The 59302-nt window shown below is 37.8% G+C and overlaps 2 protein-coding genes across 2 annotated transcripts; both read left to right on the plus strand.

Annotated features, from left to right (window-relative positions):
• The first annotated feature begins 5585 nt into the window (after window positions 1-5585).
• rbm20 (RNA binding motif protein 20) lies at window positions 5586-37432 on the plus strand. Its single transcript, XM_041786120.1, has 15 exons — window positions 5586-5600; window positions 6989-7113; window positions 14329-15364; window positions 15724-15788; window positions 17939-18048; window positions 19201-19298; window positions 25950-26096; window positions 26775-26906; window positions 26986-27065; window positions 27901-28594; window positions 28679-28765; window positions 28909-29494; window positions 29907-29972; window positions 31178-31299; window positions 36470-37432. The coding sequence occupies exons 1-15, from the start codon at window positions 5586-5588 to the stop codon at window positions 36536-36538; spliced, it is 3432 nt and encodes a 1143-aa protein (XP_041642054.1). The 3' UTR covers window positions 36539-37432.
• Window positions 37433-39431: 1999 nt separating this feature from the next.
• pdcd4b (programmed cell death 4b) lies at window positions 39432-55769 on the plus strand. Its single transcript, XM_041786362.1, has 12 exons — window positions 39432-39517; window positions 39971-40075; window positions 40433-40750; window positions 46849-46943; window positions 47088-47201; window positions 50731-50952; window positions 52691-52788; window positions 53050-53164; window positions 53983-54090; window positions 54813-54923; window positions 55045-55184; window positions 55272-55769. Exons 2-12 carry the CDS (start codon window positions 40033-40035, stop codon window positions 55330-55332), a joined length of 1425 nt encoding a protein of 474 aa, XP_041642296.1. The 5' UTR covers window positions 39432-39517; window positions 39971-40032; the 3' UTR covers window positions 55333-55769.
• The last annotated feature ends 3533 nt before the right edge of the window (window positions 55770-59302 follow it).

Raw genomic sequence — 59302 nt, forward strand, 5'->3', positions numbered from 1 at the left:
TACCCTTTCCTACCACATGACTCACACTATTGGTTAGGCACATAGACACGCTGTAATGTAATTTCCCATGTTGAGGGAGTTACCATGCAGAAGTTGGGTATTATAATGAATTCCTGTTACAATGTTATCAAGGTTGAGCTGCAAGATTTTATGCAACAAGAAAGAAAAACAGAGTTGGTGATGAGCCTTTTGTCTTTAACAGTTTCTAAAACCAAAATGATCTTTGGACCTGAAAGGATATTACCTGGAATCTACAAAAATATATACAGTATCTGATAAAAAATAATCCAATAATGCTTTGCATAGTCTGAAAGAATCAAATCTTTGCACATTTCATTGGTTTCTCTGCTGTGTGCTCAATGTTTTACAACTGTGGTCAGAAGACCTGTTGTGCATATTTTTTGGGAAAAAAGAAACTAAAGTTTTCCATCAACAAGAGATCTGACATTCTGACTCAAATTATAGACATTTCTTTCTGAGGAACCAACAGTGTCAGGACTTATTACAAAACCTGTGGTGATAAAACAATGACCCCTTTTCCCCAGACCATTTATTTCAGATCCCAAGAGTCAGTGTAGAGCAGGGATACCATGTTAAAAATACCTCGACTTACAAGCTTATAACTGTGGGGGCAGAGCTCTGTAAAAGGTAGTGGTGTTTGTAGGCATATATTGTCCTATGTTTAATGCAAAGTATAACTGCGTTTAACTTGTCTAAAGTCAAACAACTACATTCTGTAAACAAACTTCACATTGCAATTGTAAAACAACGTCACACTACAACGATGCAAAGCTGGTTATAATGTGGTAAATGCTAGCATTGCTAGCACTGCAGGCTATTAATCCTTTTTGCAGATTAACGTCTTCATTCCTGAGCTGAACATCACCCCACAGTACTTTGGTTATATGTGAGAATAACCTGGCACAGCCTCTGGACAACTTTATCCCCATTTTGTTGATCAAAATAGTGCTAAACCACACTGTTCCAATGAGATGCTACTGGTGCTAAAGCAGTGAGTGGTTGTTTCAATCAGAGTAAAAGCACTGTGGCAGTGAGGCAGTGGTCATTAGGAACAACTGCGGTGGCATTACAGTTTAGATGGAGCGTTGACTGGGATTGGGCCTGTACTGATTATTTTTATTATTTTAACCTATTTGTTATTCTGGTACTGATTTAACCATTTAGCTGGCTAATCACATGCATCCCTAGTTGGACTTGGCAATGAATCAACATTTAGATTAAATTGTAATATGGCCTGCTGCAATTTTCAAATTGGAGAAGGTGCAATATTTAGTCAACCTGAAATGTGTTAAAATACCAGTTTAATACTTTTTGCAGCAGACAAGTTATGCCCTATACATTCTGCAAGCATTAAAGTGTCATTTTTAAAAATAGTTTCCAAAAAATACTACTTTCCTTGTTTATGTATGTTTTTCTTAGTCAGAATGTAAATGGCATAAAAATGATGATTAATTAAATAGCAGTTCATATTGGATTTTTAATACGAGTAAAATTATCACTCGTAATTGTTGTTTTTCTTTTCAAAATTGTTCAGCCTTAGTTTAATCTCTCTAATATTTTATTGTATTTATTTAAGAATGATTTGTTGCTTGTGTTTTTTGCAAAATAAATAAGATACAGAAGATAAGAACTTAAAAAATAATTGCATTTTATATTGCAGGGGGAAAAACCGTAATGATATGATTTTCTAAATCTGAATTGTAAATATTAACAGTTAGAGGGACATTCTAAAAGGAAAAAAATATAAGAAAAATAGGAAAAAACACATTTTATAAATCTGATTCGGAACAGGCAATATTAGGTTTAGACCAGTAAACTTTGGCTCCAAATGTTTGGAGTTTTATTTAAGATTCAAATTGTGACATTAAATTGATCTACAAGACCAGCCAAAGAACAGCTCTTTAGTAACTTGACTTCGGTAAGGTTATCCATGATGGCACTGGCTAGGAGGTTCGAGGGTTGGACAGTGTAAGAGGGTTTGATTGGTATTTATTCGCATGACAGCCGTGACAGCTGGTAAAATGCACTGCTTTCTTTGGACAGAGATGGAGGAGAATTTGAGTGAGGAAAGAGTGGAGAGAAATGAAGGTAATAAATGGGATAAAGGAGGGAGAGAAGGAGGGCAGGCAGGAGGGGTTGTGGGAATCATCACTACGTCACCTTGTACACTAATATAGCTCTGATGTTGCTGAGCGCTGTTGGGGAAGAGACAAGTTAGGGGCTCTGCAGTGTACCCTGCTGTTAATGATAAATAGAACAAATAATAAACCATGTGGAAAACATTTCTGTTTTCTTTCACTAGCTGTAACTGTGTTATTTCAAGATGGTTGATAAGTTAGTAATACTTGTTGGTTAGTTGACAGCACTGCGGCAGCCAATGAAAAAGAAATTTACTGTCTACACGAGGTCAGCAGCTATAAATAACTTTTTCATAGCAGCAGGAAAAATGGCTGGTAAGGCTAAGTTGTCAAAGCCAACACAATCTACTCCCACCTCTCATTTTATTTCACCCCTGAGTCTTTTTAAACTCTCTGTGTTTGAATCCCAACCTGACTCATAATTCTGCAATCCATCAAGGAAGCTCTTCATTCTTCATTCTGGATTGCGGCTTACAAGTTTCTAGCTCTTTCACTTTTTCTATATTGCCTCGCCAGTTTTTTTTTTTTTTTTTTTTTTTGTCCAAAGGATTAAAAGGCTGGGACTGTTTTTTATTTTTTTGAGTGAAACTTGTATAAGCTGTAGCTGCCGAAAGTTTAGACTTTCTCTTCAGCCTGTGTGGCCTCCATCCTTCTTTTGCTGACCGCAACTTTGACAAGCCAGATGGCTCTCTGATGTCACTCTGTCCAAAGTCCAAGAAAGCTGTTTAGAGACTCAAACACCTGGATCCCAGCACTCAGCACCCTGTTTGACACTCAATGTCAGCAAATTCCAGGTAACTGGAGGGCATTTCTTCACACATGTCAGCACTCTCAAATCAAAACCGACAGTGAAACACCTGATATGCAAGAAAAGAGGGGCAAGTGTTGATTATCTGTCAGAAAACTATTGTGTTGGAGTTTATAGTTTACATTGGAGGGCATTGCTTGTTTACTTTGGAAAAGTGTATGTTAATCATGTTTAAATGAAGGCGAGCTACCTTTACTTTTGCAGGGCTACAGTGTTCAACAATATTCCTCTTGAGTCTTACTTTTTTATTGTTATACATTTTGCTATCAATTTTTTTTTTCTAAGCACATACCTGTAACAGGAGCCCCTCTAAAGTCCTCAAGTAGGCACTATGTCAACAGAGCTCTGGAGACTAATTGCAGATTTCCTACATGCAAACGTATTTGCTAGAATGCTCTTAAAGTTCCACAGTTGGGCGACAGCTGTCAAGTCAGAAGTTTCCTTTGACCTGTATGTTTCTCTTTGACCCTACAGCCAGTGCTGCACTGCACTAATGGTTGAAACAAGACCTCCAGCTATCATATGCATGTAAGAAAGAAGTAGAGAAAAATGCTTCTCAAGTGTGAGCTTCTTAGGGTGAAGTTGCATGACTCTAGCTGTAACATGTGTTTGTATATAATGGGGTTAGTCTCTTAATGTCAGGCATGTGAACTTGAAGGATGATTTGACAGTCATGGGCTGTGGTTGGGTACTCAAGATTCTAGTTACCTCACAAATTGCAGTTTACCTTTTGATATGCCTTCATAAAACCTCATGACTGATCCCAGCATAAATCTGACCTTTTTACAAGCATCATCACAAGAACATGGCATGAATCAAAGTGTGGACACACCAGTCTTACGGTGGTCGTGAGGGGCCAGACTCAGTCTCAGTGACCAAGATATTTCATCCATTGCTCAGGCTCCATAAATCAAGGACCTTCCTCGCTTGCAACTGTGCCAAATCGGGAGCGAGGCAAGCTGACCCTGCTTCCTCACCCATACCTCTCCCCATTTAACTGTCTCTCATGGCATGATGGCGGCTATATGTTGACTATGCAGGCTGTGGCTATGTGTCTGATTTGTTGAAAAGTTAAATTAAGGCTCTAGAATGATGGTATCAGTGTATGCCTTATCAAGGAGAGAGTAAGGGACGGATGGCTTCCCTTAAATGGTTTCTTGAGTCACATATTGTGAAATTTCTGTGTTTTTTAGTGAATATTCTGCCCTTATGGCTTTATAGCAAATTGTAGCCCACACAAAATTAAGAGAATTCCTTGCACTACATTTCTCTGAAGCACTTTCATCCTTTTTCAAAAGAAATTTGAAGCTCTGCCTGTGAATTGTGTAAAGGGACTGTTAATCCAGCAGACTGCATGGGAAGTTCAGATCAAGATGAGTACAGTGCCCTCATATGGTGGGCTGATACATCCCATTCAAACCTCCTGGGACAGTTGTGAAAAAATATAGCACGCCCTAGTGGACAGCAGGAGAAATGCCTTATGTGTTCACCCTTTTTAATGCTCATACTGTTATATCCTACCACACAGCGGCAGGACACAGCGGGTCTTCAGAACAATAAATACAAATAGTGACTAAAAACAAAACATATGTATAAAAATATTTTAAAATGTATATATTTCCTAAACCTTTATTGTAGTGCAATGAAATCAATAGCTGTTGAGAATTCAAAGTTACCTCTTTGCCTCTTAGATTGTAAGACACCAAATGTTTTTTAATATGTATTTTAGGATCCAAATTGAACAATTACAACTACTAACATTGAATTCTGTTTTCTAAAGATGGAAATTCAGAAATAGAGTATCCTGTTTCAAGATATTTCAGCAACAAAAGCTTTAAACCAATTTTTAGTGACACTAAATTACTAAAACACAAATTGTTATAAATACAACATCAATCAAACAAAACATTTGTTTCTATTTTCTAGCCACTTGGAGAACTATTTATATTTGTTTTTGGATCTAAACTCTATAATGATAATGCACTGCCTTTGGTTTTAGAAATTTAGTTCCATAAATACACCTTAAGATTATATAATTCACTACAATAATTATAGCCCCTCAGGTGTCATCCAGAGTCAGTGTTAAAGCTGTTTAACAACCAGTATTTGTGTCTGACGGCCCATTATTTTAGAGTTTAGGGTGAGCCTACATCAAACACTTCAAGTCTTGTGTGTCTTACTCATGTAGTACTACCCTCCAGGCAGGAGGGTTACTCAGTTTTAACTATGTGAATAAATACAGCAATATACTATTACAACACAATAACATGTAATATTATTTTAACTGCTTTTAAAACAGCACTTTTATGTTGTTCACTGTCAGTTTAATTCTATGTGTACATTTATATTCAGATTCAGAAAAACTTTGTCTGTTGTGACAAAAAATTGTCTTTGCACTCCTGCTTTATCTAAATGAAGTTCTTAAATAACGTTTTACAAATTGTTGTGAATTTTCTGATTATCATAAGCCGCAGTCGGCTTGTTTTCTTCTTGCCGTCTGAGTTTTGTGCTAACAGATGGAGTGGCCATAAATCTGCCCGGGGGGATACCTCCCCAGTAGTTAAATATTTGTGTGCTTAGGTAAAGCCCTGATTTGCTGCAGCTAAAAAACTATACAGATGGATCACCACAGAGTAAGACAGCCAAGAGAAATAATTCATATCTGATTTAATTTTAGGCTTACAAGTTACTAGCCATGACACAGTTTTTTGTAGTGAAAATCTGTTTTGCTTGTAAATAAAATTTATTTTTGATAAGATTGCCTTTCACGTGGATGAAACGATATCACAAGATCACTAAAGTTGGCATGGATAATGAAAAGAAAGCAGTGTTTTTCAGTTTTTATTTCAAGAACATCTACAAAAAAGGCTGGAAAAGAATAAAACATAATCACAACAAGTTAATTACACCATTTATCTAAAACAGAAAGAGTAGTTGCAAACTATACATGATAATCCAATGTTAAATTACATAACTCATAAAACATTTTAAAATGTAAGTAGAAGTTTTATTTTTAATTGTGCTTAATTAAAAGTTGTTGAAAAGTCTTTCTTGTTTGTGGACAAATCTGTTAGAGATAGGGTCCTTTAATTTCTGTAGCATCAGTCTTAATTCTCACCATCTAGTAATAAAAAAAAGTCCCTTTTGAAAACACTTTATTTTCCTGACCTGAACTTCTATGATTCTTAACATTACTAATAACATGAGTTAAAAAAAATTATGTTTTTAACTCATTTAGCTGAAGACTCATTTAGCATGGGAACTGTTAATAAGTTGTCTTAAATGATTCTTTATGTTAAGTATTTAGTTTATCTATATAATTGGTTTGGAGTTATTTTTGTAGGTTTGATATATTTAAAATCTTTATAAAGAGAAGCTGTAGAGAATGAATTCCAAATTTTACATAAATGGCAAATGTCTGAACTGCAAAGTTGAACTCTGGTGAACTTTAATCTCCATAAACAATTTAAATTCTGGTTTCAATAACAGTCATTGATTTATTTAAAAAGAGCTAGTATATCTTTACATAATTAAATAAGCCATTAGAATGAAACGACTTGTTTCATTGAATTTTTGAAAATTCACAAGAACTTAATCCTAAAAATTATTCGTAATTTATGGCGAAAGTTTTTTTTTGTTTTTTTGTAAGTTTGCTGTGATGTTAGAAATTTGGTAATTACATTGCTGCTGTTTTTAAGAATGTACGTCATTGGCGACCAGACATGAAGTTTATTATTCTAATACTTTCATTCTGACCGCTGACTCTTTCAAGCTTGCCTAGGGTCAAACTGTTGCCACAGAAAACTGCAGCCTTTGGACGGCTGAGTGTGAACCCAAAGCCTCCCTACATATGTACAGGCCTACCCCCATCCTAGCACACACATGCCGACCACTTGTGACTTCTCATCACATGCGTCTTCCTGCCTGTTCAGTGGTCATTGACACAGAGAAGTCACGTCACTCACATAGGGTAAAGACCAGTAGCAGTGATGTTATGCTAATGAACATGTGCTAGCATTAGCCGTCATGTCAGAGGGTAGTGACATACCTCAGTCTCAGCTGCTGGCAGTGTTCAGGCTATAGGGAAGCAGTGCAGAGTGTGGTATCAGAGGTGTTAGTTCGTCCTCCGCAGCCTGACTTTTCAAGGTTAGTGTTTTTCTTCCAAACCTCCAGGTGTGTTTTTCACTCTAAGCCTGTTGCAGTGTATGTGTTGGTAAGTCTTGACAGCTGTGCTGTGGTGGGAGTCTGCATAGAGTCCAGATTTAAATGCGTCTATGGTGCAGCTGCAGTGTTTGGACATCGTGGGATATTTTGTTGGATGTTTGTTGGAATCAATGAAATGCTGTTCTATAGTTTCACAGGATTTAATCCTTCCTCTAATTTGTTACTTCCACCAATGAGGCTCTGTGGGCTGATTGAGCCCATGTGGCGTTTTGTTATGACTACGAGCAAGCTTTGATCTTTGTGAAAGTGTGCGTGTGTGTGGGTGTGTGTGTGTGTGTGTGTGTATGTTTGCTACAACAGTGAAGCTTCGGAATGGACAAAACAGCGTTAATGTTCTCCAAAGATGTTCCAACAAATACACTTTGCTTATTCATAATGATTAATACCGTTTTCTTGGCCTGCAGGCATACATTTGTCAGCTTGGATGACCTCACATTTATACTTTTTAACTGATGCACAGCAGTGTGATGTTTCCTGTGTAAAATGTCTGTAAAAATATGTAAGTTTATGTTAAATCATTCCTGTGAAATGGGTATAATTTAAAAGCAGCTGTTAAGTGTGTTAATGCACAGACTCCCACATTTACTCTCCAGGCTCTGAAGTTAAGGCTTGATACCAGAAGACAAAGACAGTGTAAAGCAATCACAAATATTTCTGTCATTTCAACATAATACATTTCTATTAATTTAATAATTAAACAGAAGTGTATTTGTCTATCTCTATGTGAACACACACCTGTTCTGATGCATTTGCTAACAGAAAGGTTTTACTTCCTGCTGTTTTTTAATTGTTCCTCGAAGACAAAGGTAGCAAGAAAACAAGTATGGTTGTGCAGAATTACTTGCAACACAAGTCAGAATTTTTAATCAAAGTGTGACTGTGACTGATCAAATCAGATTAGAAACACTAATATGCTCTGTTGGCGCAGAATGTCAGTTTCGACATTGGTTTGACTTACAGCAGGGTTTTGGCAGAGAGTGGTATCAGTAAAGTTTAGAGAATGCTGTTATATTTGTAATGGAATAAAAAAACAACCTATAAAGGGTTTAAATCATAGCATTTTTTGTGCTAGATTTCATACATTGAAAGATAACATTTCTACAAGAATTTAAATGTTTCTAAATTTGAAAACGTCCACACGTACAGAACTGCTGAGCCAGACTGACTCTGCCTTTTGCTAATCTTTATGAAGACAGTAGTTTGTGTGCAAAGTTGCTCAATGTGGAAGAAAATATTTTTTACCATCTAACTCATTTCTATCTAAATATTTAAAAATTAATGTGTCCTCTCATGTACAAAATCTTGCGACAGTTTAGCACTCATCTCCATGCCCCTACGTCTTGCTACCCTCACCACTAAAAGCTCTACAGCAGCCCAGGATCCCAACATATTATAGATTTGCAAATATTCATGAAAATTACTGGATTAATGGATTTTTAGTAATAGGAAATACCTTTGTATTCCAGTATTTATTTGTAAAACAAGAAAAAGATGCCAATTAGAGCTGAACAATTTGGGAAAATAATCTAATTGTGATTTTTGTTGCGTAACATTGCAATTGCAGTTAATTATTTTTAAGATCCTCTTCTTATGTATTTTTTGGCAAACACAAGGAATGAATAATTCTATATAATAACCAACACAAAATCAGATCTATTAAACGAGGGCTGAAACAATGTTGAAAAAATATGTAATCATGATTACATTGAGTCATATTGCACATTTGAACTGATTTGTTGACTGAAAGGAGTGATAATTTTTATTTCATTCTTATTTTTATTGAGAAAATCATACAAAAGTGAGGAAAGTAGGATTGTTTGTTAACTATTGTTTTCAGTTGTAGTAGTTTAGGATGAATTATATTATTGGTGTGGTATATGTACAAGCAGATATTACATAAAAAGTTTAGCCATGTCCACAGATTTTAAAATTCATGCAGATATCTACAACTTATTTATTGGCTTTAAAAAGTTTGTGGAGTTTCAGGCAAGACCAACAGGGCTGTGTCAGCTGAAGTCTTTTTCTTTTGTTCATCTTCATTCCTTCAACTTTATATTGTGCATCAAGGATTGATGTTAGTTTCTTTGTTCATCCTTTAATTTTAAAATGTGTTTTACTGAAGTTTAGAGCTGAACTACATTTATACACCATATCAGTATCGGATAAAACAGATAGAATGTTGGTATATTGTATGTGGGCAAACATCCACTCTTGTGCATCCCTAGTAGAAGTATGAAGTAAAATTCTAAACTAAAATCACTGCTGTTGTAATGTATAAAATTCACATTGTCCTTATGTGTGGGCTATTTGATGATGGGAACTTGAAAAACAGTGACACATCTTATGGCTACTTGTTTTCGTGATGGGATTCAAAATCTTTTTCCGTCATCTTTATTAGTGGAATTCTGTGTTCCTCTTTATTCTTGGTTACAGTTTATTTGACACCTGGTTATCTTATCTTCATCATAAGATTGGTCTGAAGTGTTCAGCACACTGTGCCAGTCACATAAGAGTCCATATTAGTCTATCAAGGACACAGTGCATTGGGATGGCAGATTGCAACTCTAGTATTTATAGCATTGAGTCATAAGCTGGAACGGTGTAAGTGAATCTCTCCATCAGCAAGCTTGCTCACTTAAGAGAGTGTTTAATCGGCTATACTACTGGGAACTGTTAATTGTCTGAATTTAATCATTTGTGATAACAACTGAGACAGTGGTTTGTAGCTAATGATCTTTTTGTGTAGGACTATTTGAAAGGGATGCACCTTTAGCATGCACTCATAACTCTAGCTTCAGCTGCTACCTGACAGTTTTCTCTTTCACTTGCTCAGTTCAGCCCTCAAAAGTGCTCTCAGAGCCCGTAGCAAATTCTGTTGGTCAAAAGAAATCATCCAGTGTTGAAATCTGTGGTGAAATCGACAGAATAAAAGTTAATTAAAAGACTTAACAAGCAGACAAACGTTATATTAGGATGCGTTCAAGGTTAATTCAGTAAAAATGACAAGCAAATCTAAGAAAAATAATGCAAATGTTATGTTCAAATGTCACATCATTACAATAAAAAGTTTTAGAGTATAGCGTAAATGCTGCTAAAGCGCCAGTTCTGAACTTGACGACATTTCTTTGTTAAAAGAAGTTTACTCCTCGGTAGTGGCTACGTCACGTGCTTTGTTGCTGTGATTGTCCCGTAAAGATGTGACAGAATGTTCATCCAGTCACCCTCTGAGTTTTTTTTTTTTAAGCCTCTGCCCTTTCCCAAATGCTGTGAATGGAACGTTTTTCAGATGGATGTGTGAAAGAAATCCATCTGGCTTGCCAGGTTACAGAGCTGCTCGATTATGCCAAAAATCATAATTATGATTTTTTTTGGTTGATGTTGTCATGACATCACGATTTTAAACAAAATTAGTAAATGATTTCACATTTGTATCTCTGTGTAAAATTCACATTTTTAGGCCCAGTTAATCATGTTGCTTTGAGAGGCAGCCAGAGCTTTACAACGTAAAAGGTTACAGGAAAGGTTGAAGTGCCATGTACTCAACTAAATTAAAATCAATGCACATCAGTAAAACATATTACTCACTCCTCATTTTACTGGATTTTTGTCACACCTAACAGAGATGATTAAATGTTTGGATCGGGAAAAATAATCTTATTTACATTTTTAAATGTGAGCTTAGGAAACATACAGGGGCCACTGCATGCACAGCAAGATTCAGAGAGGGAGACCTTAAATAAATACATATCACCCATAGCCTGATTATTTAGATAATCAAAAGTAGCTTTGCACATTTTTGATTTATGACTGTTTTTTGTGAAGAAGTGTACTTGGAACAACTTTGCAAAGTCACTTGAAGACCAAAAAACTGCCCTGGAAACAAATTCAGAATAGAAGTGATGTTTGAAAAGGCAACAAGTCTTATATTCAGATCAACAAATCACGTTTTTACTTTGAAATGCATTCCAGAAGTGTGTTGTACCTTACATTCTTACCAGGGAAGTAATGACAGGCAGGATGTGTCAAACAATGAATCTGCATTGGCAAGCTGTTTTTTAAAGTCTCTGTGTCCTGTGGCGCAGGAACACTTGTTCAGTAGCTTAAGCAACACTCACACTGGTGCTTATGATGAGTTAATTGAAATATTTAATTTACTGTTAAACAAAAATTGGAATATTTGTACATTTAGACACATAAATAAAGGGAGGACATGTGTACTCTGCCACATGTTACCAAAAGAGTGCATCACATCACAGCACACAAATCGTTTAGCCTTAAATATCTTATCTGTATGATTGTCCATCTATCCATGGATTTTCCACACCACTTATCCAGTGGGCGGGTCACGGGCGTGCTGAAGCCTATCCCAGCCATCATTGGGCGAGAGGCAGGGTACACTCTGGACTGGTTGCCAGTCAACTGCAGGGCTGACAGATACAGCAGAGACAGACAAACAGGCATGCTCACATTCACACCTACAGACAATTTAGAATTGCCAATTATCCTAATGAGCATGTTTTTGGTGGTGGGAGGAAGCTGGAGTACCCAGAGAGATCCCACACATACAGGGGGAGAACATGCAAACTGTGCACTGAAAGGCCCTGACCAGGAGACAAACCAGGTGATTGTGGGAATCTTAAATCATAATAGTAATTGAAGCTCAATTAATCGCCTCAATTAATCTAAGTTGGACTGTACAGAAGCTTACACTGGCGACAATATCCAAGTTGCTTGATGGAAAACATCCACAGTTTTCAAGGGTGACAAAGCTGCTCGTATAAATGCATCACCCTGGATCTGTACTAAGAAATGTATTTTGGACTTTTCTGTGATTAACGGTCAAAGAAAACAGAACAGGTGATGCCCGCAAGGAAACAGAGCAGGAATGCACTATTATTATGAAAACGTGGAACCTCCTATGTATATTAGTTATAGTCTGTCATCTGAGAGGGCTAAAAAGCTTTTACTTGCTGCGTTTATTTTTTATTTGATTTTCAGGGGGCTTGCATACAGGACCAAAGGCTTACAGCAGGACAGTTTACAGCTCAGCAGAAGTATGAGTAATGGTTGTGATATGATGAGTTTATGAAGTGACAGTGTAATAGCAAGACCACATCACAACTGTGCAAGCCTCTGAAAGGCAGTCCAGCTGGTGATAATCCTCAACAAGATCCAGTTACACAAATTCATATTTGAAAATATATTTTGAAGTTTTTAAACCACAATCCATTTGATTTATCCCTCTCCTTGTGCCGTGCATGCCTGCCAATAAAGGTATCTATGAACATGATCACAAATAATCATAGCTCTAATGTGATAGCGCTGTTGAATGTAAACTTAATGTATGATAATTCTTTGTGCAGAATAATTTAGGATTTCACCACATCTAATCTGACTGATCTATCACCTTTCAGTGTGGCTGGTGGCAGCCGAGGGTAAATAGGGCTGTGTCAGGTGCTTAACATAGATGATGTGACACATAGTTGAGTAGACTAAGTTTAGACAGCATGTGAGAGCATTCATCTGAAATTGAAATGACAGGCCAGTCAAACAGGGTCGTGCCAGGGGTGTGTGATCAAGCTTCTAGTGCTTTGATTACAGCTTTATGGAATTTGGCATTCACAGTATTATGAAAAAAAAAATGGAATAGGGAAGCTCACCTTCAATGAGTTATTGTTTTGTTAACCAAATCAATAACTTGTGAACATGCTTGCAGGATCTGTCGGAAGAGGAAGCTGGTTATGTGTCATATGTTTATAAAAATTGTTTAAATTGTTCTTTGGACAACAAGAGAGCTTAAAACTCAAAGCTTAAAGAATTGCCCTTACTGTTTTCATTTCACTGTCGTGTGTCATTAAGCTGCCCAAATAAGAAGACCTTGACCCTACAGGAACCTGCTTTCATCAGGACTATTACTGCAAAGAAATAACACCCCAGAAGAAGCACTGTTGTTGTAGATTTAGCAAAATAAGTGATATTTCCCATGAGATTAACTTTTGTGTGTATTGCCATGGGAAACAACAGAGACTAATGAAGCTGAGACAATAAGTCTGTCAAATGCTCAAGAATGAAGATACGACAGAGTGAGTGTCAATATGCTGCTGTTTTTCTCTTTGAGAAAATTAAGCCATTAACTGTCCATCTAGGATTTCACTGGCTGAATAATAGTTGTGCACAATATGGGATTCATGCGGGTGTCTGATATGCCGATAATTACAAATTAATTTTATTCGATACTATGTATTAATTACATAGCGTGGGCTGGAACAGGTGGGTCCTTTTAATGGATTTATGTATAAATTAGGACTAAAAAATTATATCTGAAGATATTTTGTAGTCTATATGGTTCTAAATTGTGTGAACATGGAAATCAGTTGTTATTTCAGTGTAGCATAATCAGGTTAAACAATTGATAATGCTTTAATAAGCTTGTCATGTTCATTTTTTAAGTTTATTTAGACTACCGGGAGTGTGCAGTGGGGAACATGTCAGGAAATAAATTGATCATGAGATATGCCCAGGGTTAATTACACCCACACACTGTTGTTTCAGTTAACCAAGTTCTTCTTTGGTATACAGGCCTATTTGTTTCTGAACTTGTCGTTCCTTTTCTACTTCTATTTCCAGGGCACTGACATCAGCTAGCCAAGGTCCCATTTATGCCAACACTTTCAGGGGTCATGCTTTTGCTGATAAGGCACATTCCCTTCTTTTGGCTTATCTGTAGTTGCTTTCAAAGTATTTCTATAAGAGTTTATATGCCTAATGCTTTCTGTAGCTGCAGATTTGTGAAGTTTTTATGCCATAATCCAGTGCTTCCCAACCTTTTTCCATTTAGCCCCCCCCCCTTCACATATCTAAGAAGAGCTGAGGTCGCCCATGACCCACACAAAAAAGGGGGACATTGCCGTCAAAAATACACATCAAATTGAATTGTTTTCTTCGCTAAAAGCCTAGCAAAATAGCCCAAAACACAAGTGTTATAAGTGTTATCATGATGTTAGATGGTTTGAGTGAACCTAACCTTGTGCAAAGACACAGACATTTGTAAGTTTATCAGTTTATCCATTGAACTTTGACTGTAACAAGTGTAATTTAATTGAAATTCCTGAAGTATGTAATGTTTTTGTGTTACAGTATCAGTGCAGTACCTGTGGACAGCGCCGAAAAGAAGGGCCTCCAGGTGGGGGGTCAGCTGCCATGCAGTGGCCAGGCAGGGCCTCAGCAGCAGAACCAACAACTTTTTCTGACACCTGCTAGTCTTCAACTTGCTCAGCTGCAGGCCCAGCTTACACTCCATCGCCTTAAACTGGCTCAGGGAGGCAATACAGCCAACGCAGCTACTGCTCTCAATCAGGTTCTTTCCAGTGTTGCCATGTCCCATCCCCTGTTCAACCAGCTACGGACTTCAACTTTGGTTGGGAACCCTCAGGGTGTGCTGCCTCCAGGGATGCTTGGTTTTCCGTCTTCAAATTCAACCATAGGGGCCTTGGTTGGTGGGGGATTAAATCAGAACCATGCAAATGTGAGATTAAACCATCCTGCTGGAGGAGCCCAACAGGCTGGGGATTATGGAAAAAAGGCAGGGCCAGCTTACCCTTCTGATACTGACAGGCGTCTTCAGTTTAATGTAGTTGGGGGTACATCTGCAGCATCAGCCCCTGCCTGTGATGGACAGTACTCAGTGATAAACACTCTGCCAAAAAACATGAACAATTCTGGCTTTCAGAAGGATTTTTATGGACATGATATGTTGGGGCAAGCTGGATTCAATGTCAATGAGCAGAACATTAATCTTTATAACCCTGCTGGACATAAGGAGCAATGGAAAGGCCCCACAAATTTGAGTCACAGTGGAAAGGTGGATATGGTTTCTAATGCTGCCAGTGTGTGGACAGCAGGTGGCCAGCCACTTCGGTCAAGAACTGAACTGTATAACCCAGAGGAGCCAACCCCTGATCCCAAGTTCAGTACCACAAGTGGGGTTTCCTCTTTTGGCTCAGGTAGCAGCCAGGGGTTTGGAGGCTACCAGCCCATGCATGGAAGTGAGGAAACATTATCTACAGGTACTAGGACACTTCAACCTTACCAAGTCAACGATTACCATGCTGTCACACCCACTCAACTGCCGCACCAGTGTAGTATCTGTGACAAGAAGGTCTACAACCTCAAAGTGAGTGACCTGATCTATTCATCTGTGCATGTACGTGTATCTCTTCACACTTGAAATGAAAGAGGACATCAGAGAATTAAAGAGGAGGGAAATGTAGTTACTGAGTGAAGTAATTAATCTTTAATAAAATCAGGATGCCTATAAGGCTTATACAGTTTTCTCATGCTTTTGTCCAGGTTTTAGATAAGAAAACGCCAACTTTAGCCTGATGATGACTTATAATTTGTTATTACTTGTACATGCTTTGCTTATAGTTTGATAATTTGAGATTTTTTAAATTGCTCTAACACTAGAGCCCTACAGGAAAGCACTACCTTGTATCCAAGAAGCCTGTGTCTAGATGGTGTGTTTGTTTTTAGGACTGGGACCAGCATGTGAAAGGAAAACTACACCTACAGAACCGAATGTTGTACACAAATGACAGGTATGTATTTATTTAATTGGACAAATATTAAAGCTGTTACCAGCTGCACAAATTTGGGGCAGATCCGCTAAGTTTTATGCTCCACGATAATAACACTGATTTCAGCTGCAGAATTGCAATAGCTCTTTTTTTTTGCAACTAATCCAACAAAGAACTTGCGCTGACTATATTCAGATGCAAAAAGACCACAATTTTTCCAGCCTAGCGCATTTAGTAGTTGTTTTGCCACAGGCTGTTTGGCATATCCACGGCTGTGTGCTTCGATCACCAACACCAAAATGACAGAGGGAAAAAGAAAAGATTATTAAAAGCCACACCTAACGGCACATTAGATGATGATTATATATGTGCGATTCAGAGACTGAAAAAAGGAAAAATACAGTGCACGCACATCTATGTGATGCTGAACCAAACAAATGGACTCAAATGCAAGACTAAAACACTGAGACAAAGTTCGAAGTCTGTTTAATCACTCCTAAGGTTGGTACACAAAAATACACAAAACACTAGGAAGAGGTATCCAAAAATGGCAGGCAAGGTCAAAGAACTAGAAAAACTGGTGAAAAAACTAACCAGAAACACGAGGAGAATGCTGGAACGCTGACACAAAGGACGCGATGATCTGGCAGGGAAGGAAAGACCAGGGGAGACTAAATAAGCTGGGCGAAGGGAGACAATTACACTCAGGTGAAACTCATGAGGTAATCAACAGATGCATGGAAGAGGGAGGGATGGGCAGGAAGGAGCGATCTGAAAAGAGACAAAGTAAGTACACAAAATAAAAGAGGAAACACAAGACAATAAACATGAAAGACTAAAAAATAAAACTATACTAAAATTATATGTACATAGACATGACCATCTGTATGACCTCTGCTTTTGTTACTAAATCACATAAAACACATTATTATCAGACAAACTTGTTTTATTGCGTACTGTAGAATAAATGACATTTCAAACTCACCACTGGTTCTCAAATACTTCAGCTCACTTTCGGTTTCAGTGCACCCCCTCCCCCACCACCACCACCACCACCACCCCCGCCCCCCATTTTTTAATGATAGGAGATCGGAGATCAGAGGTAAACATGGCAGCAGAGTCAGATGTTTGGCTTTAATGTATGTTTTATACTAAAGTGACTCATGAGATCCTACCATCCCACAGCGCGTTGCTGTTAAAAAGTTTATTTTAAGATCCACACTAATGACTGACTGACGTGGAAAGATCAGAAAAGAGAGGGAGAGAAATAGCACTGATTCTACCACCAGCTTTGATTCGGTGTTAAGTGCACCACTTTAAGTGCCTTTTGGAATCAGTGCTGGTCTTTGTGGATTAGGTGTTATGAGGCTGATTTGCATTTCAGAGGAGCAATTTTTGTGCTGAAATTTCAATATGCCCCTACTCCTCATTTACATACATGTAAATGGGACAACATGCTGATTGCACATTAAAGCAGTTTGCATGCATTTTGTGTGCAGTTAGTGTGAATTTCTCCTTTGTGTGTGCTCTGTTAATATGGTGCAGTCATTTTGCCATTTTTGGAGCTGTATAACATACAAAAAGCCACACTTTTCTTTAGTGGATCTGCTCCATTGAGTTTTATTTTGTTAATTTTGAAAAATTACTGGAAAAAACATTCATTTTTATTGTTAATTTTTTATATACTCATATGCAGGGTTGGACAGTCACTAGTCAATTTTACACAAATTACCGTAAATTAGTAGCTTTTTAGTGTACTAGCCACTTTTCAGTTTTTTTAATCAGTAAGTTTGCTTTTATTTGAATATATTTTGGAGGAAGGATTTTACTTCACTACATTTTAACAAAAGCATCAAGCACTGAGTACAAAGTTAATCACTAAAATTCAAAACAAGGAGGTCCAAGCTTTCTGGAAACAACAAGAAACTGGCCAGTAGAAGTCTTGTACTTCTACTTTTGGTTACATAGTGCTATGCTTTGGGTTTTGCTTTAGGTCTCTCTTTGTTTGCATTAAATCCAGCATCTCTCCAGTGTTAGAAGACTTTATTTTTTTTTTCCTTACTCTATATCCAGCTGTCTTAATGTTTCCCTGAATATGAGCTCTGTCACAAGATATGAGTGAGCAAGGCAGGGGAGAGGCAGCTATAATCAGCCTTCTATGATTGTTGCAGCTCCGCAGTTGTATCAGCTGGAGCTGTTCACTATACTCTTGGCAGGCCTTCGGATGGCAGTCTGAGCACTGGCGGCGCAAACTCCATGGTTTACTCTGCTACGAGTCAAGGTAGGATAATCCATTTGCAACGAGAAGTGTCCCTGTGTTTATGTATGTAGGAATACAAGAGTATTGTTTTTCTGACTGGGAATTTGTAAGAGCTAATAATGGATGCTAGGCTATATTTTTAGAGTTACTTGAGAATGTGAGGCATTTTGTTTTTAAACTTCATACAAAGTGTTTTGGTATGTAGAATATTCTATTAGGTAGGTGCCTTAAATTCAAAGAATAGAGGACCAAGACACAAAGTGAAAGTTGTACATTCACTTGTTAAAGAGTTTATATCATTTGATGCCATTTGTAAATCTGATAACACGTACTACTTTTCTGCCCTTAAACGCACCGAGCAGCTGTTTTCTGCCATGTCAAACAGATCTTTTATTCCTCCCTCTCCCTTGTTATATCCCTTATGGTCCCCATTAGTTTTTATTTTTTAAAGACAAACTGTCAGTTGTTGTAGACAACAACACAACATTTATTTTTGCTTTACTGTTACTGTTCATAACTCATGAATGGGGTCACGGAGCAGTTTTAAGTCGTACAGATAATTAATCTGTATATCAGTTTTAAATACCCATTTGATGATTCTTATCCTTTCAGAAAAATGTTCGTTTTAAGAAGGTGGGTGAACAACAGCAATGTATAACAAGCTTCTTTAAAGCTGCTCAAAGCAAAGCAAAAAAATAGAAAAAAAAAATAGATGAATTGCAATGCCTATAATTTCAGCCTATCGAATTATGATGAATGCTGAAAATTTGTATGGTTCCAAACCAACCTTTTCTAATGATTAAAGTAATGATTAAAATTTCCGTTAGGGGAGGGTAAAAACTGTCTTTATTTAGCACAAACATTTTTATGGAGTAAAATTACAGTAACTATAATTGTTGTCCAACTACTGAAACCCCAAAGATTCTATCATCACAGTAGAGATTCAGCCGTCTTATAAGACTTACTGGTTAGCTCTGAATCATGTTTTGGGCCCCGTTGTTTTAAGCCTTTAAGAAAATAGTATAGAACAAGCAAGAAGGGAAAATTGATAAACACTTTTTGCAAAATGTTTCTGGGTTATAATCGTAACACTCATGAACTAATGAAGCAAATGCAGCTTTTCCCACATGGTATGTGACACATTTAAACACAAATTTTGAATATTTTCCACAGATGTATCAGGAGCCAATGCATCATACTTGCCAGCTGCAGCTATGAAGACGTATCCCATGTCAGACGCAGGATTTGCCTCACAGCAGACAGAGTCAAAGGTCAGACAAATGTATGGATTTTCCTCAGGTTTTTTTGCTTGCTCACAGCAGCGAAATTATTTTCAACAGGCTAGAAGAATGTGCTGGTGATGAAGGAATAGCTGTTATTGTGTCGTTCATATGGGATCAATAATTAGTATTTGGCTTATATTAAGATTCATTCAGTAATAGACTTGAATAGTTAGATGATTTTTACTGGCCTTCTTTTCCGCAGGATTTAACTGTTAATCACATGATCAGAATGATATGCTATCATGCTATTGCATATCGTTTTGGTTAGATGCTGCCTTTTTCCTATGCAACACAATTGTCCATGCACATTTTTGGAGCTCTGCTGCAGATAAAACATTTATCACATTTATGAGACAACACCCAGATATGTTCCTTGTAATGGATGGACCTAGATCCTCTTGTTGACAGCCTTGCTCTGGCCCAACAGGGGGCCTTGTTTGTGCTTGACAGTAAGATTCCATGTAACTCAGAAGAGTGGGAAATGTATAAATGAGACTCTATCTGCTCTCATTCCAGTATTTAGTGCTGGGTTTTTTTTGTTTGTTTTGTTTATTTGTTGCCCCTCTCTGTTTTTTTATTTTATGCAGAGAACTTTGCAAATATAAATTTTAAACTGTGGCATTTTAATTATTATTACCATTTTTATTTTTTTATTAGTACCAAACTTTTTGGATAGGGTAATTTTATTTCTCCACCCTACATTCCGTGAAAATCTTCAAATTCAGATTACAGTGGAGGGTAATGTTCTTATCCAGGTCTGAATAACAGCACCTGTTTATAGGCATCAATCACGAAGGCAGGCCTCTTGAAAAGCACAGTGAACATGATGAGCGATGGGAGAATTAGCTCCACTCCAGTACACAGCTAGAGGCTTTCAACAGTCAGCCAGCATTACACACACAAGATGAAAGAGCATATACCTATACAGAAAAAAGCTGTACGCTCTGTGTACATGCCATGTTATTTAGATGCAGTTTTTCAACCTCTAAATACAGTCCCTGCATCAGTAAGCCATCTTTATAAGGTATGTCGAAAAATACTTTGTCTTAATTGGATGTGCATGTGCTTGAGACAGCTGTCAGTGATTTATTTCGAATCACGTTCCCTGAAAATTCCTTACATTAGTACAGGCAGATAAGAGTGATAAATGTGAATTAAAGATTGATGCAAATTTTCTTATGACGGGTAAGTTACACTACATAAGACAATCCGGGTTGTCAAAGGATTTAATTTTTTAATCACAATTTACTTCTAGTTTCTGCAGTTAAACATGATTAATCTTCCTTTTTTGTCACATTTTGAAATTCCACTTTTTGTTTTCAAAACTGTTTTTTTTTTTTTTTGTTCATTATGGATTTTTTTGTTGTCCTAAACCAAGGGTAGTTGTTTGGATACAGGCCTGCTTTTATTTTGAAATATAATGTAGAACTTTGGTTAGTTCGAAGATTATGGCATGAACATAACAACAGAAAAAAGGAACAGTAAAAAGGTTTGATAACACAAGGTACAGGTGACTTTTGACTTGTTCACTGAGCTGTCTGTGAGTTTTTAAACTGAAGTGAGACATTAAGGAGCAGTGGTGAACTTATTTTACATCCCTGTGGCTGCAGAGAGACGCTTGAGTGACTTAACCAAAGAGTTTTACAAGGGACAATAAAGCAAGAGACTAATGCAGTTAACAAAAGAATTAATGCACTAAGCACGGACCTTAATTGTCTGGATTGATGCATAAATGCTGGCAGCCCTAGTAAAGAACAATTCTTTCATTGTTACAAACTTCCCGGCACTTCATTTTTCCTTATTGCCAGGGAGCCTGTTAAACAGGCTAACCTAAGCAATGTGTGAAAGTCATTTAATTCTTTGGTTTGTTATTTACAAAGGTTTTTATGATATCAATGGGAAAGTATTTATAGGCTGCGCTACATGTTCTAATGTTAGTTGCTATAAACTCACACCTGTCTAAGCAGAGCAGGTGGGGTTTTACATTTATGAAGCCCTTTGTTGAACAGAGAGCACTCACACAAAAGTGCAATCCCAACTGTGTGAAATTTAATTTTTTTGCTTAGACATTTAACATCTGAACAAAAGCATTTTTAGAAGCAGTTTAAACTACTTGACTTTGCAATATTTAAGAGAAAAATGCTAAAACATGACATACAAGCTATATAAACCAACACACACATGCTTGCACATATAAAGCAGTCCTTTTTTCAACTGCCGTGTCCAGCAGCACAGCTTGAAGTACACAGTAGCTTAATATGATAACAGAACTCAAACAGATAAACACAGGATTACAGCTAACTGCTGTTAGGGGCACAGACCTTAAGACCCCATGTCACACCCCCAGGCAGCGGTGTAGAGTTACAGGCTGTGAGAGTCTGGTAAAGTGATCTTAGGGATTGGCCAGCAAGTGCTTCGTGTAGGAACGTGGGGAGAAACTGTGAAACCAAACTGATCATCTCCCTGGATCCTCCAACATGGATCGCGCTTTGCACAAATAAATAGACATGTCCTTAGGAGAGATTCCAGCCAATGTCAGCATGATGTCAGTGTAAACAGGAAAGCAGTGTGTGAACTGGTTATTGTCCTTTACAACATTTGGCCCCTCGTACTGTAGGTCGTAATGGTGAGGGTGTGAAGGTTCCCGTGGCCGAGCACATGGCTGAACACACTGCCAGCAGGGAAAGACATTACCTCTGCTGACTGCAGTCTGTAGTGAAAGCCTTGCATTGTGTGATAAGTAAATTTACATCTATGTGCATTGGCATCAAACTTGGTTATTAAAGTGAACCAGAACTAACAAAATATCTAAAACCTTTTATTTATCTGACACCGATGTAAAAACAAGGCTTTAACAACAACTGTAATATGTGCTCATGGAAAAGAAAAATAAGTTATAGACAAAATGGCAATTTTAGGTCTTAAGTCTCATATAAATGTCAAATTTGAATGAATAAAATGACAAGTGAGGACCAGTCTATTTCAATGCATTTTCTAAATTGTTTAATGTTTACTTTTTCTGGCCCTTAAGGGTCTTGCCACTGACAAGTAAAACTAAACTAAAACAAAGCATTCCTGCAAAATATGAACTAAACTAAAACTAAAATCACTAAACACCATTAGAGAAACAAAAATTGGGCTGTCAAGATTAGTTTCATTAATCATGATTAACTAAGACCTTAAACTAGTGCATTGATTTTTTAAATTGTGATTAATTGCATGCTTAATTTTTGCTCTCAACAAACTTTGGTTAAGCCATGTCAGCATCTCTCTGCAGCCACAGTGATGTAAAATAAGGCCACCACTGCTCTTTAATGTCTTATTTCACCTTAATAAACTCTCGGACAGCTCAGTGTAAAAGTCAGAAGTTATCTGAACTATGGGTTCTCAAACATTTACTTTTTTACTGTTTACTTATTTTTCTTTTTAAGTACATAAAAAGTTCCCTTTCCATGGTTAGGTTTGTGTTCAAATCTTTTATTTAACCTTTAACTTAAACAGTTTTAAAAGTAGTGAAATTTTAGAATGTGCTTAAAGGGGTGTGATTAATCATGACTTACTACAGAAATCCTGAGATTAATTGCAGTGAAAAAACTTGATCTTTAAAGAGCCCCCCCAAAAAAGATTAAAATATAACTACAATTAAAACACAAAGTGAAAATGAAATAAAATAAAACATTAAGAAAAATCAAAAAATATTTATAACCATGGTTTTAAAAATCTTCTTTAAGGTTTTATTTCAAGTTGTGAAGCTCCTCTTGTGTATTTTTTTGCCATAGGCGTTTGTCTTAATTCTTAAAATTTAGGTGTACCAACTTTTGGATTCACCTTTTAGTTCTGTGATTTAAAACCTTAAGCTTGGTTATTGTTTTAGCCTAGGTGTTCTTCTAACATTACCATCTTTATCCCACCAGCTTTGTGTAGATTATGTCTTAAGCTATGGCATTAAGCCCACACTAAACCCTAGGTTATGTTACGTTGTGCCTTTGTTTGGTTACATCGCTGATACTTAAGGTTGATCTTAACTAGTAAAGCTTAACATCCAAACTAACTAAAATATTGTTGCAGATATGACATTTTCACTTCATTTGACTAATCAATGAATAGCATTTTTTGAACCCGGTGTTTGTTACAGTGCTGTCTCTTGTGTGTTATTGTCCCTAAACCAGCTGAAAATAATTGATGATAACTGTTGTTTACCCTCAAACACATCAAAAGTGTGTGCAAAATATGACAAAGCATTTTGCATAGGTGATTACCAAAACCTACACCCTGAACCTAGAGCCAGTATAAAATAACACTGACATCAAGTGGTTCAAACTGCACTATGTTTGAACTTATGCATAGTTGGTGCAACCCAGATGTTTTGGTTATGTTGTTCTACATTTTAGAATTCCCTTCTGCAAATTAAAACATTTAGTGATAAGTGCCTCCTCATATATAGGCTAAAACATGACGGAGCTCTGTGTTTTAATTTGTGGTTAACAGAAACAGCTTCTGTTTAAGGCCTGAGCCAACCCTGACAGTGATATCAATGCTGTGGTCAAGTGTCTGGGCTCACAGACACAGACCACATTTTGCAGAGCAGAAATAAGTGAGTGCAGTGAGCAAGACTCTTATTCTCTTTAATATCCCAACCACATAAACAGCCTATTCTGGGATCTGTTTATTGAGCACAACCTGCATTGAACTTGTGTATTCTGATCAGTGGCACTGGCATGGAGCAGTTAATAAAATTATCACTCTTACATCTGAAGCTGTTGTTGGCGCATCAGCCAGAAAGCATTAAGTTGTGACAGAGATATTCAGTCAAAAGGCTCAAACAAAACATCTCCAGTGTTGAATCCTGAGGCTAATTATATGACCTAATGTAATTTCACTAATAAAGGGAATGTTTGAGTCCACTTCCTTTGCTTTTTCTTAAGTAAAAAAAAAAATCCCATTATTTTATGGACTGCTCTGGATTAGGTCTTCATGTATGTTTACCATGACCATTCGTTCAGCTCTGATTATGTTTTGATTTGCACAGTAAGGGGTTTTTAAGGGTGAAATGTTTCTCCTCCTCTTTAATCATCATACACTTTACAGCTTTCAGACTCAGCATGAAGAGTATGTTTGTGTGAGGCTTTCCCCTGTAAAAGCAGAGACGCTGGCTGCTGGACCGAGGTGAAATTAGGCAGTCAGTCTGTCTCGCACATGGAACTGTCCATCAGCTCTTTGAGCCTGAGCTGCAGGACGAGGAGGAGGGGCACTCTAAAATCTGCAGTTGCAGCACAATGGTTGCAGAAATATGACTCTGATATGACAAGCTGAATTTACTTCTGCTTTCTGCAATGATGTAAAAGAAACATGAGGTGTGAAATGGTATGGCCATTGGCTTGTTGGATGATGGATAAAGATAGCCTTCGCATTTATAAAGTTCCAACATTTATCAGATAAATTGTTCAGTGACAGTAAAAGGCTAAATAATCACAAAATAATTGGGTGTCTTTGCATTACAACAGTAAATGATGGCAGCGAGTATTCTCTTTTAAAAGCATCTGAATCTCAACATTCACAGCAGCTGTTTTAGGGAGCTATCAGGAAAATTTTCATCTGCTTCCCAGCCTGTTTGTTTGCTAAATCCTGCATTGCACAGAGATGAAAGAAGGCAAATTGTGTGGATCTGAGGATTACTAGTTCAGTAGGGAAATTTGAAAAGGATATGCAAGTTAGCAGGAGTCAGGGAAAGCAGTAAGAAAAATGACCCTAAAAACTTTTTTACCTGCTATTTAAGTAAAAGGTTTGCAATGGTATTAAAAGGTACTTAAAACTGGAGGTTTAGTGACTTTAAAATTCTCTTTAATGGCACTCTCAAGCCTACTTTGTGCCACCATGAGGGAAGTATTAGCTACTTCCTACTTGCCTACTCTCCTTATATAAAAAAGAAGAAAAGACAAAGGAGTGATCTTGATACTTGGCAGCCTTGAGGGATGTGTGTGAAATGTGTGAAATGTCTGGGGCAAGTCAGCTGACATGTCTCTAAATCCAAACAAGAAAACTTTCATTATCACTACTGCAGCACTGCCAAGAGGCTAATAATAGATGCCAGGAGGAGAAGGGAAATGACATGACATCCTGTGTTGTTGTGTTACATTGAAGTTGGACAGACTTATTCTATACATTGTGCTGTTCTCTGATTTATGACACAGGCCATTAAAATATCACTTTGGTAGTTTGCTTTTCGCTGTCTATGTCATGTTTAGGTGCCAATTTAATGTTTGTCTCTGTGTGTGAACTGAGAAAAATTAACATTTATAGTTGCTTTTTACGTCTGTTATGTTTACTCATCAAGATAAAGGAGACTGTGTTTGGAGCAGTAATCATGTGCATTGCAGCAAGACTCTGACCAACAGATGGTTTGAGTGACTGCAGGCTTTATTTTGGAAACCCTGTCCTCCTTTTGGGGTTTGCGGGTTTAAATCCTGAAACTAAAAACCAGACAAAACAAGATGAGTTTCCCAGTTTTTGTCATTGGTCAGCGCTATTGTAAGCAGGGTGTAGTTATTATGACTCTGATTTAGCACACGCATGAATATTGATGGAAACATAAGTATTATTTTTCAAACAAACTTTTTATTTTTTTTTTTCTGTTTGCAGCCTTTCCCACCAAGAAAGGCCACACCAGGTCGAGTGGTTCACATCTGCAACCTCCCTGAAGGCAGTTGCACAGAGAATGATGTCATCAATCTGGGGCTACCTTTTGGCAAAGTCACCAACTACATACTCATGCGCTCTACCCATCAGGTACAATAAGTTTATTATATACCACATGATTATTTTTCATAGTACTTATGACTGTCTGTCTTGCTTGCACATCATAATAAGGGTTCCCATGCATTCCTTAAAAAGTGTTAAATTCTATTTTTAAAATTCAAGAACATAACATTTCTTAAAAGCCTTATTTTTGACTATATAGACAAACATATTTGTGAAATAGCTTATTAGTGTGAGAATTTTCAGCATTAAAAGTATGATTGCGGCAGCATTTTATTTCCTTGTTAAGAGGGGCATGTATAATTTTAAATTAAAATTTTGCTGTTTGATGAATTTGCTGGGGTCAACCTAAATAACCTCTGCAGGTATTATAAATTTTGTCACAACTTAATGGCTTTTTAAGTATAGTACATGACATCTCACTCAGGTTCCCTGGTATCAGTTATCAGAACTGAACTGCCACATTAGTATCACCGCTATCAAGTTAAAGACATTCTTCCTCAGAACATGGTACTGGTTACAGGGACTTCAGGGACTATTCCATTGAGTTATTATGGTGATTAAAAGTGATACCCTACGATGAGGATTTTTCAAGATTCAGTTGCTCCCAGGCGGAAATCTGAGATATAAATTTGTTCAGGTGCAAGAAAGACTACATACCTTTCTGATAGAGATAATTATTTAAAACGAGTTTCTGTTTCCCATCAGGCATTTTTGGAGATGGCGTATGTAGAAGCAGCTCAGGCCATGGTTCAATACTACCAGCTAACTCCGGCTGTGATTAACAATCAGAAACTTCTCATACGAATGTCAAAGAGGTACAAAGAGCTGCAACTCAAGGTAAGAGTAATGATCTTCTTTTTTTTTTGACGATTTAGCTTTTGGCAAATAACTGAGCTTAAATTTCTTTTCTGTTTAGAAACCAGGAAAAGATGTTCAATCGATCATTCAGGACATCAGCTCCCAGCGGGAGAGAGATGAGATGCAAGAACTTGACCAGTAAGGAAGCTTTTTATTCTACAATAAGCTTTGTTCTTTAAGATTCAAATATGGGAAACAAAATGCATATTTAGTGAGGTGAAAATGTTAGCAACAATTGGTTTACAGGGTTATGATGCCTGAATTTTAAATGTTGATATCGGTGAATAATAAATGATATCAATATCTGTTTCAATACCACAATAACAGAAAAAATATTTCCTGGGCAGCCAAAGCTGTTTAGTTTAGTGTTTGTTGATTTCCAACGTGTCCGTTAGCAAGAGTCCCTGAACAGTGAAAAAAAATTAGTCATAATTTTAATAAAAATGAAAGTAATAGTCTAATAGTAATATGAATCAAAATGAATACTAATTTCCTAAAAATAACATACACCAAAAATAGAATATTTCTTCTGATTTATCATGAACAAAAATTAAGTGTATGTAGTGGTCCTATTATCCGTCCATTTTAAAATTGTCTTATTAAGGACAATTTTAAAGTGCCAGTTTTTATACAGTGATGTGAATCTCACAGTCAAAGTCAGTAGGTTGGGACATCAAGAAAACCTTCTGGGGACCAAAGCACTTGTTTCTGTCAAACCCCATAGACCCAAACAGCTGATCAGAGGATGACATTGAGTTAAGGCTGAAGAACATATAGCAGAGAGCTGCATCGTAAAATTATGCCAAACATAAATGCTTTCAGGGAGAAAAGTAAAACTCTTCAGAATTGTTCAATATGGCATAAATTAAGCCATCACTGTATTTTGGCACATTTTTTTACCTGAAATGCTCCCAAACTTCAAAAATTAAGTGGATAACTCTTTGCAATTCACCATATATTTATTTTCTTCCAGCTACATGCCAGAGAGAGCACGCTCCCGCAGTCCTATCAGCCGCTCTCTTAGTCCCCATTCCCACAGCCCCAGTTTTACTTCATGCAGCTCAGCCCCCAGCCCCCAAGGTGCAACATGCAGGGGTCCAGAGAGAGGCAGCAATGGTCTGGGTCCCCGCCGAGGCTCTTGGGATTGGTCGTCACATTTAAGAAGGTGTGAGGATGAAAGGGAGAGAGACGACCCATGGCGGAACGGGGGTAATACAGAGGATGATCGGCCAAACGGAAGGGCAGCTGAACGTCGAAAGGCTTACCAGAAACCTGTAGATCATATCAGTTCCAGATCAGCAGAGGAGCGAGGGGGAGGTGAAGGGATGAGGGGCAACAGAGACTGGCACCAGCGAGGTAGCCCTCAAGGCATGACCTTCAACTCTTACAGGAACATGGAGGATGACTTCTTCATCAAAGAGCAAATTTACAAGTCAGACAAGCCACCCAGACCTCCATACCAAAGGCATGATCCAAAACCAAAGAGGAGGGATGGAAATGACTACCACAGCAGATTGAGGCATTCAGAGTTTGAGATGATGGAGGAGCCGCTTCGTAGGACACAAGAGGACAAGAGGCAGAGCTCACCAGGCAGGGGCAGGAGCAAGAAGACAATCAAGAAGGTCGCCACTGCAGCAAAACAGAGAGAAAATGAATCTGAAAGTTCTGTAAGTAACTTTTACAAAGCCCTCACTATTGTAGACCTGCATTATGCTGCACATCCCTTCACTTATAGTTGTTCCTTTTTACAGGAACGCCGGTCAAAGGAAAAATCTGTTTCACCTCAACAAAGCGACAAGCCAAAGGAGGCAGCTGAATGTAATAAAGATCAAGACACTGTAAGCAGTTTGATCTCACATACACCTTTTTCAGTCTTTTATTATGCCTCTATAACTTCTTACATGCTTTTTTTTACATCATAAACGTGTGGTAACTGTAGTTGCAGTACAGCATTATCTTTTCTTTCTTGATCCATTTCAAGGTGAAGGCATGGGGAAGTGGAGATGACACTGATGAAGAGGATTGGTATCCCAAGAACATGGAGGAATTGGTCACTGTTGATGAAGTAGGAGGAGAAGATGATTTTATTGTTGAGCCGGACCTTGCTGAGCTTCAGAAGTTTGTGTCCTGCCCCAATGAGTCTGAGAAGGAAGAAGCAATAGTAAAGCGCATGTTAACACCTACCTCCTCCCCTCTGGAGGTGCAGGAGAGATCTGTGGAGAAGCCCAACCAGGAACAGTCCTGCACAGAATCTGGAGACCAGACAGAAAAAAATCCGACAGAGAAACCAGGGGATGTTATAATTGCAACCAGTCCTGAAGACCTGAAACTCAGTCCTGTGACTTACGAGCCAACACTAAATAACCTGAGTGACTTTCCAAGTGAGGAATTCAAGGCTGCACTGGAAGAGGCATGTTTAGAGGATATTGAAACCAAAAGTTGTCCTCCAGGAGAAATAATGGACAATGATATTCATGTACCAAAGGATAGCAGCCCTGTGGACATTGGACAGGTTTCCGAATCAGTAATTGATGCTGTTAAACAAAAGGATTACAGTCTTAAAAAAGGTACTTTTCAGAGAGAAGTGAAATGTTTGCAGAAAGTCTCACGAGATCCTATGCTAATTTACTTAAAAAAAAAACTACAGTCATGTAAAGCAGTCTTATTTTGTCAAATTTGATTTCTTTGTCTCATGTCCTTTGCCTAACTGGAGTTTTGAATAGTCATCATGATTTATGTAATTTCAATAGTGACGCTACACTCTTTTGAGACCACAGAGGTTAATATGAGCAATAATATTTTAGAAGGATGTTAAGCACAATGAAAGCGCCTCTAGCTGGCACCTTGGGCTGTTGTCTTTATTATAAATAAGCCACATTAAACATTCCTTTTGAGAATAATTGTTGCAAATAATAAATAGAATATACTGTACATATTATTGCAAAGCCACCTTCCTCATCATTTGAATATCTTTTACAGAGATCAAGGCCCTTTCGCCATCTCAAGAGCAAGACAAAGCTGTCAATGAACACAGCATCCCATTGGGTAAGCAGAAAATATTTTACCATACCACTCTTGAACGTTAAAAACGATCCAGGATCTCAGACAAAATCCAGTATCAGATAATAATGAAAACTGAAGTGAAACCTGATCCAGAATCCTTAAATGTATCTTTATTTAATCCCAGACCCTTAATGGAGTCTTAAGCCTGTAGTCTGAGTCCTAAAGATAAAGTTGTGTCATGTACACCATTAATAAGTGCACTGACAACCTGTTGCATTAGCACTCTAATTGACTGGAATTGCTTGGCCACTTACTGACCTATTTCCGTGAGAAGGTTGTGAAACACACCCCTGAGGGATGAGTATTTATATTATCATTAGGGCTAGAATGACACTGCAGGCACAGCACATGGGTCTGTTGCATGGAGACTTACATAAGCCTGGGTGCTTTACAGCAACAATAGACCTCAGGACAGATGCAAGAGTCTGGCTATTTCTGATGTATGATGCTATGAGAAAGCCTGCGTGTCCAGAGCAAATTGTGTCTAGTGTTAGCACGTCTATGACAAATTTAACACTGATAACTCATTTGATTGTTGCTGAGTTTAAATTTTTTGCCTCACATTAATCTGGAATGGAAATGTTGACAACCAGATATGTGTTCTTCCGATGAACTTAATGTTAATAACGTGCATAATGCTGTTGTTGTCTTATTGTTTGTCCTCAAGGTATAATTGTTCCAGCATACGCAGTTGGGTGCATTGAAAATAATACATTTTAGTGGCTGAAATGCCAACTTTTGCCTAAAAGAATAAATATTACAGATGTATTCCAAAGCAATGAGACACATTGATTGGCTGAGCAGTCAGTGGGTATTGTGTTTATTTTCATCTTATTATTGTAGACCTTAAGACTGTGACCTTTTAGTGAGTCTCCCGCTCAAACTGCACTTGGGTTAAACTTAGCTTTTAGTAGATATGCATTTAGATAAGGCACTTATGGCCTAGTGGTTAGGTAATGCCCCCTGTTCAGGGGTGACCCTGGTTCTAGTCTGGCCTGTGGCTCCTTTCCTACATTCCATTACCCACACTCCCATCACTTTTCTGCTTCTATCCACTGCCCCCCTTTATAGTAAAAGCATGAAAAGCACCCACATTATTCTTAAAAAATACATGCATTTAGATGTCTATGTTTTTGCTTATTTCTTGGATAGAGGTGTAAGTGCTGTGTTGACTCTCTCTCTCATAGGAGTGGAGTTTGTTGTGCCAAGATCTGGCTTCTACTGTAAACTTTGTGGATTCTTCTATACCAGTGAAGATACAGCTAAGACGAGTCACTGCCGCAGCACTGTACACTACAGGAACCTACAGGTATACACTGCACTGGACACACAGTTCTGATGAGTGATGATAATGATGATGACAATGCTGACAAGAAGGAATGATGATGATAATCCAAACTTCATTTACTCTTTCCACACTGACTGATTCAAGTATGCCAGCCAGCGCTGTGGTTGATATGTATACCTGGTAGCAAATGAGTTTATTATCTTACTGTTGAATGCTTGCATCTATAGTATAGAAATCCTGCATTTCTGCTTGCTCTACTGTACTCAAGGATCCGCTTTTGGGACTCACATACAGTGTTTTTATACTTCTGGGTTGGTCATTGTTTTCACAACCAAACAGTCAATGGATCCATTTATTTTCTTTCTCTTTCCTTCCAATTTGTATCTTTCGCTTATTTTAAATGTATTAAAGTTACAGTCCCCTCCAAAAGTATTGGAACGGTGGGCCTAATTCCTTTATTTTTGCTGTAGACTCAAAACATTTGGGTTTGACATCAAAAGATGAATATGAGACAATAGATCAACACTTCAGCTTTTATTTTCAGGTATTTACGTCATGATCCGATACACTACTTTAAAGATAGCAGTCTTTGTTTGAACTCACCCATTTTTCATGTGAGCACAAGTATTGGAACATGTGACTGACAGGTGTTTTTTGTTGCCCAGGTGTGTCCATGACATTGATTATTCAAATGATAGCGCTAAATGTCCACGCTCAGTTTCAGATTTGGGTTTTGACTTTGCAGACTGCATTTATAGTTGAGAGGTGTAAACAATATAAAAACCAGAGCGCTGTCTATGTGTGAAAAACAAGCAATTGTGAAGATGAGAGAAGATGGGAAATCCATCAGAGCCATTCATTGGCCATAGCCCGTATAATAATTCGGAATTTCCTAAAGAAGAAAGAAACCACTGGTGTATTCAGTAACAGGTGTTGAATGGGTAGACCAAGGAAAACAGCAGCAGTTGACAACAGAAACATTGTGAGAGCTTTAAAGAAAGACATCAAAACAACTGTTAGTGACATCAGCAACAACCTCCAGAGGGCAGGAGTGAAGGTTTCACCGTCTACTGTTCACAGAAGACTTCATGAACAAAAGTACAGAGGCTACACCAGAAGATGCAAACTTCTCATTAGCAAGAAGAACAGGAAGGCCAGGCTGGGATTTGCCAAAAAGTACAGAGACGAGCCTCAAACATTCTGGGACAAAGTTTTATGGACTGATGAGACAATGATGAACCTTTACTAAGGTAATGGAAAGGCTAAAGTTTGGAGGAAGAAAGGATCTACTCATAATCCAAACATACAAGCTCATCTGTGAAACACAGTAGAGTAATGTCATGGCTTGGGCTTGTATGGCTTCTCCTGGGACAGGCCCATTAATTTTCATTGATGATGTAACACATGATGGCAGCAGAAATGAACTCAGAAGTCTACAGAAACATTTTGACTGCCAATTTAAAGAAAGATGCAACTAAACTGATTTGGAGATCCTTCATCATGCAGCAAGATAATCACCCAAAACACAATGCCAAAACCACAAAGAAGTTCATCAGGGGCAAGAAGTCTAAGGTTTTAGTGTGGCCAAGTCAATCTCCAGACTTGAACCCTATAGAGCATGCATTTTGATCACTACAAAGAAGACTGAATGGAGTAACGCTTAAAACATACAACAACTAAAAGAGTCTGCGCTGAAAGCCTGGAAAGGCATCAAAAAAGAAAAACGTAAAAGTTTGGCGATGTCAGTGGATCCCAGACTTGATGCAGGTATTGCAAGAAAAGGATTTCCTACTAAATATTAAGTCTTGTTAACTTTATTCTATTTTAAGTCTATCTGTTCCAATACTTTAGCTCATCTAAAAATTTGTTGTTCCGTTACACATAAAGCTATCTTCTAAGATGTTTATCCAATACAGATGTAAACACCTGGAAATAAAAGATGAAATGTTGATCTCTTGTTTCATATTAATCTTTTGATGTCAAACCCAAATATTTTCAGTCTACAGCAAAAATAAAGGAATTCGGCCCACTGTTCCAATACTGGAGGGGACTGTATGTATGAGCGCTGTCAAGATTAATCTTATTAATTGTATTTAACTGAAGTACACAGTTAGTGCACTAATTGTTTAGAATTGTGATTTAGCACAATTTATTGTACCTTTCAGCACACTTTGCCTAAGGTACTGAAGCATCTCTGTAAATTTCCGTCCGGATTCTTGAATTTCTCTTTTGGATTAATAAAGGCTCTATCCTAGCTATCTATCTGTCCGTCCTTCTCTCCCTTCCTCCATCCATCAATCTGTCTGCCTGCCTGTCTGTCTGTCTGTCTGTCTGTCTGTCTTTCTGCCTATCTGTCCCTCCCTCCATCCATCCATGCATCCATCTATTCAGCCATAGTGACATAAAAAAGTCCACCACTGCTCCTTGATGTCTCATATCACTTTACAGTTTTTCTCGGTCGCTTTGGTACATTTCTCAGATCAGAATTGAAATTCTCAAAACTACTTGTTTAATCTTCACATCATTGTGTCACTTGTGCACATCATTAAAGCAGTTTCTCATTTCTTTGGAGAAGTTGCAAATCCTTTGGTACATCCATGCAATTGATTATGTACAATTCTCTGCTGTTTCCTACATTATCAATTGCTTATGTCATGTTGATCAAAATGTATTGTAATGGGTCTCTGCTAAATAGTCTCACCCCTCACAACATTTAGGCATTACTTCATTGCATAAGTCTTTACATGCAAAATGGTTGAACATGTTGTCATAACATGTCAAACATATTTCTATACATTTCCATTAGACTTTTTTCCCTAAATCTGTCCTGAATTGGTAAATTGCTCCCAGGTGAATCTTTCTCTAACCAAGGGAAATGTGTGAAGCATTAGATCAACCAATGATCAAAGAATTTGATTGAGGATAATTTGATGATTGAGGAATTTTCTCAGCATGGAGATGGAAAGTATATACACAGTACATACACAGATGACCCTTCTGGCTGCCATGGATGCAGCGTGATGACATCACAGCAGAGACCTGCAGAGGCTGGATAAGACACTCGAAAAGATTCTTCCTATGCTGCATCGCAAGAGAAGATATTTGTTGTGATGTGGATGAGAATTTGTGGCCCAACAGACAGACACATCAAGAGGTGTAGGAAGACTGCACTGTAATTCCTCCAGCACTGCATGTACAGTTTTCCCTAAGAAGACTGTCCTATGGTCACATTTCTACTTTTATTTTTGTTGTTGTTGTTTTTTTGTGCTATGCAGTGCTGTCTTTTCTTTTCTGTATCGCAATGACATGGTCTGTCAACAAATTACAGTAAAAGCAGTTAAAGTGTAAAGTGTGAATCTTGTCCAGTCTCTTGCAATCAATCTCCCACATACACTAAGGTGTAACTTACAATTTACAATAGTTGTCATCAAACCTTTAGCCATAGTTTACATCAGAACATCCCTTCAGTGTACACTGTTATGTTGACAACATGACTAAGCAATTTGACTGCCTTATTCATACACAATGACACAAGGACTTGTCATTCTGATGGCACTGACATGTTCATTGACACAGATATTTACTTTTGAGGGATGAACTAAGGATTTTGAGCAGGAGACTGGCTTTTGCAGGTAATCCATGGTGTTTTGCTATTTGTAAGAGTTGTTTTGAGAAATGCACTTACTGTTTTGCAAATGTCAAGGATGATTCAAGAAATGTACCAAAGCAACTGAGAAAGACTGTAAAACCTTCAGACAGTTGAGCCAAAAGTTATTTGCTCCTTTTGTTGTCATTTACCTTTCTGCTGTTCTCATACTCCCTTTCAATCCATTTTTTTCAATCAATTCCTTTTTTTGTAGTGAAGTGCATGTTAAAGTCTTCGATCTGTCCATAAAAATAGGTTTGTATTCAAACAGGAAGTCTACCCTTACTAAAATACATTAGCAGTATCCAAAATGACACAAAACAGTTTTGAATGCAAAATAGTGGAATTTTAATATGTGATTAAAAGGTCAAGATTAATGCAATTAACAACATACATTCTGAGATTAAAATTTGAACCATTTACAGCCTGTATATATATTTTCTAGTCAAAAGTGCAAAAGATTGTGAAAATGTTAGATAGTATGATTGTAATTAATAATCTGCACAGCTATATGTATTGAACAAATTGTACTATTTATTTTTATTTCATATACTTCATTATATTGTTATTATTAAAGTTGCAGTAGAGGCAGAAATCATAGATTTTTTTATGTTTTGTTGTGTTGTTATTGGAGTATTTTAAGATCAATCTATCCATGCATTCAGAGTAGAAATTTAGATGCATATTACATTTTTCATATAAAATGTCTTTGTGCTTTGTTTCTCTTTGTTCACATCACTATGTGAGCTTGGGAATTTAAGATGTATTTTTTATTAATAAGAGTTTTATTAAAAAGGAGGAATAATAAAAAAGATAACTTAACGATTAAAGACACAATTGCAATCAAGTTGCCAAAAAAAAGCCCAAAAAAACAAAAATTACACAGAGGCATCAGTATATACCAGATGCTAGTTGATCCACAAGGCTGCCACCAAACAGACATTCACATTGCATGTGAACTGGCACGAGTATTAGGTTTCCATATTTTAAACATTCAGCACAAAGCACACTTGCATTTGTCTCGTCCCTGGCAGCACAGCTGATGCAAGCTTGAGAAGAAGTGATTCCCTAACATTTGATAGATTACATTTCAAGGGGGGAAAAACCGTTGAAAACATTTGTGCTGTCTGTCATTGCCTTTTTTTTTGTCCTTTCAAAATAAAACAATCTGAATGACTCTAATAACTGCTTATATTTAAAACAGATCAACATTTTTAAAAGGTGAAAACTTAATCTGTATTTGGAACATTTGGATTTCTGTTTATTATGGATCTGTTCTCCATCAGCTTTGATTATGTCACATAAAACTGTTCTGATAAAATATCGATCCAGCTTGTGAGGTTACATCATTTTTCCGACATGCTTGCAGTCAAAACATCAGCATCAATAAGGATGCTTCTCTCTTTGGTTTAATTTAAGGAAAACATCATTTTCTGTAGAGGGAATATACCTTTGTACTGTCAAGTTATGACCAATTTTTCATTGTTTCAAAATATGTTTTGGATTGTAATTTTTTTGTCTTTTTCCTCCTCCACTCCTTCACAGAAATACTTGTCCCAGCTTGCAGAAGAAAGTCTGTCGGCTGCACTCGCTGACCCTTCAGCTGTACAGTGACGTCACCTTCACCTCTCACATCTCATACAGCAAACTGCAGAGGGGTGTAGGTGTGCTGTTATGGCCAGACTGTTGTTAGTGACAGCAAAGATAATGACACTCATGAAGGCTACCGGATGTGGATAATTGCACTGATTTTCTTAATCGGGAAAGTGGGATGCATTGTTGTCCCAGGTGTTTATACTCTCAATATTGTACATACCTTCAGTGTGTTGTATAGTGAGGCAACTGGGGCTGATTTTTTTATGGAATGGAAATTAATTAAAAGTCTCAAAACTAAGAGGAATAACTTTTACATTATGGGCATAAAACTTTTGTCCATTATTAAGTTAAAATTAACAACACTCAAGAACATTGTAAGTGATTACACAAAGATACAATTATGGTTTAAAAATGACTTGAAATATGTGTCAAAGAATGTTTCACTCAGTTGAAAAACTGAGGCCGATTCTCAGGTTTGTTGTTTTTGTTGAACAGATTTAATTGTTTAGATTAGTAAAAAGCATTTACATTTTTTTTATTTATATCTACTGCTGTAAAGTATAGATTTTAAATTTCACATCATTTTGATTGATACTGACAGTATGAAAAAATCTTTAATTATCCTTAAGATTATGTTTGATTTGATCACAGGTCAATCCAAGTTTCATTTGCTGTTACTTCTCATGCCTTAAATATTTAATACGTTTAACTGGACCATGTATTTATTTGTCAGAGTTAATCATGCTCATCATGTCACAGTGATTTGTTTTGAACCACGACTACCCCAGGCTGTTATATATACTGTGAATATGGATCCTGTGACATCAATCATGACATTGTTTTATTTGACAAACTTTTCATATCATTTTCGATGCAAAAAACTTGAATAAACAATTTGATCTTTTAACATACCGTGTTTTGCCTGTGTATGTCATTGAACATAATGTTAGGAAAAAGGTTTTAGCTTTGAATAAGAATGAGCTTTAATTGTCATTATACACAAGTACTAAAAAAAAGAGGTAGACAAGAATGAATACAATAAAATAAAAAATAAAAAAAAACAGTGCAGAATACATATATTAAGCTAAGTAAGTTAAAAATTGCTAAAAGCAGCACCTTTTGCATGTTCGGTTGCGTGCATATTGAGGTGTTAAGGAAGTTTTAAACACTCCCCTGCCCAGCGGCTGCAATGGTGTATGGTAGGATTTCAGTGGGAGAGTTGTAGAAGAGCTCCGCCATGTGTTGAGGCAAATTAAAAAAAGGTTTAACCAGTATTTTTTTCCAATACATTCAATGTAAACTGGTGTTTGTTAGTATGTATTTCTTCATGTATATTTAGAACTGACCTTTAAAAATGTCACTCTTGGGGCATGTTTTGAAAGCCTAATATTCTTAAATGGCCACTCTGCTTAGGATAGATATTGTTCTAAATTTGTTTTAAATATTTAGGCTGAATCAAATTACCATCATAACTTATAAATCCTTATGATTTCCTCTTCATCATTACAGTTTTTCTCAGTCGCTTTGGTACATTTCTTGAATCATCCTCGACATTTGCAAAACAGTAAGTGCATTTCTCAAAACAATTCATGCAAACAGCAAAACACCATGGATTACCTGCAAAAGCCAGTCTTCTGCTCAAAATCCTTAGTTCATCCCTCAAAAGTAAATATCTGTGTCAATGAACATGTCAGTGCCATCAGAATGACAAGTCCTTGTGTCATTGTGTATGAATAAGGCAGTCAGATTGCTTAGTCATGTTGTCAACATATCAGTGTACACTGGTGGGATGTTCTGATGTAAACTATGGCTAAAGGTTTGATGACAATTATTGTAAATTGTAAGTTTAACTGTAATTTGTTGACAGACGATGTCATTGCAATACAGAAAAGAAAAGACAGCACTGCATAGTACCTGGAAAAAAAACAAAAAAATAGAAGTAGAAATGTGAACATAGGACAGTCTTCTTAGGGAAAACTATACATGCAGTGCTGGAGGAATTACAGTGCAGTCTTCCTACACCTCTTGATTTTCCTGTCTGTTGGGCCCCAAATTCTCATCCACATCACAACAAATATCTTCTCTTGCGATGCAGCATGGGAAGAATCTTTTCGAGTGTCTTATCCAGCCTCTGCTGGTATCTGCTGTGATGTCATCACACGCTGCATCCATGGCAGCCAGAAGGGTCATCTGTGTATGTGGCTGGTGATCATATACTTTCCATCTCCATGCTGAGAAAATTCCTCAATCATCAAATTATCCTCAATCAAATTCTTTGATCATTCGTTGACCTAATGCTTCACACATTTCCCTTGGTTAGAGAAAGTCAAGACTCACCAGGGAGCAATTTACCAATTCAGGACAGATTTAGGGAAAAAAGTCTAATGGAAATGTATAGAAATATGCTTGACATATCATAACAACATGTTCAACGATTTTGCATGTAAAGACTTATGCGATGAAGTAATGCCTAAATGTTGTGAGGGGTGAGATTATTCAGCAGAGACCCATTACAATCATTTTGATCAACATGACATAAGCAGTTGATAATGTAGGAAACAGCAGAGAATTGTACATAATCATTTGCATGGATGTACCAAAGGATTTGCAACTTCTCCAAAGAAATGAGAAACTGCTTTAATGATGTGCACAAGTGACACAATGATGTGAAGATTAAACAAGTAGTTTTGAGAATTTCAATTCTGATCTGAGAAATGTACCAAAGCGACTGAGAAAAACTGTAATAAACCAGGTGGTAATTTCAAGGACAGATATTGTCCAGCACCAACACTAGGGGGCAGCACTGTATAGATAACAAATCCTATGGAACCATAGAACATGCGAGAAGAAAATCCCGTGTTGCATTTTCATTGGTTCTTCCTTTTTAAAACCCACACAGCCCCAGCCAATCAGATCACAATAACACAGAGTTCTTTTCCTGCGTTGCTGGGTAGATGAAAACAACAGTCGGAGTTTGAAGCTTGGACACAACAGACGGTCAGTGAATATGTTTTTCGCTATTTCAACGAATGAACAATGTTTAAAGATACGCAGATATTACTTGTATGTTTATTAATGGTTTAAATGTGTTTTTACAAACTTACAGATTCGCAGCGGGTATTACAGATTTTTCCTTATTGACAGTTAGGCTTCAACAACAGATAAACGTAGAGCCAGTGATATTAAAAGAAACGTGCACCAACGCATAAATGCAAATGTAAATAATGTGTGTTATTAGGTGGTTGAACGTGTGGATAATACTGTGGAGTATGGTCGTCTGACGCAGCTGTCTGACAGTGAACATTTAAGCTAGCAGCGTTAGCCATTGTTTACCAACATTACGGCTTTGAATGACTAGGGGGAGGGGAAGCTGTTGCGTTACAGCATGTCTGGGCATGTTATTGACGCATGTCTGCCTATTTAATTGGTATATTCTCTCTTACATTGCAGGTATTCATACAAATATCACTTTCGCACGCCTTTTTTGCTGCAAAATCTTTCTACTGTAAAACATGGCAGCTGACTGCGAGGCCTGGCTGAACGCAAACCCCGTTGGTAAGTGTGAACAGATTTAAATGCCTCATCAGCTGTATGATGTGGGGCACTGGGGCTTTTTCATGCGGACTGTGACTGATTGTTGATTTATTGCACAGCCTGAAGCTCCAGCAGTTGGATTTGTTGAATCATGGTTTTATGTTGTAGTTCATTTTACATATGGTCTACTGCACTATCATAATTAGTGTGACAGAAAATGATTCTTTACTGAATTAAATGTACATGCATGTTTACCTGACTGAAATAACTCCTGGAAAAAAATCCATGTTATCTCCAACCTTTTTTTCACTTTAAAGATGCTTTTATTTTGTCAACTTTAGAATAAACACTTCCTCAATGTTCCATTTCTTCCAACAGAAGCAGACGACCTCAGTGACTCTTTTGCATCTGGAGATGAGGACAACAAAGGATCAGTTATCTCCAACAAGAACATCAACAATGAAATCAATGGCAACTGGCTGTCCTCCTCTTGCAACAGTATCCACGAAGCACGGCTCAAGGCTAAGGCCAAGCGGAGGCTGAGGAAGAACTCATCCCGAGACTCAGGGAGGGGGGACTCCCTCAGTGATAATGGGGATGTTGTCAAGGGGTCCTTGGTGGCTCCTACAAGTCCCAAGAGCAAGCTGTTGGACAGAAAGTCCCGACTGGGCAAGGGAAGAGGTTTGCCAAAGAAAGGTAAGAAGACTGAGAGACTACAAGTATAGATGTGACGGTAACAGCAGTTTAAGCTTGTGTCAGATCCCCAGATGTTTCATTTCTTTCAAAGAACAACCATTTGCTGGTCGTTACCACATGCAAGTGAAAGTCGTTTAAAAAGCCTCTGATGTTTCAGTGCCAAAATGACAGCCCTTATCAGTGTGTCACCTTTTGTTCTTATCACCTGGTGGCTTTTCCATTGGGAGCTGTAAACCAATTGACAAGTACACAGTTGACTAGATGATCAGGTCACATCCTCTTAAAAGAGGTCTTTCCTTTACCTGCTATCTGCTTTCTGGTGTTCTCTGGAAAAATCTATATGCAAATATCATGTGGACTGCTATTTCTGCTGACAGAGACAATTTAATTGGTTGTTTAAAGGAACAGATGAGTTTCATGGAAAGACTTGGTTTTTCATGTGTATGAATGGTAGTTATTTTGTAGATAATACGTTTTTTTCTTGGCTTAACTGGTAACATCACAAGGGTTGCATGATATAATCAGCATGATATCAGTATCAGCAGATATTAGCTTGAAAAGTAAATTATCTGTATCAACAGATATGAAAATTCCTGCTAAAATTTACAACCAATATTTCTGTTGTCAATATTGGCTTATAATTACTGTAAATATTGGCAAAATCAGTGAAAATGTATGTAGAGTTTTTGGCAGAGTCAACAGCCCAAAGTCAGCTGAAGTCTTCATCCTCATTTCTTAATGGCTTCAGTTTTGGGTATGAAATAAATATAAAAAATATTGATATTGGTATTAAAATGAATCTGTACATAACTGATATCGGCAAAAATCCAATTCTGTGCATCCCTGAATGTCATGGGCCATTTATAATTGAATGTCTCATATGTTGCATAATGGTTGGGAGGTTTTTTTTTTTTTTTTAATCATCTTAGGTCATTAATCTAAAGATAGATCCCCGGAACTGATGTCTTGCATATGTGCTAATGACAATGTAAGATTACAAAACTGTGGTTGATTTTAAGTCAAAGGATCAAAGTAAAATCTTAATATCTTCATATAATGCAGCTGGTTGTCTGACAGTGTCGTCGCATGCAACCTATTTATGGAATATGTCTCAGTGAATGCAGGGCAGTGACTTTGCTCTTTCCAGGGGCAGTGGAATGGGTACAAGTCTAGACTCTCTTGGCTCAGGGTCTGTTTGTCCGTCTGGTTACATAATAGATGCTGCCATGCTAGTGGAGCCCTGTAACTTGAGCTCTCCTGCATTAAAAGTTCATGTGTTGCCGCTTTGATAGACAAATCAAGTGGATTGACACAACCTCAGGCATTGGCAATCTAGCGTGCAACAGGTTTGAACTCTGTAAGTAAGTGGGATGGGTTAGCACAACCAATGAGGGCTGTGCTAAATATAGTGGCATGTCAAATGCCACATGCTGCGCAGTACTAAAGGAGGTTTCAGCCTGTGTCACAAGCTGCTTGGCCCCAGGCTTCTTAAACCGTCTGCAATCTGTTAGTGCTGACCTCAGCCCCAGCAGATGTTTGTTTGTGTAACACATGCAATGCTTACAGCTCCCCAAATACAGGGATTTTAAGAGGGTTTGGTCCTTAGGTTAGAGGATGTTGCATGAGAATTAAATACAAATATAATGAACCAGTCTGCACATTCAGACATCAAAGTTAACTAACGTACCATTCACACAGGACTAGTATTACCAGTGGACCTATGATAATTTAGGGATCACCTCCTGACGTCAGTGTTTGGTGCAGTGCATTCACGAGTGATAAGTGAAGTCTGCAATGAACTCAAAGCAGACATTTCTGAATGACAACATGAAGGCCCTGCATGAAATGAAAATGCACATTTCTAAAACTAATTTAAAAAATGTTGTGCATATTGCATTCTGCATGTAATGTTTCATGCATGTGTCCTATGCACACTGTTAACCAGAGTTTCCAAAAGACAGTATGCACTAAAGTGGTTTTTCCCTCTCTCTATATATATACAGTATATGGTTTTAACATTGTTTAGATCTGTAGCAAGCTGGACATAACCAATAAACTAGTGAAATATCACCTCTAATTCTCCCGTTATGCATCGAGGTTGTGTAAGTCATGTATCTGCAGCTGATCAGACAGAAGAAAAGAGAAAGTCAAGCATCCCTCCCATTAATGTATGAGAAAGGGAGACGCACTATGATAGATATGAACCTCCCGTGTCACTTTAAACCATTTTTGGTGCTGTTGATGTAATTCTGCACTCTTTAAATTTGGGATCATTACTCATGCACAACAACCCTCCTTGTGCAGATCAGCTGTTGCAGACTAACCACTGAATGCTGAGTGACATATTTTAAGTTGTAAACTGTGTTACATATGAAATGTAAGGCTAAATCATACAGACATAAGATCAGGCACTTGCAAAGAAAAACTGTAGGAAGCAGAGCGCTAGTGCTGTGGGCATGAAGAGAGCAGCGGCACATTCATTTGGACAGCAGAGTGTAAATTAATAAGTGAAGTAAAATAAAGCAATTTTTACACTCAAGCTGAAATTAACCAAAAGAGAAACACTATTTCTGACCTACACACGTAGACAGAATTGTTGGTACCCCTCTGTTAATGAAAGAAAAACCCACAATGGTTACAGAAATAACTTGAATCTGACAAAAGTAATAATAAATAAAAATTCAATGAAAATTAACCAATGAAAATTAGACATTGCTTTTAAACTGTGGTTCAACAGAATTGTTTTAAAAAACAAACTCATGAAACAGGCTTGGACAAAAATGATGGTACCCTTAACTTAATATTTTGTTGCACACCCTTTTGAGGCAATCACTGCAATCAAACGATTTCTGTAACTTTCAATGAGACTTTTGCACCTCTCAGCAGGTATTTTGGCCCACTCCTCATGAGCAAACTGCTCCAGTTGTCTCAGGGTTGAAGGGTGCCTTCTCCAGACGGCATGTTTCAGCTCCTTCCACAGATGTTCAATAGGATTTAGATCCTGGCTCATAGGAGGCCACTTCAGAACAGTCCAATGTTTTGCTCTTAGCCATTCTTGGGTGTTTTTAGCTGTGTGTTTTGGGTCATTATCCTGTTGCAAGACACATGACCTGTGACTGAGACTAAGCTTTTTGACACTGGGCTGCACATTTCTCTCTAGAATATCTTGAAAGTCTTGAGATTTCATTGTACCCTGCACAAATTCAAGACACCCTGTGCCAGATGCAGCAAAGCAGCCCCAGAACATAACAGAGCCTCCTCCATGTTTCACAGTAGGGACAGTGTTCTTTTCTTGGTATGCTTCATTTTTGTGTCTGTGAACATACAGCTGATGTGCCTTGCTAGAAAGTTCCAGTTTTGTCTTGTCTGTCCATAGGACTTTCACCCAGAAGCTTTGTGGCTTGTCAACATGCAGTTTGGCAAATTCCAGTCTCGCTTTTTTATGATTTGTTTTCACCAGTGGTGTCCTCCCTGGTCGTCTCCCATGAAGTCCACTTTGGCTCAAATGACGACGGATGGTGCAATCTGACACTGATGTACCTTGACCTTCGAGCTCACCTTTAATGTCTTTGGAGGTTGTTCTGGGCTATTTTGTTACCATTCGTATTATCCGTCTCTTCGATTTGTCATCAATTTTCCTCCTGCGGCCATGTCCAGGGAGGTTGGCTACAGTCCCGTGGGTCTTAAATTTCTGAATATGTGCAACTGTAGTCACAGGAACATGAAGCTGCTTGGAGATGGTTTTATAGCCTTTACCTTTAACATGCTTGTCTATAATTTTCTTTCTAATCTCCTGAGACAACTCTCTCCTTCGCTTCCTCTGGTCCATGTTTAGTGTGGTACACACCATGTCACCAAACAGCACAGTGACTATTTGTCACCCTTTAAATAGGCTGACTGACTGATTACAAGTTTGTAGACACCTGTAATGCTAATTAGAGGACACACCTTGGTTGAACATGTCCCTATGGTCACATTATTATTGTTATTATTATTATAATAATCTTTTCTAGGAGTACCATCATTTTTGTCCAGGCCTGTTTCATGAGTTTGTTTTTTAAAATAATTCTATTGAACCACAGTTCGAAAGCAGTGTCTGATTTTCATTAGTTAATTTTCATTGAATCTTTATTTATTATTACTTTTGTCAGATTCAAGTTATTTCTGTGACCATTGTGGGTTTTTCTTTCATTGACAGAAGGGTACCAACAATTTTGTCCACGTGTGTATATGTGTCAAAACTTTGTTAACAATCTTCCACGCTTCCTCTGTTATTTTTCAGTCAGAGAAAGGCACAGGAAAAGCCACACTGACCATAAAAAACATAATTACCACCCTAAATTACAGAGATGGCAATTTGCACAGGATTCACATGATCTGTGCACTGAAATATTGTAGGCCATTTGCTCTTGAATCCTTACTCTGCAAATTACAAACATGGCCCACTTACACAAGATTAAAAACACAGACTCCCTACCAAGGTTGTTATAGTTAACTAAAACTAACTGAATAACTAAAACTGAAATTCTAAAATCATGTTAGTTAGCTGAAAATAAATAAAAACTAAGTTTTACCAAAAAAACAAAAACTAACTAAAACTGTATAGTGCGCTTACACAACTAACTAAAATGAAATAAAAATGGAGACAAAATATCCTTAGTTTTAGTCTTTGACACAACCATATTGACTGGCACCGACACCCAAATCTGGGGAGTGTGATCTGATTGAAGACTTCACAAAGTGGTAGTTTTATTTCTGGAGTTGTATTCAAACATTATCATCAAGTAAATAAAATGATGAGTGAAGAGTAGCCTGTTTTAATATGTTTTTTAAAATGTGTGATACTCACTCAGCCCTGACATACATCTGTAAAAAACTAAAACTAACACAAATAGTAATAAAAACTAAACTAAAACAAAGCATTTTTGCAAAATAAAAACTAAATTAACAAACCAGCAGTCAAAACCAAAACAAAAACTAAACAGAAATCAAACACAGAAAGTGAAAATGAAATAAAAATAAAAAACTAATGAAAAATCCCAAACTATTATAACCTTGCTTTCTACATTATTGTTACAAATTACCAGAGGTCCCTAGGTAATAACTAAAACTACTTTAAAAATCAATTTATTCTACTTTATTATAAAATGAAGCTTTACACCCCTGATAAGTGTCCTGTGGCACTGGAAAACATATAAGTAATGAAAAACTCACCTAAGACAAAGAATATAGATGTAGGTGTTATATAAAAATTTAAGTTAGAGGAAAAAATACTAGCTGTTATCATTTCCCACATCAACAGCATGATATTATTTAACGACGTATTCTGCTTTCACCTAGTTATTTTGGTGTTAAAACAATCTTAACAAATTTCCATTCTACATATTTAAGCTCGCATTGCTTTAAAACCCATTGTTGGAGACTTGTCAAACTGAATTACAGACATTTGGGTTGATTCTAGCTGCAACAGCTCGGTGACACAACTGCAACTGTCCCCTGAAATGTTCTAAAATGGTTTACTGTTGTAAGACTTTGGTCTGAACTAGGCTTTAGAGGCCTATTATGATACAGTCATGCATTTTTAAAATAATGTTTAAGTGTAATATGATGCTTGAAGCTTAGGCGACAATAGCTGGTGTGATCTGTACTCTCACAGAATGAATGTGATCTGGCATGTATTCAAGATTTAAAATGAATCTAAAGGTTTTTTTGCTGGAATTTGATTAGAGCTCCATCCATTTCATATCAAATGTTTCTTCTGCACCTTTTATTAAAAATGGTAATAACTAGTATCATTTTCTGTTCATATGTCTCACTGTTGTGAAACACAACCTCATGTTTTGTAACCATGACCATGTGAAGTAACACTACAACTCTAAACAGCTGTTACTTAAGATCTTTTCATAGTACCATGAAATATATACTATTTTATTTAATAAAAAGCAGTTTATTTTTTACAGGTAAACAAGATAGGTACCTCTCTTAATCTTTAGCCTAAATGAGACTGCCTTGCTCTTGAACCATATATTGCCTCCACATGAGCTCCAATGATGATATGTGACGTCATTTCTGACATCAAGACTGACTTTTGTCTGCAGGAGGGGCTGGAGGGAAAGGTGTGTGGGGACGATCAGGTGAAGTTTACGAACCAGAGGAGGTAGATGAGAAAGATCCGAACTATGATGAAGCTCAGGTACTGACATTGGTATTGATATTCTACAAATTTATTGTAATTTGAGTATCAGCTTTAATAGCTTTACTAAATTTCAGAATAATGTATGTTTATGGTACCCACAGTACCTCTCCCATTGATCAGTAATATGTTGATGCTTGACAGGAAAACTGTGTATATGAAACTGTGGTTCCCCCGCTGGAGGAGAGGGACTTTGAGAAGACAGTCACCCCTATAGTGCAAGAGTACTTTGAACATGGAGACACAAATGAAGTGGCTGTAAGTTATCAGAAAACATCCTGATAATAAACATTTACATATTTGAAACTGAAGCAACAGTCTTGATACTCAGTTAAAAGATGAGTTCTGTCAGCAAGTGCTCTACACTACAAAGAATTAAGAGGAAAGTAGAACATGGACAGTGTTTTATACAGGTACATCTCAGAAAATTAGAATATCACGAAAAAGTTCAATATTTTTGTCACCCAGTTCAGAGAGTCAAACCCATATATTATATAGACTCATTACACGTAGAGTGAAATATTTTAAGCCTTTATTTCTTGAAATTTTGATGATTATGGCTTAAAGACAATGAAACCCCAAATTCTGTGTCTCAGAAAATTAGAATATTGTGTAAAAGTTCAATATTGGAAAGTCATGGTGTCACACCTTAATCAGCTAATTAACTCAAAACACATGCAAAGGATTCCTGAGCCTTTATATGGTCTCTCAGTCTGGGTCAGTAGGCTACACAATCATGGGGAAGACTGCAGACTTGACAGATGTCCAGAAGACAGTCATTGACACCCTCCACAAGGAGGGTATAGCCTGATTTATGCTTCCGTGTCGCGTCGATGGTGTACCTACGCGTAGCCCTCTGCGTCGACTTGGACCACTATGCCATAGCCTGACGCGCACCTCCAAAAAAATCCTAACTACGCGACGCAGACCGCAAGGGCTGTGATTGGTCCGCTCAAAATGTCATTTCTTAATCCAGGTCTCTCAGTGGGCGGACCAGTGTGGTAAATTCACCCGTTCTCAGCCTCGACTCGTTTAGTGGTCGTACAGACCACCTCCTCAAACATTTTACCTGTTGCCTGCGCTTCAACATTTGCAGCAAAAGAATTTGTTCGTTGATACTGATGAGCTCCAACTCCAAACACACCTGCTCCACCTCGGCGCCATGACCGGAAGATAAACAAGGATTCGGATGTGAAACACCACACACACACACACACACACACCCCCACACACACACACACAGACACACACACACACAGCCACATCCCCTAGCGACATGGCGGTGAATTACAGAGCGACGCCTTCCCTCGACGCAGAATTTCGAATGGTCAATGATGGCGTCATGCCTTCGATGCGATGCAGAAGAATAAATCAGGCTTAAGCCACAAAAGGTCATTGCTAAAGAAGCTGGTTGTTCACAGAGTGCTGTATCCAAGCATGTTCATAGAAAGTTGAGCGGAAGGAAAAAGTGTGGTAGGAAAAGGTGCACCAGCATAAGGGATAACCACAGCCTTGAGAGGATTGTCAAGCAAAATCCATTCAAGAATTTGGGGGAGCTTCACAAGGAGTGGACTAAGGCTGGAGTCAGCGCGTCATGAGCTACTACGCACAGACCAATCCTAGACCTGGGCTACAAATGTAGCATTCCTCGTTGTCAAGCCACTCCTGAACCAGAGACGTCTGAAGTGTCTTACCTGGGCTGTGGAGAAAAAGAACTGGACTGTTGCTCAGTGGTCCAAAGTCCTCTTTTCAGATGAAAGTACATTTTGCATGTCATTTGGAAATGAAGGTCCCAGAGTCTGGGGGAAGAGTGGAGAAGCACAGAATCCACATTGCTTGAAGTCCAGAGTGAAGTTTCCACAGTCACTGATGATTTGGGCTGCCATGGCATCTGCTGGTGTTGGTCCACCGTGTTTTCTGAAGTCCACAGTCAACACAGCCATCTAGCAGGAAATTTTAGAGCACTTCATGCCTCCTTCTGCTGACAAGCTTTATGGAGATGCTTATTTCATTTTCCAGCAGGACTTGGTGCATGCCCACACTGCCAAAGGTACCAAAATCTGGTTCAGTGACCATGGTGTTACTGTGCTTGACTGGCCAATAAACTGGCCTGACTAAACCAATCAAATAACGGAAGAGACTGCACTAAGTTAGTGCTTGAAAGTGACTGGGTTTGGAGCAATTTAACAGGAACACCCAGTTCACAGTAAAGACTTTGGTTCGTTATTCACTTATGCAGTTTAACATCATAATCAGCCCCATTTTCACACCGATACTAACCCTGCAACAGTGTAACCTTGCAAAGCAGATGGATACACCCATTTCCTTGTTTTTCACAGGCGAATCCATCTTGCAAAGCTCCCATCTGAACTGTTTGGGCCCAGTTAGAAAGTTACAGGACCAATCAGCGATGAGGGGCAGTACTTTCAGGCGCAGCAGAGTCGAGACGTGAACGAGCAGCAGCAAGAGCTGGTGCAGTTATGGAGGAAGAGATTAGTGTGGATGCTGCGAAAGTGCCAGTTTTATCAGAACTTGACAAAATTCCTTGTTAAAAGAAGAACAAAGAACAGCAGTGAGTTGTTTTCTTTTCAAAAACGACAAAAGTCGAGTACTTACATGTCTGTAGTCGCCATGTTTCGCGTTATTCGTCAGTAGCTGCGGATGCGCAGCTTTATAGTGGCTTTGTCACGTGTTTTGTTGCTCTGATTGGCCCGTAGAGATGTGACAGACAGAACATTTACCCAATCATACTCCGAGTTTTTTTCAAATCCTCTGCCTTTTCTCAAATGTTTCCTATTGAAGCTTTCCAAGATGGATGTGTAAAACACATCCATCTGGCATGTCAGGTTAGGCCTGACCTAAATCCCATAGAGAATCTATGGGCTATTCTCAAGCGGAAGGTAAAAGACACCAGACCCAACAATGCAGATGACCTGAAGGCCGCTATCAAAGCAACCTGAGCTTCCATTACACCTGAGCAGTGCCACAGGCTGATCGCCTCCATGCCACACCACATTGATGCAGTAATTCATGCAAAAGGAGGCCCGACCAAGTATTGAGTGCATAGAAGTGAGCATTCTTTCCAGAAGCCTGATGTTTCTGTTTAAAATATCTTTTTTTAATTGATCTTATGTAATATTCTAATTATCTGAGACACTGAATTTTGGGTTTTCATTATCTGTAAGCCATAATCATCAACAGTTCAAGAAAGTGGTTACTTAGAGCACCCGAATACACACTTGTAGCCAGAGTCCTCTACTTCTAGATATCTGCATACAATCTTTAAAAGGCGTTTGCACTGGTAATGTCCTTTACATCTAGAGGATTTCTCAAAACTGTGCAGAGAAGTCTAGGAGAAGGAAACAAAGCTGGTGGTGCTCTTTCAACTGAGGCTAACTTTGCTTCTTTGTGTGTTTTGCCTCCCTCTTTCTCTTTGTTTTTAGTTGTTTAATAGTGGTTAATAGCAAACACTTAGGAGCATTACTGTCATTACTCATCAGCAAGTAAATACTGCCGTGTGAGACTATACTGCAAAACTTTACTGTTCCCACAAGCTGCTATTGATACAGTGGCCACTTGTGGCAGACTGTTGTGTTACAGTTGAAACAGAGTGGTTTATTTGAATTGTGGGCCTGAACTAATAAGACAATATTTCTAATGTTATCTGACTAGTAATTCTAGGACAGAATACTAAGGGATCAGGCATTAGACATTTAATCATTTAGCAGGATAACTGCTTGCATCCCTATGTTACAGCCTGAGCAGAATTTCTTTGTTTTACATGCAGGAGCTGCTTGCAGAACTTAACTTAGGGGCCATGCGGAGTGAAGTGCCCTCACTGGCTGTGTCTTTGGCCCTGGAGGCCAAAGCAAGTCACCGGGAGCTCACCTCAAGGCTGTTGGCAGATCTGTGTGGGCCGATACTGTCCCGAAGTGACATGGAAAACTCCTTTGACAAACTGCTCAGGGAGCTGCCAGATCTGGTCCTGGACACACCTGGAGCACCTCAGGTGAGTCTAGAGCATAAGAGTTTGCACATCTATTGTGTATGTGTGTGAGGATTTGTGTTTGTGTTATTACTGCATGTTAATCTCTACATTACCATTGATTTAAGGGAAACTAAACACCACTTGAACCATGATATATCTGTGGCACTTACCATAAATCCTGCACTTTTGATACCAATTTCTTTTTATCTAAAACTTGCAACTTATACACCAGGACAACTTTATACAGCCAGTATAAGGGCTCAGAAAATGGTTTGCTGTTGAAGGTGCATATCTAAAAGCCTTATTGCAGTAAATGTGAAGGTTCTCTCACAGACTGTGGTAAGCACAGGGGAACAACAGTGGTTTCACATGTTGGTGTGTGAGAGAGAATGTGCCTGTTACATGTGTATTTGTGGTCCCTCCTTTCAGGCTGCACAGACATGAGATCTCTCCCTATTGTCTTTCTGCGCTCGCAAAATGCAAACTCAGCAGAGGACGCTCAAACACAAACCCCTCCTCCCTCTGTCTAAAAAGGCCCCACTGGTCAGTTCTCTTCCACATACTCACTTCTCTGCGGGTTAAAGGTGTTTTTTTTTTTATCCCAACTTACCCCCTTCTTTACCTTCTGTCTACCTCTTTCCCTCGTGGTTTTCACACACAAATGTACACACTGCCCACTCCTGCATTTCTCATGTTGCTGCCAGTCTAAACACAGCCACAAGTCAGTGGAGAGCTGCCTCTTGTCAGAACAGAAACAATGATCACTGATGAGCACGGCTTTTAGGAAGCCACAAGGGCATAACCAGCTCTTTCTTTCATTAAATCATACACATTCAGGCCAGTAAACAAACACATGTTCATGAGACTGCTGACAGTCCTCTGTGCTGCCTGTAATTTTGTTTGTGGGGCCTTGGGGTCTTTAAACAGAAAGAATAATGCCATGTGGCCTTTTCAAATGTGCAACAGACCTGTCAAGTGGTCAAGTAAACACCAGCATCTTTTTTAGATTATAGAAATGTTTCATTGCAATCTTTAAATGCCCATGCAAAAGCTGTGAGGTATTTGGGATTTCAAATGACGTTCAGATAAAATAAAAGGCCTTAGGCTCAATTTATTACACCCCCAATTCCAATAAAGTTGGGGTGCTGGGAAAAATGTAAATAAAAGCACAGTGATGATTTGCTACTATGATAAAAACACATTTCATGTATAGTAGCTCATAAACAACACATCAGATGTTGAAACTGATGCATTTTATCATGTCATGAAAAATATTAGCTCATTCTGAATTTGATGGAAGCAAGACATCTCATAAAAGTAGGGACAAGGTAACAAAAGGCTTTAAACAAGTGCTACTAATGAAAAAGGCTTGAACTGCATTTTGCAAAATGTTCCTCAGTGTACTGTTGCAAAGACTTTGAATATCCCACCATCTACAGAACATAGTATCATCAAAAGATTCAGAGAATCTGGAGAAATCTCTGTGAGCAAGGACAAGGCTAAAGGTCAATATTGGATGCTTGTAATCTTTGCCATCAAATTGCAAATGAGCGTTTTTTTTTCACAAAATGATTAAATGCCTCAGTTTAAACATCTGATACAGTGTACTGGTGCTCAATTGTGAATAAAATATGGTTTCATGATGTTTGCAATTCACTGCATTAATTTTTCTTACACAGCACCCCAACCTTTTTTGGAATATTATCCCAGTACTGTTCGTCTGTGTTTACATTTTTCCTCTTTTGTGTTTATTGAACAGTTGGTTGGCCAATTTATTGCACGAGCTGTTATCGACCAAATATTGTCCAAGAGCTACATTGAGAGCTACAAAGGCAGAGTGGACTGTGAATTTACAAGGTATGTGACTGCTGACTGTTGGCAGCTTCAGACTCTTTAAGTGTTTATGTTAAACATGACAGGGTTGTAGCACACTGAATCATATTAAAAATAAACATATTATAAGAAGTGGCAATGATAAGCAAATCTGAAAGTTATTGCAGATTTTTGGAGAAATGAGTGTTCACTTGCAGTTAGATGACCAGAGGCTTGAAAGAATACAGAGAGAAGGTTGATGTTGAAAAGCAACAACTACAAACCTGACTTGTATTTACCTTCCAGGGCAGCACTTGACAGAGCAGCTGTGCTTCTGAAGATGAGCATGGGTGGCCTACGCATAGAAAACCACTGGGGGGCAGGTGGAGGCCAGAGACCTGTTGTACAGCTCATCAAAGAGGTAAGGTACATAAAAGCAGACATCAGAGAGCATCAGTCCAGGAGCTCTTGTTTATCCTCTTTTTTCTCTTCACGGGAAAACAATTATCAGGTCTTTATCTCAGAAAAAAAACTGTTCTACTTTTCTTCTACTGTACCTACTTTCACTTCTTGTTTTATGAGAAGGGGGATTTCTGAAACTACTGGGGTTGATTTAAAAAAAAAAAACAGTTGTGGTCTTTACACAGCTAAGAATTAACAAAAGAAGGGCTGATGGTGTTGACTGGTCTGAGCCCTTTTCACACTTAGACTCATCAGAGCTGCCTGCTCCTGAAATCATCAAAGTAGTCACCCACATGTCTCCCGGGGGGCAAGATAATGACATTAAAGAGCACGCTGGAGAAGTTGCATTGTTAGTGTTTGCAATGTATTTACAATGACGGTCAAAGCAGCAGACTGACCAAAGTTTTCCCTACTGATGCTACATGTTATCGTACATATTCACTGTATTAACAAACAAGTGTGATAAACATGCAGGTGAGCAGAAAAAAGTATGAAGAACAATCATATAACTGAGTTGGTCGCATGTTGCAAAGCAGTCAGGGGATATAAACTATCTTCCTAGCCCACGGGCTTACTGTGAATATCCCTGGACTTTGCCTGCTGCATTCTCACATCCACCTAAAAATTTTAACTGAGTGCACACAAGCAGTATACTCAGAAATATTTACAGAAACTTTCAAAGGTGTTGTGCATTTGTGAAAAGGCTAAAATAAACTTGTTTTAAATATGGTCATAAAAATAATGATGGCTATCCTTTCCAACCTTCCATCCTGTCAGATGAACCTGCTGCTGAAGGAGTACATCTTATCTGGAGACAGCAAGGAGGCTGAGAGATGCCTCCAAGATCTGGAGGTTCCCCATTTCCACCATGAATTTGTCTATGAGGTAAAAGCTTACCTTTGGTTATGGAAACTACAGCTAAATTTTCATTGAAACCAATAAAAAGCAGAGGCCAAGTGAAGAAAATAAAGCTTCTAAATAGGAGTGTGACGAGAACTCGGGAGAGTAAAATGTCTCTCGAAGAAAGATTTCTCGTTGAGGTGAGAATTGTCTCGCGAGATCAGTATGCCACAAAGATGCAGAGCAGCAGCTGCCATGACATAATTCAGTGGTAAACTGGGAATTACAAAGCTTACAAAGATGCCCCTGACAGTTTAAAATGATTAGCTTAGCAGCCTGTTAAGAAATGACCTGATCCATCATCCATCTGAACTGACCTGCTTTGTTGCACATTTGTGACTTTGACTTGAATAAAATAGTAATTTTCAACTAAAATTGTATAAAAATCTTTTCTGGTCTCATTCTTGTAGAACCTAATCTTGTCTTGAGAGATAAACATCTCGTCACACCCCTACTTCAAAACAGAAAGCTGTGAATATTAAATGCAATCACGATTTTTGTTGTTGATAATAAAACTTTGCCTTCTTATTTGAAATCATGTGAAGTTGATGTTTTCTCATTTTTATCAATATTTTGAAGAGGATTTAGTTTCAGCAAAAAAAAATCTAAAATAATGTTTTTGTGTGCTCCAATTTACTACAAGTTCTTCTATGCTTAGTGAATGAATATTTAAACAAAGCCATGAATGTTTCTGCTGTATCTCTCAGGCGATTGTGATGGTCTTGGAGTCCAAAGGAGAGAAAACATTCAAAATGGTTCTGCAGCTCCTCAAATCACTCTCGGTCTCTTCCGTCATCACTGTGGACCAAATAAGAAGGGTAGGATGCCCCCTGGTGTTTGAAATATGCACTGTATCCAAATATAACACCAGGCACAGTTTTTGGTTAGCTTTACAGGTGACATATTTTATTCTTAGTGTTCATTTTTTTTCCTTCACAGGGCTATGGAAGAGTCTATATGGACATTGCTGAAATCAACATTGATGTCCCGCGTGCATACTTCATTCTGGAGCAGTTTGTTGATAAGAGCTTCAGTATGGGAATCATTGATGCAAAGCTAAGAGATCTTTGTCCCTGTCGGTAAGTATGTGCTACTCTCCCACTTCTTAAATGTTTCTAAGTGAAGTTGTGCTTGACAGTGACTAATCTTTTGTCTTGTCTCATCAGAGGCCGAAAGAGATTTGTCAGCGAGGGAGATGGTGGTGTTGTCAAACTTGAAAGCTACTGAAGAACCCTTTATATGTGCCAGATTTCCTTTAAAGAGGACGAAGCTACTTTTATACTTGCATATTTTTCAAAATTGTTGGGTACAAATAAGGTTTCCCTTCAGTCAAAAAGAATGTACATTTCTGAAATTGAGGTGAGGCAAAAAAAAACCCTTAAAAACAAAGCTGCACTTTTGATTGAAACTGAAGTAGATAAAGTTCTCCAAGGTGTTTCAGTATACACATTTACATAAGCTAACCCTTCAAGTGCCACACCTCTCTGTGTCAGTCATTCCATGTTGTTTTGTATAGTATTTTCTTGATTTCACTGCCACTCCTTTTGTGTTTTCTAGAAAGCAGTGTTTGTACAGAGATGACTGGTTTGTGTCAAGAGCTTTATAAAAGGATATTAAAAAATAAAGGGGCTGTTTGTTAAATGGCTCTCTAGCTTCTGTTTTAATGCTCTGCTTGTCTTTTTATTTTTAACTGTAAAATTACCCAAAGTTGTTTTGGAAAGAGTTCAAACAAGTTCACTAAAAACCAAACACAGCCATTAGATAACTTCACAAGTGGTGTTTGGAGTGTTTATTTCCATATCAGGGAAATACTGGTGTGTGAAGTACCATGTATTGCTCCTTGTTTGTTTATGAAAAATAAATATCGGAAAACTGCTTATGATGTAAAAATAAAATCTCATGCAGTACAACTGTCACATGCTGCAACTCAACTTAGATCTAACACAAATAGATTTGCCCTACATACACTCAACATCAACATTTCTGCCATTTGCACATCCACATTATTCAGTATTGTAGAAACAGTAAGTAACAAATAGTGTGAAGAAAAATCCCATTTATCAGTGAGCAACTACCCTGGCATGGCAAACAAGACATGTTATCTTTAATGATAAGCATTGGGTTGGTATTTGTACTTTAGCGTTCTGCTGTCAAGACTTCTCCGTTGGACATCTACTGCTCCTTCATTGCCAGTTCCTGCTGTTTTACGGCCTCTTGCGCCTCCATCTGCATCTTCTCCAATTTCTCTAGGGTGACTGATTTGAGTGGGAGCAGCTTTGGCTTGCACAGGACCATGGTAGGGACATCTTCCATGGAAAGCTGCCCTGTGAATTCAGCCAAAACAGAAAAAGAACATAAATTTTAGCATTAAATCAACTTCTTGGCTGGAATACTAACTTGGCTGGGCTGTTGCCTTCACACAGTGTAAAACATTAGCAGGGACAAAAGATCTATTAGTTCTATTTTCAAATTTCAAACAGATCATTGACTGTGAAGGCATGACCACTAAGCAGGTAATTGCACAAAACTGTCCTTATAGTACAAAAAAAAAACAAGATTTAAAGAAAGGCATATCGTAATGCATGTATTTTAATCACATGAGCAAATTGATTTGTTTTGCTTGCAGCCATGTAAGAAATATTCATCACAACTAGGACTAAATGATTTTAGAATATCTCATTGCATTTTTCTTACTCATATTGCATATACAATGTAAGTTGTTTTTAATGAAGGGAAGGATCATTTTACGTGTTTTTTTTTAACAAACATTTACAAAAATAAGGAGAGCATTGATTTTAGCAACCAATGCTAAAAAGGAAATGATGCTTGGATATTTGAGGATGTGTAGAACATATCTGCTGAAAAAAATTGCATTAAAGCTTGGAAGTCCATGATCATGCAGGTGTGACATAACCATGTGCGATTTACATTGTGGCATGAAAACAAAGCCGCATTTGTGACTGCAATCACTTTGTGTGGAATGTGTTTTTTGTTTGTAGTTTTTGTTTGATGTCAATTAGAGCAGGAAATGCGATCATTTGAATTTGATATAAAAATTTATTTCGCACATAGGGGAAAGTGGTTCAAACTATACAGGTCCTGCTCTTGTGATTTTTTTTTCATAATTTTCGCATTTTGTCATAAAAAAGGTATATTTGTTACTTGTTAATCAGTCACTCTGCAAAAATGCAGTCCATGTAATTTCACTCTCCTTGTAATTGTGCTGTAAAATATTTTACAGTGGGACTGCTTAAATTAGGAAATAAATTGTTCATAATTTTATTTTCATGCATTCAGCTTGATTTTGGCTCACTTATACATCTTTTATGATTAATTTGCACTGCTTGGGAATCCTTCACTGTCAAAGAATACAAAAAAATGTCATATTATTCTCTGTACACCTAAATACAAATATTGTAGTGTGTGTTTTGGAGGTCCTACATCTAATACAGCAAGTTAAAGTAAAAAAAAAAGTTTTTATTTCATAGAGTTGAGGTTGTGCTGAAAAAAACATTGCAAAGATACCAAACATGAGCATAGAAAACATTTTCTGAGTAATTCATATTGTGAAGAGAAAAGAATTAACAAAACAACAAAGTAGTCTGAACTACTGAGGGTTAAACTGGTAGTTTCACACACATTACAAGCTCTACAAAACAATGCTGATTCAAAAAATTGTAGCAGATCGTATTGCAGTTTAGTCTAAATTCAGATTAATAGCCCAGCCTTATTATCCATCCATGATTCTGACCCAAGTATTATTGTTTAAAGCAACAATGTCAATGCTGTTGATCTGTAAAGAGGGAGCACAGTGCAGAGCACCCACTGACTATTTTTGCAAGCTTTTGCAAATTTCTGAACAGTTCCCATGTTGTGTTGAGCTCCACAAACAGCCTTTTGTTTGCAACAACTGCAGTCTAAATAGCAAACTGCTGTGGCACAAACCTTGTTTAGGCAGAACTTCTCTGATTATTGACTTGACTTCTGGCATTGTGTCCTCTCACTGCTCGCTGAAAGGTAAACAGATAAGTTTATAGCACTGAACATATTTTGCATTATAGATTTAATTTGTATCTGTAAAAAAAAAGCAGCATTATAAAGAAACTGAGCTTTGAAACATCTGAAAAATGAGGGTCATCAAAATACTTGTATTACTAATTCTTTCAAGTTTGGGTATGTAAAATGTGCTTACTGCTGAGCCGTAGCAAGACAAGCTCGGGTCAGGTGTGATTGCTGCTGGCGGGGCTAAGTTAAAAAGACTGAACATATTAGCGTTCATTGTTGGGTAATATATGCTCAGATTTGTTTGCAGAAAAGCGATTAAAATGCAGTCAGTGAAACACTGCTGTACAGACATCTGACTTAATGCTGGAGATGGAAGGCTTGACATAAACAGGTGAAAAAGACGTAAACTTTATAGTGAAATGTATTAATTTATTATTTCAGCAGTCGACTCTCTTGTGACTCAGTTTCCACGGCAGCGTTCTGATGTGACATTAATGCAAATCTGGGCTCGTAGAGATAACATATTAACCAAAAAAAGCATCTGACTGATTTATTTGGCAGAATTTCTGATTTGGATAAACTGTACGCTACAATGGCTAGCACACTGTTAACTAGCAAGATTTAGCACGGAAATAAACGATGAAGCACAAACAGCATGCCTCCCATGTAAGCCTGCATGTAAATAGGGATTTTCACTGCTGAAAGAACATTGAAAATGTTTGCTTTCGTCGTGCATGTGAATGATAAACCACAAACACGGTTAAAAACAATAATTGTGGATCTTACCTTTATCCCAAAGAGCAGATTATAGCGGTTGCCAAGCCAACACTTCCGCGAGAATCACGTATTATTCTTCTTCACTTATTTTTTCAAGGAGCAGTACTCTACTGACATCTACTGGCGGCTATCAGTACAACATATGAAAACAGGCCGTATCGGTATGGACTTTTATATTCCGTTGTTTTTTTTTAAATATCGCTATCATAAAGAATATGTAGTTCTTTGTTTCCACTTTATGTGGTAGTTACATACGTTCAATCAGTACGTATCAGTATTGACTAGTTGTAATCGCAGGATTGACCAAAACTTTCTGTTACTTTCTACAGAAAGACCAGAGGTGGAAGAAGTACAGGACTATTGTACATAAGTACAAGTACGGTTATCCTGATTAAAATTTACTTTGGTAAAGGTA

This window comes from Cheilinus undulatus, linkage group 4 (genome assembly GCF_018320785.1).
Source record: "Cheilinus undulatus linkage group 4, ASM1832078v1, whole genome shotgun sequence".
Taxonomy (NCBI): domain Eukaryota; kingdom Metazoa; phylum Chordata; class Actinopteri; order Labriformes; family Labridae; genus Cheilinus; species Cheilinus undulatus.

What these genes read in the sequence shown, in the direction of transcription:
- pdcd4b (XM_041786362.1), top strand. Translation starts at nt 40,033, where the DNA reads ATGGCAGCTGACTGCGAGGCCTGGCTGAACGCAAACCCCGTTG. An exon ending in ACACACCTGGAGCACCTCAG is followed by an intron (nt 50,953 to 52,690) that starts GTGAGTCTAGAG and finishes TTTATTGAACAG; the next exon opens with TTGGTTGGCCAATTTATTGC. An exon ending in TTGTACAGCTCATCAAAGAG is followed by an intron (nt 53,165 to 53,982) that starts GTAAGGTACATA and finishes CCATCCTGTCAG; the next exon opens with ATGAACCTGCTGCTGAAGGA.
- rbm20 (XM_041786120.1), top strand. An exon ending in AGAAGGTCTACAACCTCAAA is followed by an intron (nt 15,365 to 15,723) that starts GTGAGTGACCTG and finishes GTTTGTTTTTAG; the next exon opens with GACTGGGACCAGCATGTGAA. An exon ending in TTACTCTGCTACGAGTCAAG is followed by an intron (nt 18,049 to 19,200) that starts GTAGGATAATCC and finishes TATTTTCCACAG; the next exon opens with ATGTATCAGGAGCCAATGCA.